General features: G+C 43.9%; 1 protein-coding gene across 1 annotated transcript; it reads left to right on the plus strand.

The window, feature by feature from the left end:
- The first annotated feature begins 5,650 nt into the window (after window positions 1–5,650).
- On the plus strand, window positions 5,651–39,163 carry LOC124605966 (trichohyalin-like). Its single transcript, XM_047137930.1, has 3 exons — window positions 5,651–5,737; window positions 11,235–13,874; window positions 38,783–39,163. The coding sequence occupies exons 1-3, from the start codon at window positions 5,651–5,653 to the stop codon at window positions 39,161–39,163; spliced, it is 3,108 nt and encodes a 1,035-aa protein (XP_046993886.1).
- Window positions 39,164–72,089: the final 32,926 nt, after the last annotated feature.

Below are 72,089 nucleotides of genomic sequence, written 5' to 3' on the forward strand. Positions count from 1 at the left end.
AATTCTCATCCATATGAAACTTGGGAAGATTTACATCATTCATTAACATTTATGTGTACTTTTGTTGTGTACATAGTTCCGTGTAGTCAGCGCATACACAACTTTCCAACTAGAGCGCGCCCCGCTAAGCACAACAGCGCAGGCGCAGCGCTCATCCATCTCCGCACTATGAGATGGCGCTGTCTTAGAGACGGACCAAATTCTGCTTCCGCCGATCCGCGTATTAATATGTAATGCAGCCAATGAGATTGCTGCTAACGTAGAACCTTTTCTCCTCGCAGATCACACTCGCGCAGTGATACCTGAACGCTCGAGGTATTATAATGAGTGTACAGACCTCCGATTAGTCAGTCTGCATCAGTCTGCATTAGTCTGCATTCAAGTTTCAGTCTGCGCCTAATAAGATTATCATATTCCTGTACATAGCCATGAAGATAAATGACTAGACACTTTGTCTAGTATCAGAGATATGTGAGAATATGATTAACGTACCAAGACCAAAGGAACTTCAGATTGTCAATTGTAAATAGCATCCAGAACCAAGTTAAGTTATTTTTATGCTTGTTATTATTTTAATAAATGTGTGTGAAAATTAATCAAGTTCTGTTTAAAGTTGGTCACCGTCAGTCTGCTACTCTAAGTGTGCAAGTGGCATTTCTATCATCTGACCTAACGGCAGAAGATAAACACGCCACGATAAGACCACGAGACATATTGCTGACACTCGCCTACGTTGTTAGAGCGACAAGTCAAATAATCTGATGGTGTGTGTATCGAAGGTCTTACAGTACGCACACCACAACTTTCAATTTATCATTGCTGTTGTATACTTCGACGTGGAAAACTGAATGTTATCATTTTCTTCTTTTTAATCAGAGAAAGAAACCATTTACAGAGAATCAGTCAACAATTCTCTTAACCATTTTACTTGCAATGTACTACGTTTCTGTCTGTTCTACTGATCATAGTACGAGTACTTGCTCACTTGTTTTACTTGTATTAAATTCGATATAATTTCCATTCATGTAGAACAACAGTGGATATAATACTGAAACATAATACTGAATCGACGATGCGATGGTCTGGCTTAGTTGTTCCTGATCTGGACTAAGGACATTTGTTTTGATCAGTGGTAAAACGAATGTTGTTGTTTATAAAACCGTTATAGACCATGATATGCTAATCATTCTGTGAAAAAATTTGAAATTTAATCATATCTATATCTTTATGATAGTGCTCCTGGCCACAAAAGGGCAATTAAATCACTGGTCGAGGAAAACCTGTTGGATCTGTAGAACTGGCCATCTCAGATGTATGCTATCTAGCATATTTGGTACGAACAAAATCCAGAATGGTCAAAATTTTCGGTTTCAAGGCCGGTTGCAGAGTTCTTGGTTGCGCAGCAATGCAGATGCCGAGCCATATCTGTAGCTACAAAGAAGAGAAAACTGTCAAGGGTTTGAACTGAGGTCAGCTTTGTATTGTAGCTCTCCACTTCCTCCTTTTTGCTGCCCTCCATCACACTGCACTGCGAGAAATCTGCAGGGGAGAAGTTAGTGACTGGTTTTAGTGTCTCATTTCTTAATATAAACCTTCAGCATCATCTGATTTACACTGAGCAGACAAAAGTCATGGGATGACTGAACCGTGAATTTACTTTCAAAATCTTTCCTTAGAGAATTTATTTTACTTACTAGCGATTCATCAAGAACATTAATACATTTAATCACACCAGGTGAGCGTGGAAGTAGCTGCCAGGGAGTAACTGATGAAAATGAAATTACCTTTAACAAATGGGAATTTTATTCATAAAAGCCTTTTCAAAACAGATTTAAAATTTATAAGCAGAAAAGCACCCTCGAAATATCAAGTTACAATTTTATTTAGAGGCAGAAAGAACAATATTGACAGTATGAGCCTTCGGGCTGAGAAGCTTGCCGCTCCCTTTCAACACGGCCGTAGTCACGACCGCTCACAACAAACTCTGAGAGACTACACTGGTGCAATCTGCAACACACCAGATTACTTTAAACTAAAAATTTTAACAACTCACACAAACACATTAACTATGCAGCCCGTAAGAGGGATGGAAATGGTACGAACTCTCACACTAAGAAATTATTTGCCACCGAAAGTGCAATTTGTTTTTAAAAGGTCTCTTACGGTGGAAGGGAGGCAACTTTATAAAAATGACTATTTAAATAAAACCCATGAAATTCAGACTTACATAAAATGTACAACATGCTCTACATTACACATATACCGCTTCGCAAGATGATAGGCAAGATAAAAACATATTTCAGGAATTCGGCCTTTACACCTTAATTCTATAAATTCGTTAACACCGAATCCGACAAACGTGACAGAGGCAGCTATGAACGTATGGAAGATTGACAGGGGGATTACTGAACAACCCGAACCGCAGATGGCTCTAACCCTCCCCAACTCCACAAGGGAAAAACGGACCACCTAATTCACAAATAACCACCTTATCGCGGGTGGGTAAACGGAGAAGAATGGTGGACAACCCCAAAACAAAGCGGCTGGTGACCTCACCAAGAAAACAAGTAGAATTTAACAAGTAAATGAAACAACATATCTCCAATCACTTAACTTCTAATAAACTGCGATTTCTGGCGAAGACCTGGCGCAGCACCCCCAACGCTCTCCAGAACCGTCAGCTGCCAGCCGCTCCAAGGACGCAGGAAGGCGCGCCGATCTCCCGTCTCACGGTGTCGCAGCTCGCCCCGGCCATCCCGATGTCGTGGTTTCACTCCTGTTGTCTCGTGTCAACCGCGAAGCCAGTACCCCTTTCTATACGGCGCGGCCCTCTGGACTCACGTGGAAACCTCACATGCGCCGACGCTCAAGGCGGACAAATCATGTCGTGTCTCAGTGCGCGACCGACCAACCGATCGATCCACCCGCCAATGACCATTGCGCGAGAAACTCGAGCAGACTGGCGGCCTAACGCGCAGACTCAGATGCAGGAACTAAGCCCCGACCGGGCGACCACTTGCAGAGTTCTGTTACTGGCGGAGTGACAAGACATTTTCTGGCTTTAAAATTGATCCAAACGACAGACATACTAGCACTCCGACGACAGACACTAACTGCCACACAAATGCGAATGAGCGACAGACCAGCAACTGGTGACGCGAGGCTGACCCAGCCTCACTCCGACTAACAAACTGACCACACTCCCTTTAGCGAGCTGATAGCGCCCCTTAAATGCACGTGAACAGGGTACCTTTCCCCTTTTCCACCAGAGGGAGACACCAAAGCTGCGATTGCCACAGCGGCGCCACCGCCAGAAACGGAGGGCGACTGTTTCAGACTACGCGCTGCGGAGCGCTCTTCAAAACAGCAAATTTACCACTGCCCAATGACGATATGAACATACGCAGACGACGGCCTTATGGCGTACACAGGATTTAAAGGCAGTGCATTGGCGCGGCTGTCATTTATGCTCAGGTCATTCCTCTGAAAAGCTTTCCGACGTGATTAAGGCCGCACTACGGTAATTAACAGATTTTGAACGCCGAGAGGCAGATGGAGCTACACGCATGGAACATTCCATTTCGGAAATTGTTAGTGAATTCAGTATCCCGAGATCCATAGTGTCAAGTATGCACCAACAATATCACATTACAGGCATTACCTAATATCACGGACAACGCTGTGACGGCCGGCCTTCACTTAACGACCGAGATCAGCAGCGTTTGTGCAGAGCGGGCAGTGCTAATAGACAAGCGAAACTGCGTGAAATAACCGCAGAAATCAATGTGGGACGTGCGACGAGCGTATCCGTTAGGACAGTGGGGAGAAATTTTGTGTCACTGGGCCATGGCAGCTGACAACCAACGCAAGTAACTTTGCTAACAGCACGACATCGCCCATTCTCGCCTGGGCTCTTGACCATGTAGGCTGTACCCTAGACGACTGGTAAACCGTGGACTGGTCAGATGAGTGACGATACCATTTGGTAAAAGCTGATGGTAGGGATCGAGTGTGGCGCAGACCGCACGAAGCGACGACTCAAGTTGTTGGTTGGTTGGTTGTTTTGGGTGGGGAGATCGAAGGGTGAGGTCATCGGTCTTATCGCATTAGGGAAGGATGGGGAAGGAAGTCGGCCGTGCCCTTTGAAAGGAACCATGCCGCCATTTGCCCGCAGCGATTTAGGGAAATCACGAAAAACCTAAATCAGGATGGCCAGACGCGGGTTTCGTCCTCCCGAATGCGAGTCTAGTGTGCTAACCACAAAGCCACTTCGCTCGGTGACCCAAATTGTCATTAAGGCTCTGTGGAAGCTGGCGGTGGCTCCATAACGGTGCAGGCTGTGTTTACATGGAGTGGAGCCTATCATTGACTGGAAATGGTTAAGTGTGGCTATTTGGAGACTATATGTAACCGCTTGCAGGCCATTTGAAGCCATTCATGAACTTCATGTTCAGAGATAATGACGAAATTTTTATGGATGACAATGCTCCATGTCACCGAGCTACAGTTATAGCGATTAGTTTGAAGAACGTTTTGAGCATCTCGAGCGAAACATTTGGGCACCCAGATCGCCAGATATGAATCCTATCGACCATTTATGGGACATAATCGAGAGATCAGTTCGTGCTCAAAACCCTGCACCGGAAACACTTTCGCAGTTATAGCCGCCTATACAGGCAGCATGGCTCAATGTTTTTGCAGGGGACTACCAACGACTTGTTGAGTCCATGCTGCACTACACCAAGCAAAAGGTCGTTCGACACGATGTTAGGAGGTATTTGATGACTTTTGGCACCTCAGTGAAATTCAGCTACTCTGCATTATCCTTATCTTACTTATGGTGATGTTCACCTCATAATTTGTTTTTAAGACACTACTCATTGCATTCAACTGCTCTTCCGTGTTCTCTGCTGTCTGTGACAGAATTACAATGTCGTCGGCAAACCTCAAAGTTTTGTGCACTTCTCGCTGAACTTAAGTTCTCTCTTCATGTTTCCCCTTGTTATCCTTTACTGCTTGCTCACTTTTCAGATTTAATAACATAGTGAATAGGCTGCTACCTTGTCCATTTCAGTTCTCAACTACTGTATCCCTTTCATGTTCTTCGACTCTAATAGCTCACTATGTTTTCTGTACAAATAACAGTGGGTTCCCTGTATTTTATCCCTGTTACAGTCCAAACTTCAAAGAGCGTATTCCAGATAATGTTGTCAAAAACTTTCTCTAAATCTTCAAATGCTAATGCTTCCCATTCTTGAACTATCTTAAGCCATGAGGCCATATTGCATCGCGAATTCCTACATTTCTCCGGAACCCAAATTAATCTTAAATGGCATTACCTCGATAAATTGTGGTTTGATCTTTGTATTTTTTAGTGTTTCGTGTGATACCTTCCGTATTTCTTACACAGCTTTGAATAATGTCAGTCCGCCTACAGAGTCAAATATCTATTTAAAATCTACAGATTTACGTTAACATTCTTTATCTCTGTTGTTATATTTTTCATGTAAAGCACTTCTAAAATTCCTGATTTTGAATACAACAGTACTGATAAAACTTTGAACATTCCTCCTGTATTTCTGAATTACACGAATATTTCTGTTTATAAGTTAAACTGTGGCTTGCGTTGGAAGCCGAAGGTTCACTTGACATGTTATCTGTGCAGGTGATCCAACAGTCAGCGAAGGACGCTACAGTGTTGGTGACTTTTGTGCTAGTGTTGATGATACAGTGGGAGGTGAGTAAAAGTGTTTAACTGGGAGTGCTATGAGAATTACACAGTACATACGTAGATTGATTGAATACATAGGCAGTAATGTAACGTGGTAACTGATTTTACATCGTGCTGCAGCTTGTGAGATCACGGAAAATTGTGAAGACTTTACCACATGCATAGCTGAGAGAATACGCCTTTCAGCCACTATCCCTGGTGATAATTGTGCTAATGGTTCTTGTGAATTGTGGATCACGACAAGTGCTTAAGAACTAGTACTGTATGTGCATATTTATTATTATTATTATCTTTCATTTCTCAGACGTTATGTCTGGTTAAAAATGGAAAGTGACGCGGTCCTTGATGAAGCGTGACTTCATTTTAACTGTACGGTATATGTTACATTGCGTTTAGGAACTTTCGGGTAATTGAACATGTATCAATAATTACAGATTTCTGTAGTTGTATATATACGTTTGGATGTAGCTGTATTGCGTTGATGTACTGGTGGATATAGTGTGGTATGACTCCAGTAGTTGATAGTATAATTGGTATAATGTCAACTTTATCCTGATGCCACATGTCCTTGACTTCCTCAGCCAGTTGGATGTATTTTTCAATTTTTTCTCCTGTTTTCTTCTGTATATTTGTTGTATTGGGTATAGATATTTCGATTAGTTGTGTTAATTTCTTCTTTTTATTGGTGAGTATGATGTCAGGTTTGTTATGTGGTGTTGTTTTATCTGTTATAATGGTTCTGTTCCAGTATAATTTGTATTCATCATTCTTCAGTACATTTTTTGGTGCATACTTGTATGTGGGAACGTGTTGTTTTATTAGTTTATGTTGTATGGCAAGTTGCTGATGTATTATTTTTGCTACATTGTCATGTCTTCTGGTGTATTCTGTATTTGCTAGTATTGTACATCCGCTTGTGATGTGATCTACTGTTTCTGTTTGTTGTTTGCAAAGTCTGCATTTATCTGTTGTCGTGTTGGGATCTTTAATAATATGCTTGCTGTAATATCTGGTGTTTATTGTTTGATCCTGTATTGCAATCATGAATCCTTCCGTTTCACTGTATATATTGCCTTTTCTTAGCCATGTGTTGGATGCGTCTTGATCAATTTGTGGCAGTGTTAGATGATATGGGTGCTTGCCATGTAGTGTTTTCTTTTTCCAATTTACTTTCTTCGTATCTGTTCATGTTATGTGATCTAAAGGGTTGTAGAAGTGGTTATGAAATTGCAATGTTGTAGCCGATGTATTTATATGAGTGATTGCTTTGTGTGTTTTGCTAGTTTCTGCTCGTTCTATAAAGAATTTTCTTAAATTGACCTTTTTTTTTTTTGGTTGCAACCTACGTCCTCAATTATTTGCTTGACGTATTCCAATCTCTGTCTTCCTCTACAGTTTTTGCCCTCTACAGCTCCCTCTAGTACCATGGAAGTCATTCCCTCATGTCTTAGCAGATGTCCTATCATCCTGTCCCTTCTCCTTATCAGTGTTTCACACATATTCCTTTCCTCTCCGATTCTGCGTAGAACCTCCTCATTCCTTACCTTATCGGTCCACCTAATTTTCAACATTCGTCTATAGCACCACATCTCAAATGCTTCGATTCTCTTCTGTTCCGGTTTTCCCACAGTCCATGTTTCACTACCATACAATGCTGTACTCCAGACGTACATCCTCAGAAATTTCTTCCTCAAATTAATGCCGGTATTTGACATTAGTAGACTTCTCTTGGCCAGAAATGCCTTTTTTGTCATAGCGAGTCTGCTTTTGATGTCCTCCTTGCTCCGCCCGTCATTGGTTATTTTACTGCCTAGGTAGCAGAATTCCTTAACTTCATTGACTTCGTGACCATCAATCCTGATGTTAAGTTTCTCGCTGTTCTCATTTCTACTACATCTCATTACCGTCGTCTTTCTCCGATTTACTCTCAAACCATACTGTGTACTCATTAGACTGTTCATTCCGTTCAGCAGATCATATAATTCTTCTTCTCTTTCACTCACGATAGCAATGTCATCAGCGAATCGTATCATTGATATCCTTTCACCTTGTATTTTAATTCCACTCCTGAACCTTTCTTTTATTTCCATCATTGCTTCCTCGATGTACAGATTGAGGAGTAGGGGCGAAAGGCTACAGCCTTGTCTTACACCCTTCTTAATACGACCACTTCGTTCTTGATCGTCCACTCGTATTATTCCCTCTTGGTTGTTGTACATATTGTATATGACCCATCTCTCCCTATAGCTTACCCCTACTTTTTTCAGAATCTCGAACAGTTTGCACCATTTTATATTGTCGAACGCTTTTTCCAGGTCGACAAATCCTATGAAAGTGTCTTGAGTTTTCTTTAGCCTTGCTTCCATTATTAGCCGTAACGTCAGAATTGCCTCTCTCGTCCCTTTAATTTTCCTAAAGCCAAACTGATCGTCACCTAGCGCATTCTCAATTTTCTTTTCCATTCTTCTGTATATTATTCTTGTAAGCATCTTCGGTGCATGAGCTCTTAAGCTGATTGTACGATAATTCTCGCACTTGTCAGCTCTTGCCGTTTTCGAAATTGTGTGGATGAAGCTTTTCCGAAAGTCAGATGGTATGTCGCCAGACTCATATATTCTACACACCAACGTGAATAGTCGTTTAGTTACCACTTGCCCCAATGATTTTGGAAATTCTGATGGAATGTTATCTATCCCTACTGCCTTATTTGACCGTAAGTCCTCCAAAGCTCTTTTAAATTCCGATTCTAATACTGGATCCCCTATCTCTACTAAATCGACTCCTGTTTCTTCTTCTATCACATCAGACAAATCTTCACCCTCATAGAGGCTTTCAATGTATTCTTTCCACCTATCTGCTCTCTCCTCTGCATTTAACAGTGGAATTCCCGTTGCACTCTTAATGTTACCACCGTTGCTTTTAATGTCACCAACGGTTGTTTTGACTTTCCTGTATGCTGAGTCTGTCCTTCCGACAATCATATCTTTTTCGATGTCTTCACATTTTTGCTGCAGCCATTTCGTCTTAGCTTCCCTGCACTTCCTATTTATTTCATTCCTCAGCGACTTGTATTTCTGTATTCCTTATTTTCCCGAAACATGCCGGCCGAAGTGGCCGTGCGGTTAAAGGCGCTGCAGTCTGAAACCGCAAGACCGCTACGGTCGCAGGTTCGAATCCTGCCTCGGGCATGGATGTTTGTGATGTCCTTAGGTTAGTTAGGTTTAACTAGTTCTAAGTTCTAGGGGACTAATGACCTCAGCAGTTGAGTCCCATAGTGCTCAGAGCCATTTTTGAACCCGAAACATGTTTGTACTTCCTCCTTTCATCAATCAACTGAAGTATTTCTTCTGTTACCCATGGTTTCTTCGCAGCTACCTTCTTTGTACCTATGTTTTCCTTCCCAACTTCTGTAATGGCCCTTTTTAGAGATGTCCATTCCTCTTCAACTGTACTGCCTACTGCGCTATTCCCTATTGCTGTATCTATAGCGTTAAAGAACTTCAAACGTATCTCGTCATTCCTTAGTACTTCCGTATCCCACTTCTTTGCGTATTGATTCTTCCTGACTAATGTCTTGAACTTCAGCCTACTCTTCATCACTACTATATTGTGATCTGAGTCTATATCTGCTCCTGGGTACGCCTTACAATCCAGTATCTGATTTCGGAATCTCTGTCTGACCATGATGTAATCTAATTGAAATCTTCCCGTATCTCCCGGCCTTTTCCGAGTATACCTCCTCCTCTTGTGATTCTTGAACAGGGTATTCGCTATTACTAGCTGAAACTTGTTACAGAACTCAATTAGTCTTTCTCCTCTTTCATTCCTTGTTCCAAGCCCATATTCTCCTGTAACCTTTTCTTCTACTCCTTCCCCTACAACTGCATTCCAGTCGCCCATGACTGTTAGATTTTCGTCCCCCTTTACATACTGCATTACCCTTTCAATATCCTCATACACTTTCTCTATCTGTTCATCTTCAGCTTGCGACGTCGGCATGTATACCTGAACTATCGTTGTCGGTTTTGGTCTGCTGTCGATTCTGATTAGAACAACCCGGTCACTGAACTGTTCACAGTAATGCACCCTCTGCCCTACCTTCCTATTCATAACGAATCCTACACCTGTTATACCACTTTCTGCTGCTGTTGATATTACTCGACACTTATCTGACCAGAAATCCTTGTCTTCCTTCCACTTCACTTCACTGACCCCGACTATATCTAGATTGAGACTTTGCATTTCCCTTTTCAGATTTTCTAGTTTCCCTACCACGTTCAAGCTTCTGACATTCCACGCCCCGCCTCGTAGAACGTTATCCTTTCGTTGATTATTCAATCTTTTTCACATGGTAACCTCCCCCTTGGCAGTCCCCTCCCGGAAATCCGAATGGGGGACTATTCCGGAATCTTTTGCCAATGGAGAGATCATAATGACACTTCTTCAATTACAGGCCACATGTCCTGTGGATACACGTTACGTGTCTTTAATGCAGTGGTTTCCATTGCCTTCTGCATCCTCATGTCGTTGATCATCGCTGATTCTTCCGCCTTTAGGGGCAATTTCCCACCCCTAGGACAAGAGAGTGCCCTGAACCTCTATCCGCTCCTCCGCCCACTTTGACAAGGCCGTTGGCAGAATGAGGCTGACTTCTTATGCCGGAAGTCTTCGGCCGCCAATGTTGATTATTTATCAAAATTTAGGCAGTGGCGGGGATCAAACCCGGGACCGAAGACGTTTTTGATTATGAATCAAAGACGCTACCACTAGACCACGGGTAGCTGTCTATAATGTGGGTTTTTTATGTCGATAAATCCCCTTCCTCCTGCCTTTCTGCTTAATGTGAATCTTTCTGTTGCTGACTGTATGTGATGTATTCTATATTTGTGGCATTGTGATCGTCTAAGTGTATTGAGTACTTCTAGGTCTATGTTACTCCATTTCACTACTCTATTATTATTATTATTATTATTATTATTATTATTATTATTATCCACATTTGGTTCGTACTGGACAGGAGAACAGTAACTTTCGCATGATGCGTCACTGCCAAGTAACACACTGTAGCTCAGTGAAACTTGGGCTGTACGTAGAAAGAACTGCTACAGTATAGTACAGTAGGTAGCTGAAAGAACGGAAATGACAGTTTTATTCGCAGCCAATAATTACACTGAAGCCCCTGGATATTAAAAATGAGAGGGGCGTCGTTCTTATTTGGATGGGTGATCGCCATAGATGGCTCCTATTCGACTATGTTTCTGGGTGCAATACGTGTTCCCATCTCTCCTCTTACGAAGGTACGTAATGCAGCCAGGAACATAATCTACTAATAAAACTTCTCTGTACAACCACATGTTTCTACAGAGGGTGTATTTAAACAATTTCTACTGACTGTCAGGTATACACCATAAAAATGTATTCAGAAAGATTCGCATTTGCACTACCAGTTCCAAGATGAAATTAAATCACAATAATCTGTGATTAATATCTTTCTTTTACACAGGGTGTAACAGGTGATAAGCACCGGCGTAGCAGGAAAACATCCTGGGATGACAACCTCTTGGAGATGGAGGCATCGCGCGAGCCGTTCGGGAATGACGAGGAGTTGGAGGGCGACGGTCCTCAGCAAGAGCTGCGAGGGTCTGAACAGCCAGAGGATGTAGATGCAGGCAGTCGGAATGAGGAGCTACAGCAGGACCGCGCAGAAATCGTGTCAGAACTACAAGAGAACCAGCAGATGAATGAAGGAGAAACTGGGGCTAGGGCTCAACGAACAGATCTGAAAACACAAGGGGATCAGCAACTCCAGCTAGAGGAATTATCAAATCTGGAGGAAGATGAAGATGAATCTCAGAAAATGCCGCGGAAAAGTAAAGAGCCCCAGCAGTTGCAGCAGCAACAGTCGTCAAATGAGGCGAGAGGCCAAGATAAGGTTCAACGTTCACTGCTGGAAATGGAAGAAAGCTCACAGCTACAGAAAAAGCAGGTTCAGACTACAGAGAAAAGTGCAACTAGGCCTCAACGTGCGCAACAGAAAGCAGGAGAGAGCCGGAAATTGCTGCACGAATCGCCAAATAAAGAAAATGGCACAGCCAGGTTTAGACGTGCGAGAGTAGACCGAGAAGATAAACAGCAACTACATGAGGAGGAGCAGACAAGTGTAGAGAAAAATACCGTGCTGCTTCAACGTGCACAGCCAGACACCAAAGAGGATCAACAGCTACAACGAGAACAGCTGCCAAATGGAGTGAAAGATGATTCCAGGGTTCAGAATGATCGGCTACAGACAACAGACAACCAGGAACTACAGCAGAAACTATTGTCAAAAGAGCAGTTGACAAGTGCAGAGAAAAATACCGTTTTACTTCAGCGTGCCGAACTGGAGACGAAAGCGGACCAGCAGCTACAGCGAGAACAGCTGCGGAATGGAATGAAAAGTGACTCTAGGATTCAGCATGATCGGTTGAAAACACGAGACAATCAGGAACTACAGGAGGAACTGTTGTCAAAAGAACATTTGAGAAGTGCAGAGAAAAATACCGTGTTTCTTCAGCGGGCCCAACCGGAGACAAAAGAAGACCAGCAGCTGCAGCGAGGACAGCTGGAGAATGGGATTAAAGGCGATACTAGCGTTCAACGTGATCGACTGGAAACGCGAGACAACCAGGATCTACAGCAGAAACCGTTTTCAAAAGGTGAAGACAATGGCGAAATTAGAGCTCAGCAGGCTCCACCTGGAATGGAGGAGGTGAACTCCCCACATGTACATGATGGGCTAGATGAAAAGGGGGGCGAAGGTAGAGTTCAACATGTGCAGTTGGAAACAAGACAGAAGTGGAAAACACAACTGCAACAGTGGCCACAGGAAGAGAAAGTTGGAAATACAGATCTTCACGTGAAGTCTGGAGCTCAAGAGAATCATCAGCTAGAGCAAAAACAGTTGCAAAATGTACAGAAAGGTGTAGTCGAGAGGTACCTCGGAAAAATGGAGGCAGGGGATATCCTTCAGCGTCAACAAAACCAGTTTGGCAATGTGGAAACAGGTACTGTGAGTGCTCAGCATGGACAGCTGGAGGTTAAAGATATCCGGCAGTTGCAACAAGAGGCAGTAAAAAACACTGCCAGTGGTCAGCCAGACTTGGAGCAGCAGCAGCTGCGGCAGCTAGCAGCGCTTGGGCGAACAGTTGACAGTATACGACGCAACCAGGAGCGAGGGAAGCAGCTTAAAACAGACGAAATGCCAGGGGTGTGGATGAAATCTGGCAACGTGGAAAAAGTTGCTGTGGTTCATAGTAAGCCTTCCAGTGTCGATAAGCTGCAACCAAATGAGCTCACTGCAGTGGCTAACAGTGGCCAAGTGGAGCCGGAGGCTTCAGACAGATTAGGTACAAGCAAACAGCTTAAAACAGATGATATACCAGGGGTCTGGATGAAATCCGGCAACATGGGAAAAGTAGCAGCTGTGGTCCACAGTGGGCCTTCCAGTGTCGAGAAGTTGCAGACAAATAGGCACACAGAAGTGGCTAACGATGGGCACGTGGAACTGGAGGCTTCTGAAAGATTATCTGCAAGCAAGCAGTATATCCAGTCTGAAGGTCCTACAGCAGTGCAGACTGACGTCCAAATGCCTCCCGGTGGGACTGGAGAGAGAGCGCTAATGCACGATGTGCACTTCAGCAAAGACGAGACACATCACAGAGAACGCATCGGCACAGTTGACAGGAGCGGTTGGGAGCAACAAAGTAAAGTTGAAGCAGCAGAGGCTGGAGCCAGTGACACACAACACGGAGCTGAGCAGTGGCTTCAGACTGCTGGCAGCGAATCTGCTGTTCATGTACAACAAGAGTTACCTGAAGCAGGTGATAGAGACAGACAAGCTAGTGTAGAGATGAGGCAGACGCCGCAGGATGAAATGCACAGTGGTCTGGAGAGACAACGTTTGAGAAAGCCCACAGACGGTTCCCACCGCGCCCACAAACAGATGGAGAAAGTGAAGAAGAGGACCAGGAATAAAGCAGCAAGGCTGGAGCAACTGAGAGCCAGGCGACGGAACAAAGCAGCGGCGACGGCGGCCATCAGAGCCCAGAGGCAGCAGGTGCACAGGGCGCTCCCACGGCCACACAGGCAGGAGGAATCCGGTGAGGTAAAGATGCAGTAAGATCCTAGAGATTTTCTCTGTTTTACTCAATAAACGGTTGTCCTTTTTCAAAGATAAATAGTTAGTAATTAGATAATTAGATTTGAAGAAAGTTGGTAATAAGGTAGTTGAACCGTGATTTTAAACTTTCAAAATCTTTTCTTAAAGAATTTACTTTATTTACTAACGATTCATCAAGAACATTAACACATTTAATCACACTAGGTGAGCGTGGAAGTAGTTACCAGGAAGTAACTGATGGAAAATGAAATTACTTTTAACGAATGGGAATTTTATTCCTAAAAGCTTTTTCAAAACAGATTTAAAATTATAAGCAGAAAAGCACCCACGAAATATCAAGTTTTATTTAGAGGCAGAAAGAAACATATTAACTGTGGTGTCACCGCCAGACACCACACTTGCTAGGTGGTAGCCTTTAAATCGGCCGCGGTCCGTTAGTATACGTCGGACCCGCGTGTCGCCACTATCAATGATTGCAGACCGAGCGCCGCCACACGGCAGGTCTATTTTGACTTCCTAGCACTCGCTCCAGTTGTACAAGCGACTTTGCTAGCGATGGTTCACTGACAAAATACGCTCTCATTTGCCGAGACGATAGTTTAGCATAGCCTTCAGCTACGTCATTTGCTACGACCTAGTAAGGCGCCATTATCAGTTACTATTGATTTTATGAATCATGTACCGTCTAAACCGACTTCACCATTAATGAATTAAAGTTAAGTATTCCACCAGCTACGTCCTTTTTTCTAAATTCTAATTTCCTTGTCCTGTTCCAGACCTCACGCCAGCCTGCGTGAGCTAAAACGCGTGCCTTTCGGCCTCCTCTAGTAACACGGTGTTGGCTCTCCTGCCAACCAAAACATTAACAGTATGAGCCTTCGGGCTGTGAAGCTTGCCTGCTCCTTTCAAGATGGCCGTAGTCATGACCCCTCACAACAACCTCTGAAAGAGTACACTGGTGAAAATCTGCAACACACCAGATTACTTTAAACAAAAAAAAAAATTTAACAATTCTCACAAACACGTAAACTATGCAGCCCGTAAGAGGGATGGAAATGGTACAACACTCAAATTATTTGCCACCGAAAGTGCAATTTTTTTAAGGGACTCTTACGGTGGAAGGGTGGCAACTTTATAACCTATATTTAAATAAAACCCATAAAATTCAGACTTACATAAAATGTACAACATGCTCTACATTACACATAAACCACCTCACAAGATGGTAGGCAAGATAAAAACATATTTCAAGAATTGGGCCTTTAAGCAATAAATTCGTTAACACCGTATCCGACAAACATGACACAGGCAGCTATTAACGCATGGCAGACCGACCGACAGACACTAACTGCCCAACAAATGAGGACGGGAGATAGACGAGCAAGCTGGGGACGAGATACTGACCAAAAAAAAGTAGAATTTAATAAGTAAATGAAAAAAACATATCAAAAATCACTTAACTTCTAATAAACTGCGATTTCTGGCGAAGACCTGGCGCAGCACTCCCCAAATCGCTCTCCCGAACCGTCCGCTGCCAGCCGCTTCAACGGACGCAGGAAGGCGCGCTGATCTCCCGTCTCACGGCGTCGCAGCTCGAACCGAGGAGACCGATGTCGTGGGTTGACTCCTGTTGCTCTCGTGTCGGCCGCAAAGCCACTACCCCTCGCTATACGGCGCGGCCCACTGGAATCACGTGGCGACCTTCATGCACCGACGCTCAAGACGGACAAGTCATCTTGTGTCCCAGTGCGCGACCGACCAACCGATCGATCCAACCGCCAATGCCCATTGCCTGAACACACTCGAGCAGACTGGCGGCCTAACGCATACTAGCACTCCGAACGACAAACAGACACTGACTGCCGCACAAATGCGAACGAGAGACAGACCAGCAAACGGTGACAAGTGACTGACCCAGACTCACTCCGCCTGACCAACTGGCTAGACTCGCCCAGACTGACAGACTGCCCTTGCCGAGCTCATAGCACTCCTTAAATGCACATGAACAGGCCACCTTTCCCCTTTCACACCAGAGGGAGACACCAAAGCTGCGCCGGCCGGAGTGGCCGAGCGGTTAAAGGCGCTACAGCGCTACAGTCTGGAACCGCACGACCGCTACGGCCGCAGGTTCGAATCCTGCCTCGGGCATGGATGTGTGTGATGTCCTTAGGTTAGTTTGGTTTAAGTAGTTCTAAGTTCTAAGGGACTTATGACCACAGCAGTTGAGTCCCATAGTGCTCAGAGCCATTTGAACCATTTTTTGAACCAAAGCTGCGATTTCCACAGCGGCGACACCCACGGAAACGGAGGGCGACTGCTTTACACTACGCGCTGTGGCAAATTTCACCACGGCTCAGTAGTCTCTTGTTTTTCTCTGTCCTGTTGCCTATTGTATGTTAATATACTTCCCCCCTGTCTCTCTTCCAACATTTCAAAATGTATCGTGACTGGTACATCTGTTCTACGTTTACATCTGCACTGCGAAAGTCACCTCGCAGTGTGTGGCAGAGGTCCCCTACGACATCTTTTTTGCTGCACTCCGGAAAGACGCATGGCAAGAACTATTGTCGGTAAGAACGTGTATAAGCTGTACTTCTGTTCTTCGCATATCGTAGTAATTTCCCGAGAGGTATGTGGGAACAAGTACGTACTATGTTGCCTTACTCTTCCAGGAAAGTATGCTTTCAGAAAATTAACAGTGAATCCGTCGACAGTGCCAATGCCACAATTGTGTGGCGCTCTCGTGCTTCCGGAATGTCCTGTCACAAATGACTCGATGCTCTTCGTATCTTCTCTATCACCTCTATTAATGCTTCCTAGTAATTGCCCCCGACCGACAAGCAATAATCAGAACACTCTAGCTCGCAGAAAATGGCGCCCAAGTTGTTACCCTTACCTTTAATTTCTAGACACATTCAGTACAGTTCAGCTCAGTCCTTTACTGAACAAAATACGAGCTTACGGATAAATAGTGGGATTTGTGAATGAAGGCACATTCTTTTTACTTACACTGGGTATGTATTAGGACTTCTTCCTGTTTTACCTTTGTTTAGTACTGTAGATCTGTGACTTCCTTCAGTATTCCTAGCAGGTGGACTTCAACGATTCGTTCTTAACGGGATAAAATCGACAGAAATGAAAGTAATATCTGGAGTATCCCCAAGTAGCATTGCAAGGCCGTTACTGCACATCATCAATATAAATAATCCAGTGGAACTACTAAAATATGGCATTACGCTGTGGTGCAGACACCACTGTGATCTTTATAATCCTCTGAATATTGTTGTTGTTGTTGTCTTCAATCCTGAGACTGGTTTGATGTAGCTCTCCACGCTACTCTATCCTGAGCAAGCTTCTTCGTCTCCCAGTGCCTACTGCAACCTACATCCTTCTGAATCTGCTTAGTGTATTCCTCTCTAGGTCTCCCCCTGCGATTTTTTCCCTCCACGCTGCCCTCCAATACTAAATTGGTGATCCTTTGATGCTTCAGAACATGTCCTACCAACCGATTCCTACTTCAAGTCAAGTTGTGCCACAAACTCCTCTTCTCCCCAATCCTACTTAATAACTTCTCATTACTTATCTGATCGACCCATCTAATCCAGCATTCTTCTGTAGCACCACATTTCGAACACTTTTATTCTCGTCTTGTCTAAACTATTTATCGTCCACGTTTCACTTCCATACGTGGCTACATTCTATACAAATACTTTCAGAAACGACTTCCTTACACCTAAATCTATACTCGATGTTAACAAATTTTTCTTCTTCAGAAACGCTTTCCTTGCCATTGCAAATATACATTTTATGTCTTTACTACTTTGACCATCATCAGTTATTTTGCTCCCCAAATAGCAAAACTCCTTTACTACTTTAAGTGCCTCATTTCATAATCTAATTCCCTCAGCATCACCCGACTTAACTCGATTACAGTCCATTATCCTAGTTTTGCTTTTGTTGATGTTCATCTTATATTCTCCTTTCAAGACACTGTCCATTCATTTCAGCTGCTCTTGCAGGTCGTTTGCTGTCTCTGACAGAATTACAGTGTCATCGGCGAACCTCAAAGTTTTTTTTTCTTCTCCATGGATTTTAATACCTACTCCGAATTTTTCTTTTGTTTCCTTTACTGCTTGCTCAATATACAGATTGAATAACATCGGGGAGAGGCTACAATCCTGTCTCACTCCCTTCCCAACCACTGCTTCCCTTTCATGGGGCCTCGCTTCTTATAACTGCCATCTGGTTTCTGTAAAACTGTAAATGGCCTTTCGATCCCTGTATTTTACCCCTGCCACCTTCATAATTTGAAACACCGTCTAATTCGCAATGTTTAGTATACTACTCAACAAAATTAAATGGCCACTTGCTTGGAAAACCGTAAATGTCTCCCATTCCGACGCAGAAGTTTGAAATTTGGTTCAAAGGTGCCTGAAAGCTTCCTCTGTGGTGGTGCAAAAGGATGGAATCCTGCGACCTCATCTTCGTGCTCAGCGGATGCTTCGAAGAGGTCGACACATGTGAAAAGAACGTCAGAGCTCAGAAATTCATGTGTGGTGTGATAATGATGTCACAATGGCATGAAATTTCACCACTTTTATGCCCAACGCTTCGGTTGACGTGTCACGTAATGAGAAGTTAGTCGCACCCCTTCTTACCCACATTTCACCATTTGTTTGACGTCTTTAAGATGGATTTCAGAACCGCGACACTCAAATATCAAAAATTGCGCCACGCTACACTGCTAAGGGGTCAGATCACGTTCAATGGGGTTATTGGCACCACTATGTCCGTAGAGAACATTTGTGTGTCAGCAGTATGAAACGCTTACAAGAACGCAGTCCTGTTGGTTATAACACTGCGAACTGGTGTTTTCGATCGCGTTGCAGGGCACCACGCTGTTGCACTATTACAGAGGAATATACTTATATGGATATGGTGTCTGTTCTTTCGGACATGTCCGAAAGAACGGACACCATATCCATATAAGTACATAGTGCTGGCGATACCGGCCATGACCTTCTTCTTCAGTGCGGATGCACACGTATTCCCCGTAATCAGTCTACTGACTGGTTTGATGCGGCCCGCCACGAATTCCGTTCCTGTGCTAACCTCTTCATCTCAGAGTAGCACTTGCAACCTACGTCCTCAATTACTTGCTTGACGTATTCCAATCTTTGTCTTCCTCTACAGTTTTTGCCGTCTACAGCTCCCTCTAGTACCATGGAGGTCATTCTCTCATGTCTTAGCAGATGTCCTATCATCCTGTCCCTTCTCCTTATCAGTGTTTTCCACATATTCCTTTCTTCTCCGATTCTGCGTAGAACCTCCTCATTCCTTACCTTATCAGTCCACCTAATTTTCAACATTCGTCTATAGCACCACATCTCAAATGCTTCGATTCTCTTCTATTTGAGAGCCGGCCGAAGTGGCCGTGCGGTTAAAGGCGCTGCAGTCTGGAACCGCAAGACCGCTACGGTCGCAGGTTCGAATCCTGCCTCGGGCATGGATGTTTGTGATGTCCTTAGGTTAGTTAGGTTTAACTAGTTCTGAGTTCTAGGGGACTAATGACCTCAGCAGTTGAGTCCCATAGTGCTCAGAGCCATTTTTTTCTCTTCTATTCCGGTTTTCCCACAGCCCATGTTTCACTACCATACAATGCTGTACTCCAGATGTACACCCTCAGAAATTTCTTCCTCAAATTGAGGCCGGTATTTGATATTAGTAGACTTCTCTTGGCCAGAAATGCCTTTTTTGCCATAGCGAGTCTGCTTTTGATATCCTCCTTGCTCCGTCCGTCATTGGTTATTTTACTGCCTAGGTAGCAGAATTCCTTAACTTCATTGACTTCGTGACCATCAATCCTGGTGTTAAGTTTCTCGCTGTTCTCATTTCTACTACTTCTCATTACCTTCGTCTTTCTCCGATTTACTCTCAAACCATACAGTGTACTCATTAGACTATTCATTCCGTTCAGCAGATCATTTAATTCTTCTTCACTTTCACTCGGGATAGAAATGTCATCAGCGAATCGTATCATTGATATCCTTTCACCTTGTATTTTAATTCCACTCCTGAACCTTTCTTTTATTTCCATCATTGCTTCCTCGATGTACAGATTGAAGAGTAGGGGCGAAAGGATACAGCCTTGTCTTACACCCTTCTTAATACGAGCACTTCGTTCTTGATAGTCCACTCTTATTATTCCCTCTTGGTTGTTGTACATATTGTATATGACCCGTCTCTCCCTATAGCTTACCTCTACTTTTTTCAGAATCTCGAACAGCTTGCACCATTTTATATTGTCGAACGCTTTTTCCAGGTCGACAAATCCTATGGAAGTGTCTTGATTTTTCTTTAGCCTTGCTTCCATTACTAGCCGTAACGTCAGAATTGCGTCTCTCGTCCCTTTACTTTTCCTAAAGCCAAACTGATCGTCACCTAGCGCATTCTCAATTTTCTTTTCCATTCTTCTGTATATTATTCTTGTAAGCAGCTTCGATGCATGAGCTGTTAAGCTGATTGTGCGATAATTCTCGCACTTGTCAGCTCTTGCCGTCTTCGGAATTGTGTGGATGATGCTTTTCCGAAAGTCAGATGGTATGTCGCCAGACTCATATATTCTACACACCAACGTGAATAGTCGTTTTGTTGCCGCTTGCCCCAATGATTTTGGAAATTCTGATGGAATGTTATCTATCCCTACTGCCTTATTTGATCGTAAGTCCTCCAAAGCTCTTTTAAATTCCGATTCTAATACTGGATCCCCTATCTCTTCTAAATCGACTCCTGTTTCTTCTTCTATCACATCAGACAAATCTCCACCTTCATAGAGGCTTTCAATGTATTCTTTCCACCTACCTGCTCTCTCCTCTGCATTTAACAGTGGAATTCCCGTTGGACTCTTAATGTTACTACCGTTACTTTTAGTGTCACCAAAGGTTGTTTTGACTTTCATGTAAGCTGAGTCTGTCGTTCCGACAATCATATCTTTTTCGATGTCTTCACATTTTTCCTGCAGCCATTTCGTCTTAGCTTCCCTGCACTTCCTATTTATTTCATTTCTCAGCGACTTGTATCTATGTATTCCTGATTTTCCCGGAACATGTTTGTACTTCCTCCTTTCATTAATCAACTGAAGTATTTCTTCTGTTACCCATGGTTTCTTCGCAGCTACCTTCTTTGTACCTATGTTTTCCTTCCCAACTTCTGTGATGGCCCTTTTTAGAGATGTCCATTCCTCTTCAACTATACTGCCCACTTTTCTTATCTCCCGGCCTTTTCCAAGTAAACCTCCTCCTCTTGTGATTATTGAACAGGGTATTCACTATTACTAGCTGAAACTTGTTACAGAACTCAATTAGTCTTTCTCCTCTTTCATTCCTTGTCCCAAGCCCATATTCCCCTGTAACCTTTTCTTCTACTCCTTCCCCTACAACTGCATTCCAGTCGCCCATGACTATTAGATTTTCGTCCCCCTTTACATACTGCATTACCCTTTCAATATCCTCATACACTTTCTCTATCTGTTAATCTTCAGATTTCGACGTCGGCATGTATACCTGAACTATCGTTGTCGGTGTTGGTCTGCTGTCGATTCTGATTAGTACGACCCGGTCACTGAACTGTTCACAAAAACACACCCTCTGTCCTACCTTCCTATTCATAACGAATCCTACACCTGTTACACCATTTTCTGCTGCTGTTGATATTACCCGATACTCACCTGACCAGAAATCCTTGTCTTCCTTCCTCTTCACTTCTCTGACCCCTACTATATCTAGAGTGAGCCTTTGCATTTCCCTTTTCAGATTTTCTAGTTTCCCTACAACGTTCAAGCTTCTGACATTCCACGCCCCGACTCGTAGAACGTTATCCTTTCGTTGACTATTCAATCAAGGTGAGAATGTGAGTCTCCCGGGAGGCGTGCGCGAGATAGTCCCTGCAGTCGCGCTATCGTCTGTTCCCTCGGTGGCTCAGATGGACAGAGCGTCTGCCAAGTAAGCGGGAGATCCCGGGTTCGAGTTCCGGTCTGGGCACACATTTTTACCTGTCCCCGTTGATGTATATCAACTCCCGTGCGCAGCTGACAGTGTTACTATAATCATAAATAAAGACGAAAGTCGTTGGCACCTTTTGAGCGAAATTTAAATCTTCTGCGTAGCAATGGGAGACAATTACGGGTTTGCAAAAATGACCCCGTAATTTTGTTGCCTGGAGTATATTATGATATTTGATAATATATAATATTGTGTGTAAAATTCTGCATCGTCATTCATACAATCTCTAAGATAGCAAGAGCAGATAGATGTGAAAACTATTGTACAGTCAAGTTAACACTTTACGCATCAAAGTTGCTGATACGAATAAGACACAAAAGAAACGGAAATAAAGTCCTATGCTTCTTGACAGAGAGTAGGTGAACGATGTGGGAGGCGCACGCCGCCGTGCTAGGCAAGGTCCTAATGGAGTTCGTTTGCCATTGCCTTCCTCCGACTGTAATAGGGACGATTGATGATGATGAAGAGGACACAACACCCATACAGCTCGGGGCAGGTGAAAATCCTTGATCCCTCCGAGAACCGAAGCCGGGAAACCGAGCTCGGGAAGCGAGAACGCTACCACGAGACCACGAGACACAGGAGAAAGTAAAAGAAAATTGAAGAACTGTAGGTTACAGGTAAAACCACCACATAAGGGGTTCTACCGTTGGAGTTTATAACGAAAGCAAGATTTAAGGAAAATGAAATTTGGTGGACTGATAAAATAAGGAACGAGAATGTTTCCCACACAATCGGCGTGGAAGTGAACGTATGGAGAACAGTAACAACGAGGAACAGGGTGAGAGGACATGTGTTAAGAGATCAGGGAATAATTTCCACGCTACTAGAGGGAGCTGTAGAGTGTATAAACTGTAGTTTAAGACACGTATTGGAATGTATATAGCAAGTAATTGAGGACGTTTGTTGCAAGTTCTTCTGTAGACGAAGATGTTAGCAAGGGAGAGGAAGTCCTGGTGGGCCTCATTAAACTAGTTTGAAGCCTGGTGACCCGAAAAAAGCATAATTTTTCTAGAGTGCTACCTACGATTTACAGTAGACAGAGGTGATGTGCATCTGGCATGAGGACTCATATAGCGCATGTCAGTAAACATATTGCATCGTTTTACATTAAGAGGAGAGAGAATGTTCTGTAATCTCTGAAAATATTTTATTTGTACCTCTTATACATCAAACATCTTTGAGAATAAGGAATTTTCGTGATGAAATGTGTAGTTAACAGCAATATCTTAGAATCGCAACCGACAAAATACGAGGGCAGTCTCGACGTTTAATTCTCACCTCGAATAAAAAATCATGTTGCGAAACTTGGAGATGGTGTTAGCCGTTTACTACGTACTCATTTTCCAGTGCGACACATTCTGCCAACAATGAATAATCTGCCGTACACTTAGTCGTAGATATTTTCATTGTGTCTTTTCAGGGATCTCAAAAATCACTTCATTGTCATTCTGAAAATGCCTGCCGCGCTATAGTTTCTTCATCTGAGGAATGAGGAAGAAGTCATTGGGTGCCATATCCGAGGAATATGATGGATGAGACAAAAGTTGGTATGCCAGCATACACTCGGTTACGAAAGTCATGGGATACCTTCTTATGTCGTGTCAGCCCTCCGTTTTCTCGGTGTAGTGCAACAACTCTACGTGGTACTGACTCAGCAAGTTGTTCGAAGTTCCCTGCAGAAATACGGAGCCACGCTGCCTCGATAGCGGTCTAAAATTGCGAAAGTGTTGCCGGTGCAGGATTTTGTGCACGAACTGATTTCTAGATTATGTCCCATAACTGTTAGATGGAATTCATGTCGGGTGATGTTGGTAACGAAATCATACCCTCGAAATGTCCAGAATGTTCTTCAAAAAAAAATCCCTAATACCTGTGTCCCAGTGACATGTGTCATTGTTATCCATAACAATTCCATCGTTGTTTGGGAAGATGAAGTCCATGAGTGGCTGAAAATGATCTCCAAGTATCCGAACGGAATCATTTCAAGTCAGCGAACGGTTCAGTTTCACCAGAAGACGCAGTCCATTCCGTGTAATCGCAGGCCACACTGCTATGGAGCCACCATCAGCTTCCGCAGTGCCTTGTTGACAACTTGAGTCCATGGCTTCAGGGGATCTGCGGCACATTCGAACCCTCCAATCAGCTCTTACTAACTGAAAACGGGATTAATCTGACCAGACTACGGTTTTCCAATCATCTAGGGACTAATCGATATGGTCACGAGCAAAAGAGAGGCGCCGCAGACGATGTCGTGCTGGGATGGCCCCACTGTATTAAGTGATAGGTTCGTCGTACGATCCACATCGATATCTGCGGCTATTTCACGCAGTGCTGCTTGTCCGTTAGCACACACAAACGCCGCTGCCTACGGTCGTTAAGTGCAGGCCATCGACCATTGAATTGTCCGTGGTGAGAGGTATTGCCTCAGATTAAGTAATATACATTCTCGATCGGAACACCTTTCATTATTAAGTGACTTAAGGATATCTACTTTCTATTATTCCATTTGCTTTTGAGTTCTTTAATATTTATTGCAACTTCTTTGGTGAAAGATTTATGGAGAACTGCTTTTAGTAACTCCACTGTAGTGGCTCTGTCATCAGTGACATTATAGTTGTCATCGTGCAGTGAGGGTATCGACTGTGTACCCGGCTGGTATACAGGGAGGTTACGAATGTCACGGCATACCAAGTAATATCGTCGTCGACCTCCTTTGTCCGGCGTAGAGCATCGACTCGACATGCTAGGGACTCAACAAGTCTTTGGAAGCCTCCTGCAGAAATATCGAGCCATGCTGCCTTTATAGCAGTCCATAATTGCAAAAGTGTTGCCAGTGCAGGATTTTGTGCACGAACCGATAACTCGAATATGTTCCATAAATGCTCGATGGGATTCATGTAGGGAAATCTGGCTGGCCAAATCATTCGCTAGAATGTTCCAGAATGTTCTTCAAACCAATCGCGAACAATTCCGGCCCGATGACATTTTAATGAGAACATGAAGTTCATGAATGGCTGCAGATGGTCTCCAACTATTTCCAGTCAATGATCGGTTTAGCTGGATCATGGGACCCAGTTCATTCTATATATACACAGCCCACATCCTTGCACATTGCCTCGTTGACGAATTGGGGCCATGGCTTTGTGGTGTCTGCGACAGACTCGAACCCTACCGCCAGCTATATATATATATATATATATATATATATATATATATATATATATATATATATTTTTGGGGTCATCAGTCTTCTGACTGGTTTGACGTGATCCGCCATGAATTCCTCTCCTGTACCAACCTATTCATATTATTAGCACTTTCAACCTAGTCCTCAATTATTTGATGGATGTATTCCAATTTCTGTATTCCTCTAGTACCATGGAAGTCATTCCCTCATGTCTTAGCAGATGTCCTCTCATCCTGTCCCTTCTCCTAATCAGTGTTTTTCACATCTTCCTTCGATTCTGTGCGGAATCTCCTCATTCCTTACCTTATCAGGCCACCTAATTTTCAACACTCGTGTGTAGGCACCAAATTTCAAACGTTTCGATTCTCTTCTGTTCCGGTTTACCCACAGTCCATGTTTCACTACCGTACAATGCTGTATTCCAGACGTACTTTCTCAGAAATGGTTTCCTCAAATGATGGCCTACGTTTGTTACTAGTAGACTTCTATCGGCCAGGAATGCTCTTTTTGCCATTGTTAATCTGGTTTTGTCGACCTCCTTGCTGCGTCCTTGCTTATTTTACTACCTAGATAGCAGGATTTCATAACTTTATCTACTTCATGACCATCAATCCTGAAGTTGGGTTTCTCACTGTTCTCATTTCTGTTACTTCTCATTATTTTCGTCTTTCTTCGATTTACTCTCAGCCTATATACTGTACTCATTAGATTGTTCATTCCATTCAGCAGATCATGTAATTCTTGTTCACTTACACTCAGGATAGCAATGTCATCAGCGAATCGTATCATTGATATTCCTTCACTTTGAATTTTAATTAGACTTCTGAACCTTTCTTTTATTTTTATTAGTGCTTCTTCGATGTACAGATTGAACAGTAGGCGAAAGACTACATCCCTGTCTTACACCCTTTTTAATCCGAGCACTTCGTTCTTGATCGTCCACTCTTATTATTCCCTCTTGGCTCTGGTTCATATTGTGCGTTACACGTATATCCCTATAGTTTACCCCTATTTTTCTCCAAATTTCGAAAATCTTGGACCATTTTACATTGTCAAACGCTTTTTCCAGGTCAACAAATGCTATGAACCTGTCTTGATTTTTAGTGTTGCTTCCATTATCAACCGCAACTTTAGAATTACATCTCGTACCTTTAACTTTTCTAATGCCAAACTGATCGTCATTTAGCACATCCTCAATTTTCTTTTCCATTCTTCCGTATGTTATTCTTTTCAGCAACTGGGATCCATGAGCTGTTACCCTGATTGCACGATAATTCTCGTACTAGTTAGCTCTTGCAGTCTTCGGAATTGTGTAGACGATATTTTTCCGAAAGTCAGATGGTATCTGACTCATACATTCTACACACCAACATGAATAGTCGTTATGTTGCCACTTCCCCCAATGGTTTAGAAATTCTGATGGAATGATATCTATCCCTTCTGCCTTATTTGATCGTAGGTCCTCCAAAGCTCTTTTAAATTCTGATTCTAATACTGGATCCCCTGTCTCTTATAAATCGACTCCTGTTTCTTCTTCTATCACAACAGACGAATCTTTCCCCTCATAGAGGCTTTATTCTTTCCACCTATCCGACCTCTCCTCTGCATTAACAGTGGAATTCCCATTGCACGCTTAATGTTACCACCCTTGCTTTTTATGTCACCGAAGGTTGTTTTGACTTTCCTGTACGCTGAGTCTGTCCTTCCGACAGTCGTTTCTTTTTCGATGTCTTCACAGTTTTCCTGCAGTCATTTCGTCTTACCTTCCCTGCACTTCCTATTTATTTCATTCCCCAGCGATTTGTATTTCTCTATTCCTGTGTTTCCCGAATCATTTTTGTACTTCCTTCTTTCATTGATCAACTGAAGTATTTCTTCTGTTTCCCATGGTTTCATCGCACTTACCTTCTTTGTACCTGTGTTTTTCTTTCCAACTTCAGTCATGGATATTTTTAGAGATGTCCATTCCCCTTCAAATGTACTGCCTGCTGAGTTATTCCTCATTGTTCTAGCTCTAGCATTAGAGAACTTCAACTTTATCTCGTCATTCCTTAGTACTTTCGTATCCCACTTATTTGCTTATTGATTCTTCTTGACTAATGTCTTAAACGTCAATCTACTCTTCATCACTACTATATTGTGATCTGAGTCTATATCTGCTCCTGGGTACGCCTTACAATCCTGTATCTGATTTAGGAATCTCTGTGTGATGATGATGTAATCTAACTGAAATCTTACCGTATCACCCGGTGTTCTCCAAGTATACCTCCTTCTCTTGTGATTTTTGAAGAGAGTATTCGCTGTTACTAGCTGATATTTATTACTGAACTCAATTACCCTTACTCCTCTCTCGTTCCTTCTTCTATAACCTTTTCTTCTACTCCCTTCCCTATAACTGTATTCCAGTTCCCATGACTATTAGATTTTCATATCGCTTTACGTACTGTATCACACTTTCAATGTCCTCATTTACTTTCTGTATCTCTTCGTCTTCAACTTGCGACGTCGGCATGTATAACTGAACTATCGATGTCGGTGTTGGTTTGCTGTCGATTCTGACAATAACAACCGTATTACCAACTGAAATCGAGGTTCACCTGACCAGACGTCGGTTTCAAAGTCGTCCTGGGGCCAATCGATATGGTTACGAGCCAAGGAGAGGCGCTACAGGCGAAGTTGTGCTATTAGCAAAGGCACTCGTGCCGGTAGTCTGTTGCCCTAGCTCATTAAGTCCAAATTTCGCCGAACTGTTCTAATTGAATTCTGCGGTTATTTCACACATTGCTGCTTATCTGTTAACACTGAGAACTCTAAGCAAACGCCGCTGCTCACGGCCGTTAAGTGAAGGTCGACGGTCAGTGAATTGTCAGCAGTGAGAGGTAATGCCTGAAGTATGGCATCTTAGGCACAATATTGACATTTTGGATGTCGGAATATTGAATTCCCTGAAGATTTACAAAATGGAGTGTCCCACGCGTCTACATCCAGGACACTGGACTCGCATTCGGAAGGACGACGGTTCAATCCCGCGTCCGGCCATCCTGATTTAGGTTTTCCGTGATTTCCCTAAATCAGTCCAGGCAAATGCCGGGATGGTTCCTCTGAAAGGGCACGGCCGACTTCCTTCCCCATCCTTCCCTAATCCGATGAGACCGATGACCACGCTGTCTGGTCTCCTTCCCCAAACCAACCAACCAATCTACATCCAGCCTACCATTCTGCGTTCGAAGTCTCTTAATTCCAGTCGTGCTGCCATTATCACGTCGGAAGTTTTCACGTGAATCAGCTGAGTACAAATCACAGCTCCGTCAATGCACTGCCGTATTACGGGCATCTGTATACGTGCATACCGACATTACATGATTTTTGTCACCTCAGTGTATTTTACATACGACCAAATCCTCTTTGCGTTTGCTGCCAGACTTCGATATATGTCGGCTATGGAAACTAATAAAAGCATACGTGCTGGGCACGTGGCATTCTCATCTCTGATGGCTTCAGCAGCCGACTGAAGAGCGGGCATTCCGGCCGTAATGTTGCAGTCCTATTCCTCCTCCTGCCTTCTTATATGCACACCACTCGAGCTGACTTCCAGCTTTCTTATTTCCTTATTTAACATGGTCTTACAGTGAACAGGGGAGGAATGGTGGCTGTATATAATGTAATAAGAAACTTACGTATTTCTGAAACTACAGAGTATGCATATTATAAAGTAACTTGTATTAAAGGGACCTCCTGCATTGTCTTTGTGGATTATTGATAGTAATGGAGAACGCATACACCACTGGAAAGTGCAGTGTCTTAAAGTTAGAAGGCAGATCTATTGGCATGAGTGGCATCCCTGGTTTAAAGATTAATTCACCTTCTCCCTTCGTCGTTTGAATTAAACTGACCAGCATCTTCTACATAGAAATCTTGTGCAACTGAAAAGTTTCTATATCTCAAGATGTTATGTCAACAGCACTGTCACCAATCAGCCAAGTGCTTGTAATATTATTGGGTTTCGAATGCTCTGAATATAAAATATTTGTCATAAAAGAGAAGAACAGCCATCGAGCTGTAGTTGGTAAAATGTTACGCATCACAGCGCAGATGTTAGGAAAAGAAATATTTTTGTAATGTACGACTACACAAAGACGAGAGTCTAGCCTTAACTGCTTCAAATAAACGCTATGACCCGCCGAGCGCAGATACGCAAATAATTGCCGCAGCGCTCGATCCTAATAAGATACGAAACATATGAATCAGAAAAATTTTGTCTTTTGTTATGAACAGTTCTGGAGACTTGGTTACCTTTCACTGTTTCGATGCTGACGTATTAAGAAGTGCAGTGTAGCATCGCTACAAGTTTTATATAATATTTGTGTACCAGTAATGTAAATTTTCGAACTAACCCTTCGATAAACAGTGTGACGCTATGAAATATTCACGCGTACGCAAGGAGAACTAATTTTGAGAAAATATTGGACATACAAGAAAGGACATTGTCGTAGCACGGAATGTGCGTAAGAAGGGCAAAATGTAAGTTTTATATTCTATGGTTACTTGTTTTTGCTTAGTGGTGTCGATTATTTCAGAATATACTCATGTGTTATAATGAAATCCCTTTTTTCATTCTTTTCTTTGAGTAACCTCACTCTTTTTCCGCTGTATGCAAACTATGTTACAGGGGAGCTCTTTACAGCGGTATCATGGTTGTTTTCTGGAGGCTACTAATATATTCTATCGCAGATTTGATAACCTTTACCATAAACCACTTTCCTTCATCCATTTCCCTTTCAATATTCAGTTAGGTCCCTTAGGCATTTGTATCGAAAAATCAGATTGCGTGAAGGCAATCCGGGTTAAATATCAGGTTCAAACCAACTTCGAAAAATCAGATTGCGTGAAGGCAATCCGGGTTAAATATCAGGTTCAAACCAACTTCGCGTAATCACACACTATTCCTCCTGGACACAATCGAGAACCGACGAAAAGCAGTTTACAAAATCTGCTCTCTCTCTCTCTCTCTCTCCAACCTGCACCAAAAATCTTCATACCACATTACATACAACTTATATATATATATATATATATATATATATATATATATATATATATATATATATGCTTCATAAAATTGCTGATTTGGACTAATATCAATCATTTTAAATTATATTTGCATCTAATTCCATTACACACCTATTTAGAGTCCCATTAATTAATTAGTTTCACGCTTTGGAGGTAATCTGTAGCAGTTTTATTGGAATTATGTGCAACGAATCATTTCACTGACTACACACAGAGGATTTGTTTGCCAGCATGTGTACATAGTAGCTACTTACTGGTTTATAAACAGTACGCTGCCTGAAAGTTTACAAGACTGAACAAATTAGTCTTAAATAGGTCAGTAGTGAAACATTTAATTTTAGTAAAATTTTTTAACATACACTCTACCAGCTCTTCCATAAGACTTCATCTATGGAACAGTCAGAGCAGTCCAGAAAGATATGATTTTAGGCTATACTTAAAACTTGCCTTTATGCCTCTCAGACGTTTTATGTTACAGGAAACCGATCGAATGTTTTTATAGCTGCAAACTGAAATCCTTTCAACGCGACTGGCAGCCTTAGCGGTGAATATGTGGTTTCCCTGTGCACACAACTATTCTTACTAAGATGTGATAGATTATGTATGACAAACGTCATGAGCAAACAGAAGTATTGTGAATGAGTAATCAAAACAGACTTTTATAAGAATATTGTGAGTCAACATCATATATTATTCTCACTGCATCGCTTTTGTGCTATCAATATTTTCTTTCCCTGCGACGAGTGACTTTAGAAAATTATGTCATATGAAATTAATAAGGAGATATATGCAAACTGCGATAAAATATAGATTCATTTGTATCTAACACTAGCAATTATATGAAGAGTAAAAGTTGGTGAAAATACCTGTTTCAGAAGTTCAGTACTTTCCTTCTTGTTCAAGTTTTCATCAAAATGTGCATCCGAAGTTTAAGAACATTCTGTCCTGTTTACTGACTCCTATTTATGTAATAATTTGTGTGGTTATTGTTGTTGCACGAAAGTGAATATATTTTGTTTTTCACAAAATTTAGGTAGAATTTATTTTGTGAGAACTACTCAACTATTCATTAAATTATTTGCTTATATCGCATTCCTTTCAACACTGTTCCGAGTGAGTTGGTGCAGTGGTTAGCATGATGGACTCGCATTCTGGAGGACGACGGCCGGCCGCGGTGGTCTAGCGGTTCTAGGCGCTCAGTCCGGAACCGCGCGACTGCTACGGTCCGGTCGCAGGTTCGAATCCTGCCTCGGGCATGGATGTGTGTGATGTCCTTAGGTTAGTTAGGTTTAAGTAGTTCTAAGTTCTCGGGGACTGATGACCACAGATGTTAAGTCCCATAGTGCTCAGAGCCATTTGAACCATTTTGAGGACGACGGTTCAAATCCGCGTCCGGCCATACAGATTTAGGTTTTCCCTGGTTTCCCTAAATCGCTTCAGGAAATATCAGGGTGGTCCTTTTAAAAGGGTACGGTCAATTTCTTTCTCCATCTTCCCTCATTCGATGGGACCTCGCTGTTTGGTCTCCTCATCCAAGTCAAACAATCAACCAACCAATCAACAGTATTAATTATGATGATTATGTTATCTACAAGGGGACTAAGTATATTTTTGATATGCGTTAAAGCTTATCCAAATTCACAAGAGATAGCAGTGGACTCAAAACTGTAGTTTGTATATGGACGGTACGCTACATTCAAAGAATAAAATTTCTGCCGAGCAACAGTGTAACGTCCACTGTGATGTAGGTTCATTCTTAAGTAAATTGTTTCCTGCCATTGATATCTCATTTTACCAGAATAATTGGGCATGCCTTTGTATTTTGTTTCTTTTTCAGGCATTTGTCTCTTACATTTACTTTATTAAGAGGTTTTTCTAAGGGAATGTTCTGTATGTTCGCTTTTTTGGTTCTTCGCAGATCTGAATATGGTTGTTACTCACAGCCGAACCTAGCTTAGACACCTTATTTTCTGTATGATCGCTTTTTTTGCTTCTTTGCAGATCTGAATATGGTTGTTACTCACAGCCGAAACTAGCTTAGATATCTTATTTTAAATGTGTTATATAAATCCGGCAAAGACATTAAATTTTAATATTCTCAGATGCCTCCTTTGTTTGAATTACGCAGCGATGCATTTTGTATTCTTTTTTTAAGTATAATTCATACCAGTTGTTTCTACAACCATGAATTCCATAACAATTTACCTTTTGTACGAGAATATCAAGACCCACACAGTGAAGCGTCAGTGGGATCACAGAAAATATCAACTGGTGGTTCTTGTTCTGTTGAAGACTTGTAATATTTTTGAAAAAAAAAAACGCCATAAATTGGAAGTGCCTGGTATCTGCTCTGTGAGGTGCTAAGTTAAATGTCATTTGGATTGTCACCGCTCAGTCCAGCAACACGGAAACTATTGATGCGACGTTAGTACCAGCCGTAAAAAAAAAAAAAAAAAAAAAAAAAAAAACCACCGCTGGGATGGAAATCGGAAGGTGTGATGTGCGTGTACTGACAAACAAATGACTACATTTTCAGAGAGGGATATCGTGCCAGATTCTGATCAAGCAGCGCGTTAGATCGTCGAAACCCCGAGGTGGCTGAAGGGCCCTGCCCATAAAGCTCCAAAAGTACTCAATTGGGGAGAGATGCGGCGACTTTGCTGGCCAAGGTAGGATTTGGCAAGCACGGAGACCAGCAGCAGAAACTCTCACCGTGCGTGGGCGCGCATTATCTCGTTGAAATGTAATCCCAGGATCGCCGGCCATGAAGGACAATAGAACGGGGCACGGAATATCATCAATGTAAAGTTGTTCTGTAAGGATGCCGCCCATGACACCCATAGAGACTTTTCTATGAAAAGAAATGGCACCCCTCACAATCACTCCTGGTTGTCGGGTCGTATGGCGGGTGACAGGTTGGTATCTCACCATTGTCTCGGGCGTCTCTAGACATGTCTTCGGCCTGGTCTCTCACTGAATGGAGTAAAATTGTCTTCTGCGATGAGCCCGGCTTCGAAGTGAGCCCCGCCGACCACCGAGGACGTATCTGGCTGGAGGCACCCCAGACAGTGGTTAGGTACCGACCTGACGGTCGGCCGCCATACGGTTCGACAACGAGGTTGAAATGGCTCTGAGCACTATGGGACTTAACAGGTGAGGTCATCAGTGCCCTAGAACTTAGAGCTACTTAAACCTAACTAACCTAAGGACATCACACACATACATCCCCGAGGCAGGATTCGAACCTGCGACCGTAGCGGTCGCGCGGTTCCTGACTGAAGCGCCTAGAACCGCTCGGTCACAGCCAGCGACAACCAGGAGTAGTGGTTTGCCGTGCCGTTTCTTTTCATAGCAGAACCCCTTCGGTTGTCATACACGGCACCCTAACAGGACACTGACAAGTCGACGGCAATCTACGGCCCATTTTATTGCCCATCATGTCTAGCCATCCTGGGCAAACATGTCAGCAAGATAAATCCTGCCCGCACACGGTGAGGGTTTCTACTGCTTGTGTTAGTGCTTCCCAAACCCTACCTTGGTCAGAAAAGATGCCGGATCTCTCCAAAATTGTGAAAGTTTTGAATATTATGGGCTGGGCCCTTCAACCAGCTCCGTATTTTGACAATCTATTATTCGTAATTTGGAGCAGTAGTTCACGGGAGGACATTCAACTTTTTCAATGAATGACAAGCCGATTGACTGCTTGCATAGAGGCCAGAGGTGGACCAATACTTTACTGACTTGCTCAACCTGTGAATATCTTTCTCTGGAATAAATCATCTATTTTTTCCTGAAATTCAAATCATTTATTTTTTTGTACATGTGCATCACATCTACCAATTTCTGTCCCATTCAGATAATCCCTTCATGGTGTGTAACATTCTTTGTCTTATAGTGTATGTCGTCCCATTTGAATTGTCATGTGACATTCAGTGACTGCTGTAACAATGGCAGCAGGACAGCCACAGGCATTTTCACTTTGGTCTGTCTAATGATATTCCAGAACAGCGAAATCGATTGTCACAGAACAACAGAAATGTCATGACATGCAGGGAAGACCATCATCAAAACACAGCAATTTAGACACTCTAAAGAACACCACTGCAAAGGTAGCGAGGATGTCGGTTCCCTTTGTATTAACAAACTCAAGGGGCCTAATATTTTAAAGCAGGGCCGGCTACGGCATAAAAAAATGGTTCTAATCACTATGGGACTTAACATCTGAGGTCATCAGTCCCCTAGTACTTAGAACTACTTAAACCTAACTAACCTGAGGACATCACAGACATCCTTCCTTGCCCGAGGCAGTATTCGAACCTGCGGCCGTAGCAACAGCGCGGTTCCGAACTGAAGCGCCTGGAACAGCTCGGCCACAGCGGCCGGCACACACGCAGCACACGCGGGCTGTGTGCGATCCGAGGCCCGGCACGTCACTCGGCTTTGGTCGGTCCTTCTCGAATTACCCAGAACAGCCAGACATTTCATTTAGAATTGCGGTTCGGCGTTTTTCGTTCGGCAGAACTCTCTGACTTCGGCAGAGTCGCGGTGTCGGCGCTGTTTACCTTTCGCTACTTGTTTGTGGCATGAAGGACATCCACAGGTCCAGTGGCTGTTTGCACAAAAAAGAGCCCGTCTAGAAATCTGTGGTCAAAACTCTTTAAAATTAATGGGAATGATAGGAGAGAGGGATGCGAATTCTCAATTATTTGCTATGAAACGACATTGGAGTACCAAGCAAAAGGAATTTAAGCATTTAGACAACAGTGAAAGAGCAAACAGTTGTTCTGTACATCAAAGAGCATTTTGTGCTAAATTTGCAGGCAAGGAGCACTTGAAGAGATTGGTGGTAAGAACAATAAAATTTCGAAGCCGCACACATTGTTCCACATCAGTTGCAACACTTTGCAATGGAACTGAACGAAGACTATGAAGACTTCATACATAACTGCAAAGTAAGTTGATTAAATCAAGGAGCATACCTGGGACGATTTTTCCATTCAAAACTAGCTATTATTGAATTTATGAACGCAAAAAGAGTGCGGGAATGAAAATTAGGACTTCCAGAATGGAATGGATGTTTCGCATTTTAAGTGGATTTGACTGCACACTGCCCACTTTGAGACATTGCACGGTAACTTCATTCTGATTTGATGCGGCAGCGTTAAAAAAGAAAATCGCGTTGTAGAAGGGACACATTACGACAAAGACAGTCCAGTTCCGTAAGTTCACTGCCGTTAAGGAAAGGTTTGAAGAATTCACTCTCGCCTTGCAAGAATTCCAAGGAAAGCTGTTAAAAAGTTTTGAGGACACTGTCAATCTTACATCCGTTTTCGAGACCGTTCTCCGTTTCAGATGGAAGCACCCCTGTGCAAGTGCAGACGTAACTGTCAGACCTGCGAGATACAAAGGGCATTCAAAAAGTTTCGCACACTAGTCTCTAATTTTTTTTTTATTTTTTGCAGGAGAAGAATGAAATTTTTTGTGAAAATACCTGAAACATTTAGCTATTAAGTTAGTATATAAAAGTATTTTCTTTTATTTACACGTGAGCCATAATAGGCCGTGAAGTAGATGTCAGGCTGCGACAACGGTCGGTGATGGAGTTCCTCTTAAAGACCGGCGATGACTCTGCCATATCGATTCACAGGAAGTTGCTCCCTGTTTGTGGGGAGGACACAGTGGATCGCAGCAGTATCCAGAGATGGTTGCAGAGGCTTAAAGAAGGTGATTTCTCTCAACTGGACAATCCACGATGCGGTAGACCATCGAAGGAAGTGACTGACGTGAATAAGGAGACCAGTGATCAAATCCTCCAAAATGACGGATGTGTGACGATACGACAGCTTGCTGAAATGCTGAAATGACTGGTTTGTCACTGGATAGTGTGGTGTCGCTGGTACAGTCACTAGGGTACAGAAAAATTTGTGCACGTTGGGTGCCTATATTACTGACAAGAGAAATGAAAATAGTGAGGAAGAATGTGTGCGAGGGTTTCATGAAGACCTGTAGTGAAAAGTGGAAACAGTGTTTTGACGGCGTCATCACCCAGGACGAAACATGGTTGTTCTTGTGTGATCTGAGGTTTCCCGGCGTACAGAAATCTTGAAAATTTTCGCGTACTCAGCCAGGTAGCGTCGTCCAAAAGGCGCGATATTTCGGCAAGCCGACTTCTTGCCATCTTCAGGCGTTCTTGGTGTCTGATTGATCTCTGATGGATGTCGACTTTATATAATCTTAACCCCTCTCCCGCAGCCTTCGTCTGGGCGCTTCTGAGCGGTCCGCGGCCGGTGGTGGGGGAAGGGCGGCGCTGGGTGGTGTCCTGTCAGGACACCTCAAGAAGAAGAAGCATTGTCACCACGAAGGCAGAGTTCCGCAAGCGGTCGTAGCCGCGGAAGAACTGCGGCCCATTATCTGCCGCGGGGCGCCACGCTTCCCCCACCACCCAAGAACGCCTGAAGATGGCAAGAAGTCTGATTGCCGAAATATCGTGCCTTTTGGACGTCGCTACCTGGCTGAATACCAGAGAAATTTTCAAGATGGTTGTTTTTGTCTGAAGCTGAGAGCAAAACCCAATCCATGGAGTGGCGTCATCCGGGTTCCCCTGGGAAGAAGAAACCAAGTCTTTTACGAACAGCAGGCCGAAAGGTGATGGCCTCCTTCTGGGAGCAGTGTGGTGTCATTTTCATTGACTTTTTGGAAACTGACTCCACAATTAACTGGAACCGTTATTGTTTGTTACTGGACAAGCTGCGACGCGCCATCAAGATCCACAGACCATAGCTTCAGGGTCAGCTCATCAGACTACGCCATGAGAACGCCTAACCCCATACAGCTCTTATGACGCAGGATAAAATCAGGAAAATGGGTTGGAAAATTGTTCCTCATCCTCCCTACAGCCCAGACTTAGCTCAGTCTGATTTTTACCTCTTTTGTCGTCTGAAGGCTCACCTGCGCGGTAAAACATTTGATAGTGAGAAAGACCTTATTTCCTGTGTCAAGCGATGGTGTAAAAGTCATTCCCCAGAATTTTACCAAAGTGCATTTACATCATGGAAAGAACGTTGGGCCAGATGCGTCACAGCTGATGGAGGCTACATTGAATAGGCTCAATGTATAGGTAAATGTTCCAAGTATGATCACAAAAAATTTCATTCTGCTCCTGCAAAAAATAAAAAAAGTTAGAGACGACTGTGCAAAGCTTTTTGAACGCCCTTTGTAATTGCAGCTTTGAGGACAAAGCTTTTTGAGTTAAAGCTGTGCAGAACCTCCATATCCCTTTCCTCAAGTAAATTATGAGGTTGCCGACGTGCCGCAATATTACATGGACATATTCGCGTAAAATACCTGTTTTCGATTATGAAACTAAAGAAGCCATGATTGCGTGGCAACCGTATGACGACAGTTTATACCACATAAAAATTATATGCTGTCTTCAGCACTCCAAAAATAATCGATTAATACTGAAAACTTTTTTTGTTTATAATTTGTGTTCTTGAGAAATGTTAAATACAAAACCAAGTCGTATGCAGTGCAACTGCACTGCCATTTAAATGCTCGTGATTTCCCTAAATCGCTCCAGGCAAATGCCGGGATGGTTCCTTTGAAAGGGTACAGCTGAGTTCCTTCCGCGTCCTTCCCTAATCCGATGAGATCCTTGACCTCGCTGTCTGGTCTCCTCCCCCAACTCATTTAAATGCGACGCGTTTGCTGTTTGCTCCCCTTCCCCCTCCAGCTCTGACGTGACGTGGCGGTGGGGGAAATGTGAAGCAAGGTCTGGGCATGGCCAGTCAGCCGAAATCTAGGTGACGCCTACTCTAAGGAATTTTATTCAAGTTGAACTGGCCATGTAAGCCAACGCATTTTGTAACAGTTTCAGTAGTTTGTACAGCTTCCGCCAGAAACCAAGCAGTCTTATTGTTCGAAAGTACTCCCACCTCTTGCAACCAACAGCCTACAGATTTAGCCACATATGCTCATAGGATCCGACATTTTCACATCACATCTGACGCATCCTCATTGGGGAACAGATCTGGGGCGGTCGTGCTGGCCAAGAATCTTTAGAAGCACTTTAGAGCACTTGCCCGCGAAAGGCAAAGGTCCCGAGTTCCAGTCTCGGTCTGGCACACAGTTTTAATCTGCCAGGAAGTTTCATATCAGCGCACACTCCGCTCCAGAGTGAAAATCTCATTCTGGAAACATCCCCCAGGCTGTGGCTAAGCCATGTCTCCGCAGTATCCTTTCTTTCACGAGTGCTAGTTCTGCAAGCTTCGCAGGAGAGCTTCTGTAAAGTTTGGAAGGCAGGAGACGAGGTACTTTCAGAAGTAAAGCTGTGAGTCGTGGTTGGGTAGCTCAGTTGGTAGAGCACTTACCCGGAAAGGCAGAGGTCCCGAGTTCGAGTCTCGGTCCGGAACACAGTTTTAATCTGCCAGGAAGTTTCAATCTTTAGAAACGTCGAAGAGACTGCTTTCAGTAGGGAAGGTAATGTGTGTCCGGGCATCATCTTTCTGGAAGAGTACAAGCCTCTGAGGAATTGATCCGTGTGGAGACTGAGTGCTGCATTGTCGTGTTTGAAGTTTCAGCCTGGCGACATCCTCCAGCCAGCGCTGGCTGCATCTCTGGCGAGCAGCGAACCTCCCGCTGCCAACTTGGACCTCAGCGTGTCCCTCCCTGTGGTGCCAGAGCTCCTGGCCTCCACAGCGTCCAGTGTGGAGGGTGAACCAGTGGGGAGGGTCGCGGTGGTCCTCGTCACCTCGCCTACAGAAGCGGCAGTGGGTCTGCCGTCAATTATAGCGACTGTTCCACCACCTCTGCTGGTGGAGACGGACACGGACGCCATCCCCACCACCACTACCACCACCACCACCACCACCACAACGACCACCACCATTACTGTCGCCAGCGCTGAGCCTCCGCTACGTATCAGGTACCTGGACTTCACGTACCATACTGCTTAGCTGGTACTCTGAAATATTGCTTGAGCGTGCAGGCAAATTTATTACAGCACACAGGTGAGATTCTTTCGAAGGCACAATACTTAAGTAAAAAAGCAAAGGGATAAGCGAAATTAAGTGTTTCACAAAAGTTCCGGAGTCCACACCCGATGTTAATGCTGAACTGGTGCCATACTTCGATGTCAAGCCGAGCCGCCATCAGCAGACGATCTGATATTCTGTGGTGCAATTGCATTGCCTGCTACATGTACAGGTTGGTCCATTGATAGTGACCGGGCCAAATATTTCACGAAATAAGCATCAAACGAAAAAACTACAAAGAACGAAACTCGTCTAGCTTGAAAGGGGAAACCAGATGGCGGTATGGTTGGCCCGCTAGATGGCGCTGCCATAGGTCAAACGGATATCAACTGGGCTTCTTTTAAAATAGGAACCCCCATTTTTTTTATTACATATTAGTGAAGTACGTAAATAAATATGAATGTTTTAGTTGGACCACTTTTTTCACTTTGTGAGAGATGGCGCTGTAATAGTCACAAACGTGGTATCGCGTAACATTCCGCCAGTGCGGTCGGTATTCGCTTCGTGATACATTACCTGTTCGCAGATGGCTCTGAGCACAATGAGACTTAACATCTGAGGTCATCAGTCCCCTAGAAGTTAGAACTATTTAAACCTAACTAATCTAAGGACATCACACACATCCATGCCCGAGGCAGTATTCGAACCTGCGACCGTAGCAGTCGCACGGTTTCGGACTGAAGCGACTAGAACCGCATGGCCACCGTGGCCGGCACACATTACCTGTGTTAAAATGGTCCGTTTACCAGTTGCGAAAAAGGTCGATATCGTGTTGATGTATGGCTATTGTGATCAAAATACCTAACGGGCGTGTGCGATGTATGCTGCTCGGTATCCTGGACGACATAATCCAAGTGTCCGGACCGTTCGCCGGATAGTTACGTTATTTAAGGAAACAGGAAGTATTCAGCCACATGTGAAACGTGAACCACGACCTGCAACAAATGATGATGCCCAAGTAGGTGTTTTAGCTGCTGTCGCGGCTAATCCGCACATCAGTAGCAGGCAAATTGCGCGAGAATCGGGAATCTCAAAAACGTCGGTGTTGAGAATGCTACATCAACATCGATTGCACCCGTACCATATTTCTATGCACCAGGAATTGCATGGCGACGACTTTGAACGTCGTGTACAGTTCTGCCACTGGGCACAAGGGAAATTATGGGACAATGACAGATTTTTTGCACTCATTCTATTTAGCGACGAAGCGTCATTCACCAACAGCGGTAACATAAACTGGCATAATATGTACTATTGGGCAACGGAAAATCCACGATGGCTGCGGCAAGTGGAACCTCAGCGACCTTGGCGGATTAATGTATGGTGTGGCATTATGGGAGGAAGGATAATTGGCTCCATTTTATCGATGGCAATCTAAATGGTGCAATGTATGCTGATTTTCTACGTAAAGTTGTACCGATGTTACTACAAGCTGTTTCACTGCATGACAGAATGACGATGTACTTCCAACATGATGGATGTCCGGCACATAGCTCGCATGCGGTTGAAGCGGTATTGAGTAGCATTTTTCATGACACGTGGATTGACCCGCACGTTCACCGGATCTGACGTCCCCGGATTTCTTTCTGTGGGGAAGTTGAAGGATATTTGCTATCGTGATCCACCGACAACGACTATCAACATGCGTCAGCGCATTGTCAATGCATGTGCGAACATTGAGGAAGGCGAAATACTCGCTGTTGAGGGGAATGTTGTTAGACGTATTGCCAAATGCAGTGAGGTTGACTGACATCATTTTGAGCATTTATTGCATTGATGTGGCATTTACAGGTAATCACGCTGTAACAGCATGCGTTCTCAGAAATGATGAGCTCACAAAGGTACATGTATCACATTGGAACAACCGAAATAAAATGTTCAAACGTACCTACGTTCTGCATTTTAATTTAAAAAACCTACGTGTTACCAACTGTTCGTCTAAAATTGTGAGGCATATGTTTGTGACTATTACAGCGCCATTATCACAAAGCGAAAAAAGTGGTCCAACTAAAACATTCATATTTCTTTGGGTACTACGCGAATATGTAATAAAAAATGATGGATTCCTATTTAAAAAAAACTAAGTCGATATCCGTTTGCCCTATGGGAGCGCCATCTAGCGGGCCAACCATAGCGCCATCTGGTTTCCCCCTTCAAGCTAGACAAGTTTCGTTCTTTGTAGTTTTTTCGTTTGAAGCTTATTTCGTGAGATATTTCGCCCGGTCACTATCAATGGACCACCCTGCATATATGCAGTGTAGACACCGCTGGCTGCGTCTATGTGCTGCTCCTTTGAAGTTCGCCGCCACCGTTCTGCCCATGGACTGCTGCCGCTGCACGCTATTTCGCCACATTCATCACATTCCGGCCTGAATGGACCAAAGTGTTAACGTTCGCAGGCAGACATTTTACTGGAGGACCAGGAATTTAAAGGACTGTACAATGGTTCAGATCCAGTCTGATTGCGATGACAACACATGTAGAGAAGCACTTAAAATTGACAATCAACACACACAGAAAGATATGCATGTTCGCCCTTTGCGTACCAGCCGTGGTTTCTCTGATCTACGACAGCCGCCCGACCGAGTGCTCTCGTACAGCTGTTCTCCCTCTCGCCGTGGCGAGTGTCCCGTTAGACGACGTTGGAGGGGTAGTGTCCTGGCCATTGTCCCTCATGTACAAATAACGCGAGAGAGGGCAGCACTCTCCAGTGATTCACACAAGTGTAGTGACCGAACAGCGTGCCTGTGTGTTCTTTGAGTGCATTGCGATTTACTAGCCAATTAGAGTGTGACAGTCCAAGCAGATGGTCGTGATTGGATGATGGGATTTACCAGTGCAGAAAAATTCGACATGCTCATTGTGTGTCTAGCAAGATATCCCAATAGCCGCGACTATCTCGGCAATTATTTATCAACCTCTTTAACCATTTACATGAAAGTGGTAGTGTAACACCTACACAACGCAAAAGAGGGAAAACAAGTGACAACACAAGAGGGGAAAATTAACGTTCTTGCTGCTGTTGCACTTGATTCGCGCGTAAGATTCTGCACAACTGCATGAGGGAGTGGCGTCAATCAGGCAAGTGTCCAATGCATTCTGCATCATCGTGGCTTACATCCCTATCACATCTCTCTGTATCAAGACCTACAGGGAAACAATTCTGAGACTCGTGTTAACTTCTGTACATGGGCATTAAGACAAGATGCTTCAGATGTACCATGTATCTTGTTTAGTGATGAAGCCACTTTTACCAATAATGGGCAGCTAAACTGCGGAAACATTCAGTTTTGGTCTTTTGGCTTCATCAGGGGGAACGTCAGTGTCTATGGAGTGTAAACTGGCTGGCACATACCACATATTTGACGCCTGTAGACTTTTTTCTGTGGGGAAAACTGGAAGACACTGTTTACAAGGACACCCAATGATACGCAACGCCGTATTACTGCAGTCTGTTCGGACACCGCCACTCAAATGCTAGCACATGTGCAGAAGTCGTTCCATACCAACCTGGAAGCATATACAGTCAGTGGTCAGCAGTGGTCATTCTGAACACAGCCTGCAATGGTCAACTGTCTCGTTACCGATCAGAATTCCCTTAAGTAGTGTATGGGCTTGTGTTGTTCTTCTGTGTGTGCTACCACAGATATTGTACAAGTCTGGGTGTGGAATCTTTTCAAAACTCGACATGTACATTACCGGCCATTAAAATTGCTACACCACGAAGATTACGTGCTACAGACGCGAAATTTAACCGACAGGAAGAAGATGCTGTGATACGCAAATGATTAGCTTTTCAGAGCAGTCACACAAGGTTGGCGCCGGTGGCGACACCTACAACGTGCTCACATAAGGAAAGTTTCCAACCGATTTCTCGTACACAAACAGCAGTCGACCGGCGTTGTCTGATGAAACGTTGTTGTGATACCTCGTGTAAGGAGGAGAAATGCGTACCATCACGTTTCCGACTTTGATAAAGGTCGGATTGTAGCCTATCGCGATTGCGGTTTATCGTATCGCGACATTGCTGCTCGCGTTGGTCGAGATCCAATGATTGTTAGCAGAATATGGAATCTGTGGGTTCGGGAGGGAAATACGGAACGCCGTGCTGGATTCCAACGGCCTGTTATCCGCATGGCTGTAACGGATCGTACAGCCACGTCCCAACAGATGGGGACGTCTGCAAGACAACAACCATCTGCACGCACAGTTCGACGACGTTTGCAGCAGCATGGACTATCAGCTCGGAGACCATGGCTGCGGTTACCCTGCATCACAAATAGGAGCGCCTGCGATGGTGTACTCAACGACGAACCTGGGTGCACGAATGGCAAAACGTCATTTTTTCGGATGAATCCAGGTTCTGTTTACAGCATCATGATGGTCGCATCCGAGTTTGGCGCCATTGGGGTGAACGCATATTGGAAGCGTGTATTCGTCATCACCATACTGGCGTATAACCCGGCGTGATGGTATGGGGTGCCATTGGCTACACCTCGATCACCTCTTTTTCACATTGACGGTACTTTGAACAGTGGACGTTACAATTCAGATGTGTTAAGACCCGTGGCTCTACCCTTCATTCGATCCCCCCTCCCTCCCCCCACCGATACCCTACATTTCAACAGGATAATGCACGACCGCGTGTTGCAGGTCCTGTACGGGCCTTTCTGGATACAGAAAACGTTCGAATACCGCCCTGCCAGCACATTCTCCAGATCTCTCACCAATAGAAAACGTTTGGTCAATGGTGGCCGAGCAAGTTGCTCGTCACAATACGTCAGTCACTACTCTTGATGAACTGTGGTATCGTGTTGAAGCTGCATGGGCAGCTGTACCTGTACACGCCATCCAAGCTCTGTTTGACTCAATGCCCAGGCATATCAAGGCCGTTATTACGGCCAGTGGTGGTTGTTCTGGGTACTGATTTCTCAGAATCGATGCATCCAAATTGCGTGAAAATGTCATCACATGTCAGTTCTAGTATAATATATTTGTCCAGTGAATACCCGTTTAACATCTGCATTTCTTCTTGGTGTAGCAATTTTAATGGCCAGTATGTATTTTGGTGGCCGCCTTATGTGCAACGGAGAATTGCAAATGTAATCATTTACCATACCCACCAATGTTGGCTATGTGTTTGAAATTACACTGACAAGTTACCATGTCTTCCAGGTGCTTCACTTTTTTTAAATTTATTTTCTTTTAATTTTTTGTCAAGACGTGGGCTGACGGCATGACATGCAGGGGACTGGGGAAATATAACACCGACATCTAACTGTAGCAACGCTTACATGGAATAACTGATAAGCAACCAAATGACCTTCCCGTTAGCAGTGAGTCGGATGAGGTGGCGATGCGCGTGCTGCAAGGCGTACAGCGGCGCGCGCAGCAGAGCGAGCGGCTACGGCAGCAGATCCTGCCGGCACTGCGCTCCTCGCCGCCCCCCTCGGAGGCGGCAGCGACTGGGGGCCGGACCGCCCCCAACAACGAGACGGTGGCGTACCAGCGACGGCAGCTGGTGGCCAGCGCGGTCCGCGTCGTGCAGGAGCTGGAGCGCCTGGAGGAGCGCGGAGAGGAGTGCCCCGCGGCATGGCCCGAGGAGCGCGCCTTCCTGCGGCAGCTGCTGCAGTACGCGCCGGGGCCGGGCGCCGCCCGCGGCGAGCTCTCCAGGAGGATCCGACACCTGCGCCGCCTCGTCGCCGACTACGACAAGCTGACGGCCGACGAGAAGCGGCAGGTGCAGGGCGTGCGCGACTACCTGGCCCGCCAGCTCTCCAGGCTCTACAGCCTCAGCCAGGCCTCCACACTGGCACCGCCGGTCAACGACAGGTACAAACAAGTGTTTGTACTAGGCTAATGGCGCACTGTGCTGTTTCGCGAAGCGAGGATTTCTTCCTTGGCACGAGGGTGACTCAGTTGCAAAACCTTAAAAGTTCCTTACAATTTCGAAAAGTTGTGTGGTGGAATTGGTAGGTGGCACTAGTGTTGCTTGAGGTTCGGAAAGTGAGCAGCAGGTGGCAGAGTGATAGTCAACACAGGAGAAGGCAGCAGCGTCCAAAATAATATTGCCAACTCGCTGTCGACATGCACCGCGATTGAGCAGCGATCTTTGATGCGTTGATTGTGTAGTAAAAGCGCCAAACCACAGATGACAGAACGACGTCTCTGTACGGTGATTCGTTTTTGTCTTTGCAGCAAATGTAGGAGTGGTGTAGGGAATTTAAAAGTTGTGTAACTTCTGTGGAGGATGTGTAAGATCAGGGCAGGCTCACCGCGTAGTGACAGACGAATACTGTATTAGTGGAGGAGGTTGTAAAGGAGAGCACACACATAACTCTGAACGAAACAGCCCCAAGTTTGATGATTAGTCTTGGTAGCACAGAACATTTGTTTACAGGGTATTGCACTTCAGTAAGGTGCCTGCAACATGGTTGCCACTTTATTGTAGAATTGATAGGTCATCGCATCGGTGCCTGTGAGGAACCATTGCCACATCAAAGGATATACAAATGGTGTAAATGGCTTTGAGCACTATGGAACTTAACTTCTGAGGTCATCAGTTCCCTAGAACTTAGAACTAATTAAGCCTAACTAACCTAAGGACATCACACACATTCATGCCCGAGGCAGGATTCGAACCTGCGACAGTACAGGTAGCGCGGTTCCAGACTGTAGCGCCTAGAACCGCTTGGCCACCCCAGCTGGCAAAGGATATACATTTCTGGGAAAATTTGTTACAGGCAATGGGACTTGAATCCACTATTACCACCCAGAAACCAAAGACCAAGTAAGGAATCCCACCACAGCTCGTCGCCAAACCGAAATAAGTTCAGCACTAACTGTCTGGAAAAGTGATGCTCACTCTCGTCTGTGCTGCAACTGAAGTCATTCTGAAGCATTACATGGATAGGGGAGTGATGGTAATCGGTATTTCTTATTCATACATGATGCAAAATCAACTTCGCCCTGCAGTCTGGAGTAAACAACGAGGACTTGTGACTTTAGGACTATTGCATCAGCACGACAATGCCCGACCACATACAGCGTGTAAGAGAGTTGAGACTATTTAGGAAATTAAATTTTAATGTCTGCTAAATCCTCCTCATTCACCAGACCTCGCTCGTAGTGACTTTCAACTGTTCAGTGCACTCAAAAAAGCACTGGGAGGCAAGCATTTCAGAACTGACGAACAGGTGAAAATCTTGGTGCCCCACTGGCTACATGCACCACCAAAAGAATACTTTCATCAGGATCTCTATACACTTTCAAAGCGTTATAATACGTGAATTCGCGTCATGGGGGTTATGTGAAAAATGCCACATAAGTTTTTTGTCCATTGATACTATTAAACAATTGTAGCACTTTTAAGGTTTTCATTTGTGTTGTATCGTACTTTTGATACCACCACAGAAGGAGATTGTACTCATCGCTACCCTTAGGGAAACACCATGAAAGGAGAACGAGGAGAATACTGGAACACTGATAAAGATTAGTGACAAGGACACCCACATTTTTTGATGAATACTCAACTTTGTACAAATCCTTTCAGGTAGTAGATCCTGAAATTCAACTACTGTTCCAGAAGTTAAGGCTGGAGAGTAAATAGATCTTGTCCCACCAGGACATTCACTGAAAATGGGCTGATTTGGACTCCCTAGAAGCATATGGTGTGGTGCGAAATACACAAGTAGGAGCTTGTCTTCTTGATAGTTGAGCTGACTTGGAACTACTCACCTTGTTGTGGCGCCAGCACGTAGTACTTCTCTGGTGGCGCCACTGCTATGACTTCCTGATGCAGCACTCACTGGGCCACATATGCCATCTCTGGAGTGGGTTGTCGACCTGTCGACGAATGTGATGCTGGTTGGTGAAGTGTGCTGTGCTTATGACACCACACTCCTCCCCCACAACTCTCCTGGCCATAGTCGCATATGCCTTTGGTGTGAACTGATGAAGGGAGCAGGGGCGTCAGGGTACAGCCGCAGGAAATGGGACAGGAACTGGGACCAAAGCCGGCGACAGGCTCCCGTCCGCGCCCTGGCATTTGCCCTGAGCCCTCATGGGAATGATTGGCAAGCCACAGGAAGGGCGCAAGCCTACATGCAGGGCTGGAGTCTGTAACGCTGGAGGACCCCATCAGAGAGGATGGGCTGGGATGCCATCTGCTCCGCAGCAGGCGACCGAGACCCTGGCTCCTGGCTGCGTGCTGCATCTGTAAAGCGAAACGCTGTGGTAGCGTCACAGAGCCTCATAGGGCAGAGCTGGTTCTAAGTCTTTTGAGCAGCGACCCTGTAGGGGAAGAAACCAAAAACATGTCCAACGACACACGAAACGGTCCCTTGTTCCTATTGACTTCCAGGCCAGAAGGTTATAGCAGGGCATCCTGCATCTGAAAATGAGAATCTTTGTACTGGTAGGTGCTCTTCATTGGTGGGAGCAGCAGATGAGGCAGGCTGTGATGCCGGTGGCTGTGCAGGAGTTTGGGCAGGGGTCTATTCTGAGGTATCGCACATTAGGTGGACAGTAACAGTTGCAAGACCTGCTCCAGTGAATGACTTGCACGGAATTTATTCACCTGCACCATGAATATTCGTATGAAACATTTAGCTTCACCATGTAATTGCAGATGGAACGGCGCTTTGGTCACATGTTTAATACTGTTGGCTGTGGAAAATAGTTCAGATTCCTCTAAGGTGAACTACGGTCGATTATCAGACACTAATACTTCCAGAAAGCCCTCCATGAAAAAATTGAAGTAAGTGTTCTGATAGTACTGGTCGACATCGTAGAATTCATCAGAACCACAAAGATAAACGACTGAAGGCATCCACTTCAATAAATCATTGTATCCTTCAGAAAGGTCCAGAAAATGTGGATGCTTTTCCACAGACTGCTGGGGCATGGCCAGTGAGAAAAGCGTTGATGTAGAGCCGCCTGTTGCCCCAAGCAAACGGTGCACCGTGACGCCATGTCTTCAGACTGAGCATCCATCCGCAGCTGTCTCGTATGCCATGTGAGGAAAGACCATGGGAAAATTGTGAACGGCAGAAGCATCCAGAGCATCTATCTGACAACACAATTCTTTGGAGGAGTCGAACTGGTCATTCTTGACCACTGGTAACGTTGACACATCGGCTTTGTAATGTTGAGTCGTAAGGTAGTACAACATTTTTATAGTTGTCGTCCAACAGCAATATAGCCCATCGTTGTAATTTATGCACTGTTTGTGGTGGAGCTGGCTTGATTGGGTGGAAGAGTGAAGTGAGTGGCTTATGATCCATGACCAGATAGAACTTCCTTCCATAGAGTTAATGATGGTTACAACATAAACGACCGCCAATGCTTCTTTTTTTATCTGACTGTTATTTGCCCTAGCCTTAATCAGAAGTTTGGAGGGAAGTGCTATTGTATGATCCACTGATACGACACGATGTGACAGAACAGTGTCTAGGCCAATAAAAGAAGCATCAACCGCCAAATCACTGCTTTAGCTGGATCAAAATGTGAGAGACCTGTGTTACTAAGCAGCGCCCATTTCAGTTCATCAAAAACCAACTGACATTCCTTGGCTCATGCAAACGGAACATCCTTATACCGTAACTTGTGAAGCGGAATTGCAGCCTGAAAGACGTGAGGAATTCCCTAACACTACTTTAAGTTCCTTTAGATCTTTGGGAGTCGGCAAATTTTTGATGCCTAGCAAATGAGTCTGAGTGGGGTGAATACCCTGTCCGTTAATGACCAGAACATCCAGACACGGCAATGTCGTGTGGGTAATTTGAAAAAGAAGACGCCTTGGCAATTGAAAGATCTCCGGCACTGAGGCACTACCGAAGGGCACGCGTTGAAATTCAAATAACCCGAGATGGGTGTTAGTAACCAAAACTTTCTTTGAGTAGTCATCCAAAGGCAACTGGAGGTAGGCATCTGCCAAGTCTATCTTGGAAAAGTAAGGACCCTCGCTTAGTCTGTCCATCAGTTCCTCTGGGCAGTGCAAAAGATACGTGTCTGTCACTGTCTGAGAGTTCACAGTCGACTTAAATTCAACACACTGTCGAAGGCGTCCTGAAGGTTTGTGAAGGTTGACTAATGGGTAAGACCAATGACTTGCACTGATTGGCTTGATGACCCCATCATCTTGCCATTGCCATAACTGTTCAGCGACCTGTTCCCTGATGGCAATGGGCACTAGCCTAGCTGGACAAAACTTTGGTTCTGTATTGTCTTTAAGTGACACATGAGCTAAATGTTGTTCACACAATCAAGAAGATCATTAAAAAGTTCATTAACCCATTAGTGCCCAATTTATTTCTATTTAACATATATCCTTAATTTTTGGAAAACTATATCCTGGCAACCATGGAAATATGAGGAAATTTAGTTCTCTTAGGGCCTGGATGTGAAATCCTGCTCCAGCCTCATTTTAAGACACTGATGGCTTAAAAGTTGGTCAGTCCTTACACTGCTTACTAGAATAATGACAAGGGATAATTCACAATAACAATTAACCCAACACCTTTTCAAAACCAAATTGTAGTCAAGGCCTAGTATGATATTTGGGAAAACATACCATCAGAGCGTAACATTACACTTTCCACAAAATGTTCTAGGCTGTCCTGTACAGTTCTCAAACTGGCATGTTCTTTTCTTTTCATGCTTCTGGATGACATGAAGTTTCTGGTCACATCGTATGTCTGTGACACTAGTCCTGGGAGATGAGACGAATTTCGTTGGTCTTCCCTTAGTTGACCTCATTTCAAGGCCTTCCTTAGTGTATGTTCTGGCACTGCATCTCCTGGATTCTTTCACTGAAAGAGAAGTTCCTTCATTGCAGCTCTTGAAAGCCAGGTATGCACTTATGGCAGTCGTCTACCATTCTCGTAGAGAGAACCCAGCACCACTTCTTACCACGTACTACTATTGCATGTTTCTGTAATAAGCAACTGTGAAGATCGACGTCTCCCATGACATTCTTGTGATGTTGCTTCCGAATGCTGAGCTTTTCTTTCTGGGATGATCTCCAACGTTGGACTTCGACGATATGGAGCATGTTGTCAAAATTAGTTTCCAGTGGAACACACTTGTTACCGTCCCGTTTTGTTATCAAATTCTCTCTTCAAATCTGAACTCAAAATATTTCCTCCCTTACTTTTTCATTACATTATCTGATGATGGGGGCCATTTCCTTGTTCTGTTTTCTCCTATGTTTCCGTTTGCACGAAGTCTCAGTTCCTTCAGTCAGACGAGCAGGTCATGAGTAGTAACGAAGTTGTCGAAAAATACTTTGAAACCATTCAGCTGATCAAAAAAAAAAAATGGGCAACATTATCAAAACTACTTTGGAACCTAGTGGTAGATCCTCAGTTTCATCCATATGGTCCTTCCCACAATATAGTAAGAAGTCGAAACATTAGCCATCAGTACTTCAGAAGACTCAAAGTTAATATCCAAAGTGTATGGGCTTGAGTCTCATAAACTGTTTTATAGGCTGATGTCCATAGTATCTCAAATTCATTTCATCAGCTGCTACATTTTCATGAAAGACTCTCTATATTTGATAATTTTGTTCCTAAGTCTCTGCTAATGGTTTTATTTTGAAAGATTTGTCACATTTGTTTTCATTGTCCTCTTCATTATCACTGAAATGTAATATAGATTTCGGTTCAAGATACCTGTTACAAATCATTGTATCTTTGACTAGTTAAACACCAAGATCATCATCCTCAAACCAATAATCTCTTTCACTGGACGATTTAAACGGGTAGTAAAGATCAAGAAGCCAACAAATACACGAATTTTATCTGGTACAACTGAAGAATGTATTTTATTTACAGTCCCTAGAGCATCTTGTATTTTCCACTACAGTCAGGCTTACAACTTTTCTGAAAAAGAGTTCTCCAAAAACATGTACAGGCGTGAGATTAAAAAGTTTTCTTTCAGTTCATTTGACAGATAAAAAGCCTTCTTCCCTAAGTAAGGAAATGAAAATTTCGGAACCTGATGATAACATTTAACTTCCTCTTCATGGGCTCTTTTCGAAGAAACATGACGAATGTTTTTGTTCTCTCTCCGATGCAAAATTTCTGCAGTACCTGCAATATTTACATAGGTACTTCCTTAGAAGTCATCTTCAACATTTTCCTCATCTGTCTACTCATCTACATCTGGATATCTGCTACTGTTTCTTCATAAAATAGATATTCTACTGCCTTTTCAGCAGTTTCAAAAATTTGGCGAGGCGTGACAAATAGAAATGAAAAGCCGCAGAAAACATAACATTGATCACAGAAGTGACCAGTGTCGTCAAATGAGGACAGCAAGTTTTCATGCACTGGATCACAAAATACAGTAAAGTATTTCTGCCTTCACTGGTACCAAACTGTATTACAGTATTACATTACCCAGCAGCCACAAACTGACAGTGGTCTTACCTTAGACACAGCCACACTAATAAAAATAGGAATAACCAGCAGAGTCTGCAAAGACATTCCATCATTCTTAACAGTCTTGAACTGAATAATTGTAGCTGACAGATTACAACAGTATCCATTGTTAAAGGAGTCCTTACTTTACCATAAAAAAGGCCGTTGTTGGTTTGAACTAGCATACATTGTAATAATAGTGGAAGAACGGACTGTCGTCAATCAAAGACAATGGGAACTAACGGGTTAAATATGTCAAACAGAGCTTGAAACTTGTCTGTAGGCACATGTGTTGAAATTTGCAACATTGACTTGTGGTGTTACAAGCCGAAAATGTCAAAAGTCTCTAAGCTAATACAATTCTGCGAAGATTTGGCAGAAAGCCTTGTGAATGCAGCTGTCTTCGTAACACGTTGGAAAGTTGCAGGCATACTGAAAGTTCCTACGACTGGAATTTCCAGTCCGTTTTAAGGTAACAACACATGCGTAGCTGGACTTACTATTGGTGAACCCAATCGTTCACAAATAAGTTTAATCATACAATGTAGGCTTTCACGGCCGGTGTTGTCTTCAGTTGAAACTTCCGAGCTGAGTGGCCGTGGTCGATGTATAAAATTTCCACCTAACGTTTCGTTTCCATCTGCGGGAGACATCTTCTGAGGTCGTCCGGCTCCAGGTATTCTCGCATTTATAGAGCGCATAGAGGGCACCACCATTCGTCACATGATGCCGACGATACGCCTATCTTTGAAAGGCGTCATCATTCTCGATTAAGAGTAATCAATTGTCATTCTGCTGGCGCAACGTCGACATACATATTTTCTCTAACTTTAAAACTTCCTCTTTTCTATTGAAATTGTTATGGTGTTTGTGAATCTCTATTGCTCTCTATACATGCGCGCATGAGTGCTAGAACGCTTGTCTCATTAAATTTAATTTCGTGGTTCCCATCTCGAAAAACATGCTCAGCTACGGCCAATTTTTCGATGTCCTAAGCGACAATTTCTCTTATGTTCAGCAAAGCGGATGTTTACACTTCTTTTTGTTGTTCCAGTATATACTTGTCCACAACTGCATGGAATTTTGTATACTCCAGGTGCTGCTAGGGGGTGTCGGGCGTCTTTTGCAGTTCTTAAATGTTCCTTAATCTTCTTGGTGGATCTGAAGATTGTTTCGATCCCATACTTGGCCAGAACTTTCCCGATACGGTCCGTGACTTTATTAATGAACGGTAGGAAAACTTTTCCAGTAGGTGACCGTTGTTGCTCTGAACTTCTGGCTTCCTTTCTTCTTTGATGGAGGGCTCGAACAATTTCCTTGCTGGTATATCCGTTTTTCATGAAGCCTGACCGTAAGTGATTTATTTCATCTTGTAAGTAAGCCAGCTCGCAGATTTTGTTGGCTCTGTCCACCAAGGTTTTCATAACACCTCTTTTTTGCCTCTTAATAATCGACACATCCATGAAATTGAGTTGACCGTTGCTCTCTTTCTCCATCGTAAACTGTACATTCGGGTTAATACTGTTCAGATGCACCAAGAAGACATCCAGATCTTCTTCACCATGAGCCCACACTACAAATGTGTCATCAACATAGCGGTACCATTTAGCTGCCTTTTACTGGCAGTCTGCAGCGCTCGCTGTTCGAAGATCCCCATAAATAAATCGTGCAACAGCCGGGCTGAGAGGGCTTCCCATCGCCACCCCGTCGATGTGTTCGTAAAACTCGTAGTTGTACTGGAAATAACACAATACAATAAGACAGGGAGTAATGCGTTGTTAGCAGAGAAGTAGTAACACCGAAACGCGTCACTCAGGAGAGCTTAGTGACTACGAACGTTGACTAGTTATCTCAGTAACGAATCTATCAGGGATATTTAAGCCCATCTTAAGCCTCACAAGTCGACTGTTCATGATATGATTATGAAGTGGAAAAGCGAAGGAACGACTATAGCTAAACCAAGACGGATAGGGAGCATCGAGAATTGGGGAGAATGGTTATAAAAATCGCATGGAACCTATGGAAGGAATCACTCGTGAGTTCCAAAGTGCACAGCAGCAGTTCAGCTAGCACAATGAGAGTGCCTAGCGAGATAAAAGGAACGGGGTACAATGATGGAGCACCTGCTCAAAAGACGCAGATTTCTGTAGTGAACGCTAATCGGTGGTTTACGTGGGGTGCAGAGAGACACCAGTGACAGTGGATGACTGAGAGCGACTCATCTGGGGTAATGAACCACGCTATAGTCTGTGGCAATCCGGTCGGATGGCTTGGATTTGGCGAATGCGTGCAGAACGTTGCATGCCATTACGTGTAGAGACAACAGTGATGTATAGAGTGGGCGGTGTTGCAGTATTTGCGTGCTTTCCGTGGTTAGGGTGCGGTCCCCTTATTGTCCTTAAGAAAGTCGCTAATTGCGGAACATATTTTACGTCTCTGAGAACTATATATAGTAGAGGAAAAGTTGGGAGGCGATTGCTGTTTTACCCAGCATGAAATGCGCCCTGTTGTAAAGCTGCGTCTGTGAGGCAATGGTTTGCGGACAGTAATATAACTGAAATTATCACGCCTGCCCGGAGACCTGACCTGGATCCAATGGAACACCTCTCGAATGAGTTGTTGTTGTTGTTTTGGTCTTCAGCCCACAGACTGGTTTGATGTAGCTCTCCATGCTACTCTATCCTGTCCAAGCTTCTTCATCTCCCAGTACCTACTGCAGCCTACATCCTTCTGAATCTGCTTAGTGTATTCATCTCTTTGTCTCCCTCTACGATTTTTACCCTCCGCGCTGCCCTCCATTACTAAATTGGTGATCCCTTGATGCCTCAGAATATTTCTTACCAACCGATCCCTTCTTCTTGTCAAGTTGTGCCACAAATTTCTCTTCTCCCCAATCCTATTCAATACCTCCTCATCAGTTATGTGATCCACCCATCTAACCTGTAGCATTCTTCTGTAGTACCACATTTCGAAAGCTTCTATTCTCTTCTTGTCTAAACTATTTATCGTCCACGTTTCACTTCCATTCATGGCTACACTCCACACAAATACTTTCAGAAAAGGCTTCCTGACACTTAAATCTATACTCGACGTTAACAAATTTCTCTTCTTCAGAAATGCTTTCCTTGCCGTTGCCTGTCTACATTTTATATCCTTCGACCATCGTGAGTTATTACGCTCCCCAAATAGCAAAACTACTGTACTACTTCAAGCGTCTCATTTTCTAATCTAATACCCTCAGCATCACCCGATTTAATTCGACTACATTCCATTATCCTCGTTTTGCTTTTGTTGGTGCTCATCTTATATCCTCCTGTCAAGACACTGTCCATTCCGTTCAGCTGCTCTTCCAGGTCCTTTGCTGTCTCTGACAGAATTACAACTTCATCGGCGAACCTCAAAGTTTTAACGCCGATTTCTCTGCAGACCGCATCGACAAACATCACTGCCTTCTCTGGTTTCGGATCTTGAGCACGAGTGGGCTGCCATTCCTCCACAGATATGTCATTGAAAGTGTCCCCGGCCGAGTTTAAATTGCCATAAAAGCGAAGGGTGGACACATCCCTTATTAATGATCGCCAATAGGTCTCCGAATACAAGGTTCTGCTCTGAGATGAAGAGGTTGTCACAGGCGACGAGTTCGTGGCGGGCCGCATCAAGCCAGTCAGAAGACTAACGGAGATGGTGTATATTAGAAATTTAGTTGTTATTCTGGTGATTCTTGGTGTTTTTGATAATTAGAATTCTGAATGTTTAACGAATGTAGTTGTTGTTTCAGATGTCTTTGGACAATCTCTTGCACTGTCCCGATAGTAACGCCAATATGATCATTATTATGCAGTGAAACATAGACACAAGAATCTGTTAAGTAGCAGTGTGTGTTTTGAGTGAATTAGGTGCACGGGAGAAGGTGCAAAACATAGGCAGTTGTCCATTCCTTAAGCGACAAGAAGAATCGTCTGTGTGTTAGAAAAAGTTACCATGTTTTAGGGTGAGTTATATAGCTGCAGATGCATGTTGAGCATTTGTATTCATTCAGTGGATGACCTCTGCACTGAAATTAGAATTGTATATTAATACCTTCAGCCGCTGACGAGTTTTGATATATATCAACGGCAGGTGAAAATGTGTGCCCCAACCGGGACTCGAACCCGGGACCTCCTGCTTACATAGCAGACGCTCTATCCATCTGACCCACCGAGGGCACAGCGGGTATTGCGACTGCAGGGACTATCTGGCGCACGCCTCCCGCGAGACCCACATTCTAACCTTATATGTACACGCACTAGATTCGTAGTGACCCTACCCAACACACTCATTACTCGTGGAAGACATTCTTACCAAGTCCCGTAAGAGTTCGGGTAATATGTGCCCATCCGAAAGAACAGACACCATATACATATAAGTATATAGACCTCTGTACTTGTGAACAGTGTTAATCGAACTGCGTGGAGGGAGGCGTTGACGAATTGCCATATTACTAACTGTAAGTGTGGTATCACATATCGGTATCATCCAATGGGCGTCATCAAGGTGGCAACGGAATTACAAGTTTCCATCCGATGTTCATAGTGGAGATCTGGGGGACCCAATGGTGACACCCACTGAGCCCTAAGGCATTCCTCCAGCGGCTCCGTAGCACGAGCGTCCTCTGCGGGTGCGATGTAGCATACCTGGCTGCTGCCACCCACCCCATTCGCACTTGGAGCCTGTTCGTTACTTGAAGATACGCAGACGCTGCCTACTTGTGGATCCATCACCTTCGTTCATGCTGTGTATCTGAGAGCCTCATCCTTGTTCACACTCAGATAGCTGGACTCCTGTTTCTTGCTGCATAATTTGTAATGGGTCTTTGTAAAATTGGAGAAATACAGTTAAAGCAAGTTTTCTGTTTACTGTGTTAACTTGTTCGCTAATCATTTGTGTCCCCGTCCAGCTTTCTTACAACGGCAGTTGCCGCACCACTCTGTAGCCCACCTCTCCTTACCATTGTGTACCAAGTCGTATACCCGGCCGCGCGGGGTAGCCGCGCGGTCTCGGGCGCCTTTTCACGGTTCACGCGGCTCCCCTCGCCGGAGGATCGAGTCTTCCTTTGAGCATGGGTGTGTGTGTTGTCCTTAGCGTAGATTAAGTAGTGTGTAAGCCTAGAGTCCGATGACCTCAGCAGTTTGATCCCATAGGAACTTAGGACAAACTTCCAAATTTGTCGTATATAACAGTAAGTATAGCCTTCGTTGGCTCCAGTATTTAGTTTTATGTTGGAGACTCTATAACAGGCTTCTACATCACAACTTCCTCAAAGCTATAAAATATTCGACATTTGCAAAATATGTTTTAGGTTCGTATTTTCGCTTTACTTTCCGCTAAATTTATGCTTTCGGCGCGATCTATTGTGAAACATATTACTTTAGTTTACTCGTACATTCATTAATCATCCCTACAAACTGAGGTACACTGAAGTTTTAGTGTTTGCATGTTCAGTTCCATTGATGTTGGAATTGCAGCTCTATACTCCCCTAGCACGTCTTGTAAACATTAAAATGTATAAAAATGTCTGATGCAGACTAAACGTATGAGGGTAAGTCAATTATTTTCCGCTAAGTAGTTATAAAATTTTATTCTAATCAAATAGGAAACTTACAAGAACATCAGTTTTCGACATAGTCTCCTTGGGTTTCAACGCACTTATAAAAGAAGGTTCTCGGTTGAGCTGCAAGCCAAGAATGCACCTCTTCTTTCACTGCTTCGTCCGATGCATATAGACGGCCCCTTAATGCCTGTTTGAGTGGACCAAACAAGTGATAGAAGTGGCAAGATAGGGATTATGTGGCGGATGAACAGAACTTCAAATTTGAGTTTCTGGAGCGTTCCAGCAGTGTGGGCAGCAGCACGCGGACGGGCATTGTGCAACAACACAACACCTTTTGACAGCAGTCCTCAGCGTTTGCTTCGAATTGCAGGCCTTAACCTAGTAGTAAGCATCCCACTGTAACATACACTGTTTATTGTTGTGCCCCTTTCCCCATAATGTTCCAGTTCTGGACCTTGTGCGTCCCAAAAAACCGTAACCATCTTTTCCTGCGGACTGTTGGGTCTTGAACTTTTTCTTGCACGGTGAATTTGGATGTTTGTATTCCATACACCGCCGTTTACGCTCTAGGGATCCAAATGTTTTTTGCAGATGTCCTAACACGTTTGTTTATGCAACCGTGTGAGCAGTTTTGGGGCCCATCTTGCACAAACTGTATAAAACCCAAGTCTGTTGTGGATGATTTCGCAGGCACAACCGTGACTAATTTTCAGACGATGTGCCACTTCGTCCAAAGTTAATCGCCTGTCTAAGAGAATCATTTCACGTGAACGCTCAATGGTTTCTTCATTTGTGGTGGTAAACGGTCGTCCGGCTCCTTCATCGTGGCAACAGTTGTGCTACCATTTCGGAATTTTTCAGTCCATTCCTAAACACTCGGTTGTGGCAAAACACTGTTCCTGTGCTCTGTACTCTACCGAAAGTCTTCGATGAATTTCGGCCCCTAATACGCCTTTCGACCACAAAAAACGCATCACTGAACGTTGCTCTTCTTTGGTGCAAATAGACAGCGGAGCAGCCTTGATTAAGAGCACGGCAGCGATAACGAAACTAACCTAGCAACTTGAAAATTGCAAAGATATAACAACAAATAAACAAAGCATGGGTTATCAACGTAAAACGACAGTACCACCAAAATAAACAAAAATATAATTAAATTGTGGATTATAATTGACTTACCCTCGTATCATTACTGTTGTACTTGAACCTGCTAGATAGGGCGTGGTTTACGAAGCGCGCCGCGTCGGATTAGCCGAGCGGACTAGGGTGCTGCAATCATGGACTGTGCGGCTGGTCCCGGCGGAGGTTGGAGTTCTCCCTCGGGCATGTGTGTGTGTGTTCGTCCCTAGGATAATTTAGGTTAAGTAATGTGTAAGCTTAGTGACTGATGACCTTAGCAGTTAAGTCCCATAAGATTTCACACACATTATACGTAGCGCAGGAAGGAGAACCGTATGTCATAAAAACGAAAACGGAGAAATCCACAACACAGTGTAGACTAATGGTTGAATGTAAAATACATATTCGAGGTGGGACGCCTCGTGTGCCTGCAGGGAAGTGACGGAGTCTGAGCCACAGCAGCAGCCGCAGTTCCAGCTCCAGCAGGCGCCGCTGGAGCGCAGGGAGGCGGCTGCGACGGCGTTGCTGGAGGTGCTGCGGCGCCACAGCCAGCTGCCCCCGCGTCCCGACGCCTTCCAGCGCCGGCTGCGGCGACGCCTCGCCTCCAGGGCCCGCCGCGACGCCTACGCGCAGCTGGCTGTCAGCGCTGCCGACGCGCGCTTCCACATGCCTTCTGTCTGGTAAACACTAACAAGTCAGCACTAAGCACTTGCTGTTACTCGGCAAAGCGAACTGGAGACCTGCTCAGAAAGGTTATGCTGTCGTGTTTACTTCCCAGGAACAGGGATACGAAAGACATAATAGCGTCCGCTGCAGTATTCGAAGAAATGGAGCACAACTACGATATACTGGAACAGAAACAGTAGTGGACAGTGTATTTACTTGACCATATCTCCCCTCGACGCCTCCCCAGCAATATGTGTATCTTCCACAGCGATGTTGCAGTCTTCACGTATTTTGTCTTCATATCCCAAAGAAAGCAGGTGTTGACAGATGTGAAAATTACCGAACTATCAGTTTAATAAGTCACGGGTGCAAAATACTAACACGAATTCTTTGCAGACGAATGGAAAAACTGATAGAAGCCGACCTCGAGGAAGATCAGTTTGGATTCCGTAGAAATGTTGGAACACGTGAGGCAATACTGACCTTACGACTTATCTTAGAAGATAGATTAAGGAAAGGCAAACTTACTTTTCTAGCGTTTGTGGACTTAGAGAAAGCTTTTGACAATGTTGACTGGAAGACTCTCTTTCAAATTCTGAAGGTGACAGGGGTAAAATAAAGGGAGCGAAAGGCTATTTACAATTTGTACAGTAACGAGACGGCAGTTATAAGAGTCGAGGCCCCATGAAAGGAAAGCAGTGGTTGGGAAGGGAGTGAGACACGGTTGTAGCCTATCTCCGATGTTATTAAATCTGTATATTGAGCAAGCAATAAAGGAAACAAAAGAAAAGTTCGGAGTAGGTATTAAAATCCATGGAGAAGAAATAAAAACTTTGAGATTTGCCGATGACATTGTAATTCTGTCAGAGACAGCAAAGAACATGGAAGAGCAGTTGAACGGAATGTACAGTCTCTTGAAAGGAGGATATAAGATGAACATCAACAGAAGCAAAACGAGGATAATAGAATGTGGTCGAATTAAGTTGGGTGATGCTGAGGGAATTAGATTATGAAATGAGGCACTTAAAGTAGTATAGTAGTTTTGCTATTTGGGGAGCAAAATAACTGATGATGGTCGAAGCAGAGAGGATATAAAATGTAGACTGGCAATGGCAAGGAAAGCGTTTCTGAAGTACAGAAATTTGTTAACATCGAGTATGGATTTAAGTGTCAGGAAGTCGTTTCTGAAAGTATTTGTACGGAGTGTAGCCATGTACGGAAGTAAAACATGGATGATAAATAGTTTCGACAGGACGAGAATAGAAGCTTTCGAAATGTGGTGCTACAGAAGAATGTTGAAGATTAGGTGGGTAGATCAAATAACTAATGAGGAGGTATTGAATAGAATTGGGGAGAAGAGGTGTTTGTGGCACAACTTGACAAGAAGAAGAGATCGGTTGGTAGGGCATGTTCTGAGGCATCAAGTGATCACAAATTTAGCATTGGAGGGCAGCGTGTAGGGTAAAAATCGTAGAGGGAAACCAAGAGATGAACACACTAAGCAGATTCAGAAGGATGTAGTTTGCAGTAGGGATTGGGAGATGAAGAAGCTTGCAAAGAATAGAGTAGCATGAAGAGCTGCGTCAAACCAGTCTTTGGACTGAAGACCACAACAACAACAACAACAACAACAGGGTGATTTCTCACTTACTAACAAAAGAAATACATAAGTAATAAAATTTCGACCCATGAAAAACATTTGGTAGAAAGAAAAGCACTCTTCAATGTTGGAACCACATGCACGATAAGTAAACTGAAGGAAAAGAAATCGCAACAACAAAAATAATTAATGTAGAGTAATGAAATTGTAGGAATACGTTTGTATAGGTAACATATTTAACTGATTAACATTGTAAGATGGCAGGTTAATGTAAGCGCGAGATTAGCCATTGAAAATGTGAAATGCTGCTACATTAATATTCGATGTAACCACTAGAATGTTGAATGCAAGCATGCAAAGGTACACGGATTTTGTTGCACAGGTGCCGCATGTCAGTTTGTGGGATGAAGTTCCATGCCCGTTGCACTTTGTCGGTCAATACAGAGAAGGTTAATCCTGTTTATGGATGACGCTGGGGTTGTCGGCCGATGATGTTCCCTACGTCCTCGATTGGAGACAAGTCTGGTGATCGAGCAGGATAAGGCAACATGTCGACGCTCTGTAGAGCAAGTTGGGTTACAAGAGTGGTATATGGTCGATTGTTATCCTCTTGGAAAACATCCCCTGGAATGCTATTGATGAATGGCAGTCCAACAAATCGAATCAGCAGACTGACGTTCAAATTTGCAATCAGGGTGCGTGGGATGAGCACGAGAGTGCTCCTGCTGTTATGCGTAATCGCACCCCAGGCCATCACTGGCACGGAGGCAAAACCAGCTGTCTTCAGGAAACACGACAGACCTCCATCCTGCTATCCAGTGAGCTCTCGAAACCTCTGAAGTAGAAAATGGCGATGGTTTAGGGTCAGTGGAATGCGCGCTACAGGGCATCTGGCTCGGAGCTGTCTTGAAAGTTACCTATTGCTAACAGTTCTTTGTGTCACTGTGGTGTCAACTGCTGATAAAATTGCTGCTGCAGATGCATTACGATGCGTCAGCCTCATATATTGCAGACGGTATTCACGGTAGTGCCACGTAGCCGTCTTGAACCTGATCTTCTTGCGACCGTACGTTCTTGTGACCTCCGCTGCCAGCAGTCATGTACAGTGACTATATTACTGGCAAACCTTTCCACAAGATTGCAAATGGAACGTCTAGCTTCTCGTAGCCCCATTGCACGACCTCGTTCAAACTCTGAGGTGTTGATATTGGCTTCATTCTAGCCTTAAAGGCATTCTTCATTAACATCGACACACCAGGTTGAATCTCAAAGATAACAATCGCTCCCGACCGTTACAGCGTGAATCTAAAGCAAACATGATTCGCATCCTCTCATGCGAGTGACCCGAAATCTGAATGGACATCAGCCTTCAGATGTAGAAACACGCCTACCAACTATCTTTTCTCTGGCGCAACTCCTTCTTTTTAAATTACTGACGGAGTTATTGCAGTACGCCGGTTAGAGGTTTCATTTAGGATATTCGAGTTCGATGCTTGAATATGATGTATTATTTTATTTTTTGCTGCTTTTTCTGTAGAATAATACTGTAGTACACAGCTTTGTTAAATCATTTATGTCCAACAAGTACCATTTGTTTTTGGCGATGAACATAGGAATCATTGATCGTACATGTCAGAAATATTCATCAGATTTAACAATCATTTAAAGAAAAATTAGCTGTCATAGGTAATGAAAGTGACAAGCCTGACTCTACTAATCGATGGAACCAATGGCAGGAGAGTACACTGGAAACTATATAAAAAAAGGAGCACCTTGACCTGAACCCGAACTCTCTATCTAAAGTATTCTGAGATGGATCTTCATGTAATGCTTGAACTGGAGAACACTCGTGCTGTGTAATAAATTAAGCCACGTGAGCTGTGGTACTGCTAAACAGCTTCTCAAAGCTCCTAGGAGGCTAGGGATCTTTGCTGATGGACAAACTTGTGGTTGGTACATAATTTCAATTTCAACTGAAGAACAAATTACAAAATAACATATAAAATTTTAATTCGCACCTTTGTCCTCTTAAGAAAATATACAACCGGCTTTCACCAATGGCAGAAGCTTCTTCTTAAAAGTAAATTATTTACACCCATTGAACTTAAGAATTCAACAAATGTAAAAGCAAATAAATTCAGTATCTTAACTCACTTGCTAGCTGCATCAACAAATGGAAAGGATACCTCTTAAAAACGACTGGATGAAGTTGCCTCGTAAACATATTGATGAGGAAGGTTCACAACACTAACTGAAATACAGCAATAATAGAAAGTTTAAGCGAATTGTACAGTTAGTTGGCCAAGGCTCCGCATGGACCCACAGTGAGGTTACGGTCAAGTAGGACGCCAACACCACTGCCAGGGAAGCAAAGGCCGGGTCCGCGCGGCAAGGCAAACTGACATCCGACCAGGCCAGACAGAGCGCTTCCGAAACCTAGAAAAAACTAAAACTAAAGTTAGAATACACAGTGACAGACCAAATACATGCAAAGGAATACTACATTAGTACAGGACCCAAAGAGGGCGTGAGAGTAAGGCGGGCAGGCTCAATGGACAATCCTACAAAAGACCTTAAAGCTTATCAGTGGTCACAATGAAAGTGACTTAACAAAAGCTCTGCCCTTCATATCAAAGAAAGTCTAAAACCAAAACTGGGCGAAGAGCACACTAATTAACATACTACATTAAACTGACACTGCAATGAAGCTTTAAAACAAGCAGTAAAACTCTAATCAGACTCCTCTCCGCGGAAACAACACTTCGAAGCGTTAGACTTCGTAAGTTCCGTATAACACTCTCTTATTCAGAACCATCCTTGTCGGATCTCCGGTAGATACAACATGTGACCATAAGTTTCACAAATCTTTCACAGGTTAAACAGCAGAATACGAATCATAAGTAACTTAATGCTTCCAGTTACGCAATGAGAAGATGTACAGCATAAGATGACGGACCCGCCACCGTTTCGCAAGCAAACGCGTCGACTAATCAGTGCCGTCCACCCGGCGCATGGCAAAACGTCGAGGACTGCGAGTCCCAGGCACAGCGGAGAGAGACGAGGGCCTGCCTTCAAAACATGTTGCCTCGTTGAACGCCGACCGGACAGAGAGCACTCGGCCATACGCCAAGCCGGAAACCAAAGGCGGAACTGTCAGAGATACAAGACCAGACGATTGTCGATATCAGCGACGCAAGTGGAGCGAGCATATCTAGCTCCAGTCGCCACGGCTCACCACGTGTCGAGCGCGTGATGTGCCAAACTCCCATTATTTGACGTTTATATTCGATTTCAAATGTGTACGGAACGAAATTTTACTAAGATATGTTTTCATGTTGCTATTAGACAAGGAATCACTCTGTGGATTCTGGATAGGCGAACTTTTCTGCACCCAGTCTACTTAATTTTCTTGTCCATCAAAGAATCTCTATGAGTCATCACACACTTTATTGTCGTGATTTACAGCTTTTCTCCACTGTTCTAATCACAAATTATGATAAGCCTCAGGCGCTACTTTTTATAGGCCCAAGTGCGGGATGCTTCACGTACTACTGCTAAGGATGTTTTTCTTTGGCACATTCCAGAGCAACACTATCTGGTTTATGTTTGAATGGTATGGCAGTGATCAGAGGAGAACAAACATGTCTTTTGTGATGTGCGTACTATAAGATCTTCGGTACACACACCATCAGATTATTTGACTTGTCGCTCTAACGAAGTAGGCGAGTGTCAGCAATTTGTCTCGTGGTCTTATCGTGGCGTGTTTACCTTCTGCCGTTAGCGCAGACGATAGAAACGCCACTTGCACGCTTAGAATTGCAGATTGATGGTGACCAACGTTAAACAGAATTTGATTAATTTTCACCACATTTATTAAAATAATAACAACATAAAATTACTTAACTTGAATCTGGATGCTATTTGCAATTGACAGTCTGAAGTTCCTGTGGTCTTGGTAGGTTAATCTTATTCTCATATATCTCTGATACTTGACAAAGTGTCTATACATTTCTCTCCATGGCTATGTACAGGAATAAGATAATCTTATTAGGCGCAGGCTGAAACTTGACTACAGACTAATGCAGACTGATGCAGACTGAGGCAGACTGACTAATCGGAGGTCTGTACACTCGTTATAATACCTCGAGAGTTCAGGTATCACTGCGCGAGTGTGATCCGTGAGGAGAAAAGGTTCTACGTTAGCAGCAATCTCATTGGCTGCGTTACATATTAATACGCGGATCGGCGGAAGCAAAATTTGGTCCGTCTCTAAGACAGCGCCATCTCGTAGTGCGGAGACGGACGAGCGCTGCGCCTGCGCTGTTGTGCTTAGCGGGGCGCGCTCTAGTGGGAAAGTTGTGTACGCGCTGACTACGCGGAACTACGTACACAACATCTTTTTTTTTTTTAATGCTGGCAAGCCAGTATCGTATTTCATTTTTAGCGAGCTAGAGCAGTTATGCTAATTAGTCCTGCAACAATACGAGTCTCTACACATTTTTGAAAATTTGTTCTGTGTATTTGCAAATGATGGTGTGAAGTTGTGCTTTCTGAGGTGTAATACAAGAAGTGACACCGCTTCCACCAGCAACATTTAAACTTCGATTAGTCTTTTATTTGACAATGAGTCCCGAACAATTTCACTTTCCCGACACTTATTCTCAATGCAAGATCTATGAATCAGTCTAAATAGGCACTGGTCTCTTTAATTCTTGTGCCTCAGTTAATCGTAAAGATGCACTTGAACTACGTACTCGTGTTCGCACATTGTGACTTATTTATTCCGGCACCTTCTAATATCAAATACAAGAGACAGCACAGTTTTTCTCAAAATGCTCTTACTTGTCCTTCAGAGTCCGGTTTTTCGTGACAAAAGATAGAGGTTTTCGCAAATTTAGTTTTCCCTACTATTGATTATAGTATCGTAGAAACTGCTGCCTAATAAAACATTTGTGTGTATCGTCAATAGAATCTTTTTTCCTACTTGGAGGTAGCTACTGGCATTCCACTCAGCTTTGTGCCGTGTCCCTCAGTCGGGAGTTTGAACGTCGTCGACTTACTGAACTTCGATACTTTGCTTGCAAATTCCGTCACCTTCTCCGCCGTTCCTGCTATCTTGACTTCCCCTTCTCAATAAATGTAATGAAGTTAACATCAAATTGGCGTGCCCGAGTGCGGAGACAATTCCCGGTATCAGTTTCCGCGCTCGCACTGCAGGGTGACAATGCGCACCATCAACTGGAATGTGGTTGTATGCAGTTACGCGACACGAAGTTGGTCTGCAGTACGGTCGTGATTACAGTTCGCTTTGTCGAGTAACAACAAATCGTTGTACTCTGGCCACGCACACTAGCACCTCTCATTTCCTTCAGATTTCCCGTCCTGGCAATGGCGACCGACGAAGCCTGCGGCTTTATCCAACAATGGATGACTGACACTTGCTCCGTGTCAGTTGCGTTACGTACGTGCTGTTCAAGCACTAGCGGCAGAGTGGTTAAAAACATCCACATACCATGTGACTCTGTAATCAATGTATATTTTACAGTTGATCAGTTTCACTTTGTGTGTTATATACGCCTGAAAACGTGAAATAAAAGTCATGAATCCTGCAGAGGTGAAACAACATAAACACAGCTTTTTTTATATTCAGTCACTGCTTTTTGATGCGTCGGTTCATGAAGAGAGGAGTCGTCGCTGAAAACTGTAGTTGAAAGGATAGTGAAAAGGGAAGACTGTATGAAAAATTGAAGATACAAGTACATAGGTCAGATTCTCTGTGTCTGGGATTCAACACTCATTCTGGAAAGGGAGGCAAGGGACAGGAATGGGGTTTCAATAAACCAAACTCGTGTTTGAGGCTGAAATAACATTGTCAGTAGTATTCGTGGATAAATCGTATCTAATTTTAATGTTTTATTTTCTTTTACAGACCTTTCTCAACTTGAAAGAAAATGTAGTCCTCGTAACAATTCATTGTCTGTACCGCTAACTATGGATCCACAAAAAATTAATGCCAGTATAATGCGTTCAGTGGCTAACAGTTATAATTCACCATTTAATGTTTTCGCTGCCTTTGTAAATAGATCCGTGCCAATGTAGAATTCGTGTAAGATATACTGTGGCTCTGAGCGAACTACACGTATCTGTTATGGACTTGTTATGCTATTACAACATGAGAAATTTATTATTCTTGGAAATGCTAATAGAAAGTAAGATTATTTTTTCAGTATAATTCGCTATGTGCTGCTTTACAGTATGTCTGGAAAAGTTCCTATAATTAGTGTGGCGCAGGTTAGTGTGTCGAGTTTTAAGAAGCTGCTACTACGCCGAGCAGCGTAAAGTTATATGTCGCTACGGTCTGGATGGAAGTTGATGAGCGCTCGTAAGTCCTGGTTCACTCCGGGTCGTAACCCTGTCTCCGAGAGACGGAATTATGGGACGTCCTGACTTCCGGTTCTGGCGCCATCCATTTCTGTAAAGAGGAAGCGATAGATAGGCCAGTGGGAACAGTCTCGCGATAGAGATAGGCGCTGGTAAAATCTTAGCCACACACAATGTACATTCCTAACATTGTCAAACTATTAGCAGTACGTAGATGTCAGTGTGTACCCATTTTTCTTTGATAACTCACAATGAATGCTTTATTTTTGTAAAGCCTCGTCATGCTTTTGGTTTGATTAGTCACCATTACGGCTTCCAGGGGCAACAAAAATTTGATTTTCAATAGTTAATGCAGCTAGTGACCGAATTTAAAAATTTAAAATGCTGTCATGCTCTAATCAGTAACAGCTATAATCTTATTTTTAAAAGTAAAGGTTCACGGCTAGAAACTGTGTATATGAGGTGCGACAATAAAGTAATGAGACTGATGTGAAGAAAAAAAAATTTGCTTGCCATTTTCGTCAAGTTTAGTGTGGTCTCCATCATAGTAGTTCCCTTCTGACTGCACACACTTTTTCCAGCGCTTCTGCCATTGATGGTAATATTTCTGGAACTCTTCTTCTGTAATACCCTCCAGGACTTTCGTCATAGCTTTCTGGACGTCTTGTGTTGTTTGAAAATGGTGTCCCTTCACCACCGTTTTGACTGTTGGAAATAGAAAAAAGTTGCACGGAGCGATATCTGGTGAATAAGGTTGCTGTGGCAGTACTGAAATTTGTTTTGAGGTTAAAAATTGCTGTACTGACAGAGCAGAATTGGATGGCGCACTATCGTGATGCACAATCCAATTATCAGCAATTCTGGCACGGACACGAAGAACTCTTTTACGAAGTATTTCTAAAATTTCTTTGTAGTAATATTGGTTAACTGTTTGTCCAGGAAGCACCCACTCTTTATGAACAATTCCCTTGGAATCAAAGAAGCACCCAAGCATGCATTTCACTTTTGCTTTGATTTGCGAGCTTTTTTTTGGTTTGGGTGATCCCTTTGAGCAGCGTTCTGTACTTTGGCGTTTGTCTCTGGATCGTAATGAAAAAACCAACTTTCGTCACCAGTGATAACACGGCTCAACAATTATGGATTGATTTCCGTTTGTGCTAACAGATCGGCTGCCACATTTTTCCGTGTTTCTCGCTGTTGTGGTGTAAGATTTTTGGGGACCATTTTTGCACAAATCTTTCTGATACCAAGATCTTCTCGATTGATGTTCAGTTCTTCTGCAATCATTTTCACGGATAATCTTCGATCAGATCGTACCAGTTCACGCACCCTGGCAAAGTTGACATCCGTCCGCGAGGTTGATGGTCGTCCACTGCTGTCTTCATCTTCAACATTCGTTCTGCCTTCACTAAACATTCTATGCCGACGAAAAACTTGAACTATTGACGTAACCTCCTCTCTAAAAGCCTTCTCAAGCTTACCGTAAGTTGTCGTCGCGTTTTCACCTAATTTAACGCAAAAAGAAATGGCATACCGTTGCGCAATATTATGCGGTTCCGTTTCCTTGACGAGATGTTAACTTATTACAGCACAACTCACGACTGAGCAGTTGCATCAATGTGCCGCTTGGACTAGAAGCAGCTTATAGACCAAGATCAAAGATACAATACCTACTCAAGCTTGCAGGGTTGCCATATCTTGCAAAGAAAACCAATCTCATTGCTTTATTGTCGCACCTCCTATGTCATGAGGCAGTAAAACTCAAGTCGCGCAAATTACTCAGACTGCAGACTGTATTCATCCAGCACTTGAGAATGAGAGCACTTCCTGAGTTCCAACAAACTTTACACATAACTTCAAACGTTTTCTCCCTCCCCCCCCCCCCCCCCCGCCACACACACACAAAGTGATTAAAGGAAGAAAAGAAAACTGTTTATCTCCTACTATATATTTGCTGTTCATGCAGTCAAACTGCAACATCAGACACAACGTTTTAATTTATTACTTGTTTACTAATATCTCTCTTCGTAACATGTTTTGCTGGCAGCATCCAAAAATGTGTGTGTCTATTCCTAAGGGACGAAACTGCTTAGGTCATCGGTCCCTAGACTTACACACTACTTAAGCTAACTTAAACTAACCTATGCTGAGAACAACACACACACCCATGCCCGAGGGAGGACTCGAACCTCCGGCGGGAGGGGCTATGCAGTCCGTGAAAAGACACCTAAAACTGCGCGGCCAGCCCGCATCTCGTGGTCGTGCGGTAGCGTTCTCGCTTCCCACGCCCGGGTTCCCGGGTTCGATTCCCGGCGGGGTCAGGGATTTTCTCTGCCTCGTGATGGCTGGATGTTGTGTGCTGTCCTTAGGTTAGTTAGGTTTAAGTAGTTCTAAGTTCTAGGGGACTGATGACCATAGATGTTAAGTCCCATAGTGCTCAGAGCCATTTGAACCTGGGCGGCAGCAGCGTCCAAAAATACCACTGAATGTACCTGCGAGGTCATATCATTGTACGAAACATAGTTCAGGATATATGACGTCATAGCACTTGAGATGCACGAAAACAAGATTTTGTTTAGAACAGAGCGCAAATTACCCACATTATACTCGTCCAGTGTTTGATAATGAGAGCGACTTCTAACAAACTTTAAGGGTAATTCAGAACGTTTTCTAAACTTTTTCTCTCTTAGCCTACATGCCTAACGTCAAATATTTACCAGACGTTCGAAACTGTTTAATATGTAGGAGTTCGATTCTTTAAATAATGAGGGATGGTTGATTGACTCGTGAGCTGCTAACAATCGAAAAAATAAGACCTTCAAATACAGGATAAGGAAGCATCTCCCAGCCTGAATTCGCAGTCGTGCGAAGCGGAGAGAACGTGTATCGGCATTCAAGACTACGATCGTAGGTGAGTGGACTGCTTCGGGGGACAAAGACTGAAATACTGGATCCAGGTAATGGAAGAAGTGGAGTGCAAAGTCAGTAAATATCAAGAGTTTACGGAAAAACTAATCAAGCGGAAGACTGGTGATTACTAAAAACAGTATGCATATATTTGGCATCTGGGTTTTCTAAAATAACGAAGGAAGGTTAGAGTGTACAGTTCCGTCGACAGTAAGTTCTCTGGAGAAGGAGCACAAGCTTGGTTTGGTCATGGATAGGGAAACAGATCGGCCACGTCCTTTTCAAAAGAACTATTCAGGAACTGATCTTGACCAAATCGCGGAACGGCGAAAACTTATGTGTAGACGATAGGACGAGGATCCGAAACGCTGTCCTCCAAAGTGCATGTTTGGGTTTTCGAAAAAATTTAAGTATTTATAGCATATCATATGCAAAATAGGGATGATTGCAATCATGTGATCGAATGTATCCAGACACCCATTACTGGACTTTAATATGGGACACGTCCACACGTCGTATTTATGACTGCTTGAAATCAGCTGGGGACACTTGAAGTTAGGTGCCTGAAACTCTGGAAGGGCAGCCCATTACTCCTCAAGAGCCAAAACCAGAGAAGGTACTGATGTTTGTCGCTGCGATCTGGAGCGAAATCGGGTTTATAACTGATTACAAAGGCCAGACTATTTCAGAAATTCTGTTGTCTACAAAGCATTGCCTTGCAGACGCTGCTTTAGGACAGCATGCATTCTTATGCCGATAAAAACAATGATCGCTTCCCAACTGTTTCTCTACCGTACACAATACTTAGTGACGTAATATGTGTTCCCAGTTAGCGGTTTTCTTAAGCGAAATCAGGGGACCGCACCATAACCACGAGAAACACATCATACAGTAACACCGCATACTTTTTATGTCACTGTTGTCTCTACACGTGATGGCACGTGACGATCTCCAGTTTTTCGACAATTTTAACCTTACAAGGATTGCCACAGAGTCATCACCCCAAATCACTCTCTTCCACTCATCTACTGTTCAGTGGCATCGCTTAGCATTGGCTACACAACTTTGTGTCTTTTGAGGAAATGCTCGACCCCTGTACCCCATTCTCTTTATCTCGCTTGGTACAGTCATTGCGTAGTTCCAAGCGATGTTTTTACAATCGCCCTCGCAATACTCGACGGTCAGTACAGTCGACTTGAGAAGCTTTAGAAAGAGTGAGATGTTCGTGATGGATTTGTTGCTCAGGCGACATCCAACGACTAGTCCAACTTTGAAGACACTGAGCTCTTCTCACAGACCCATTCTTCTGTTACGACACCTCTACTTCATGTCTCCTTTTATACTGGCAGGCCAGCCTCTCACGAAATCTGCAGGTAAATTTCGCATTACGGAGGGCTGTCGGGATACTTTTGATTAGAAAATGTTGTTGGATTTTTACCTGAAAATAAATAATGTTTGCCGCAAGCCTATCAGATGTGTCAGTATTTAATGGCATAATATTTTCCACTGGTGTCCTGGGGGGTACCGAGGCCTCTGTATAGTGTGCGTCGAGGGTACTCCTGATACCAGTATCATATCCTTCCATTCGAGGAGCGTGGGAAGAGCGACAGTCGTAAGCTTCGGTCGACCTCTAGTTACTCTCATTCCCCATAGCCCTCATTTTGCGAGCTGTATGAGGGAGGAAGTAATATAGTGCCTGACTTTTCTTGGAATATACTTCTCCAAAGTAACATGAATCGTTTATTTTCCTGTTCGAACATTATCCGAAGATTCCATGTGCTAAATAATTTTTTGACGAATAAGATAGTGGTAAGACCGCCGGTTTACCGTGCGGTCTACGAGTAAAGCAGGGGTTTCCGGGCAGGAAGGAGCACCTGGTCCCCACCACGAATCGGCCCGGTGGACTTGTGTCGAGATCATGTGAGCCGGCCAGACTGTGTGGATGATTTGGATGATTTTAGGCGGTTTTCCATCTGCCTCGGCGAATGCGGGCTGGTTCCCCTTATTCCGCCTCAGCTACACTATGTCGGCGATTGCTGCGCAAACAAGTTCTCCACGTACGCCTACACCACCATTACTCTACCACGCTCTCTGGTGTGAGACGTTCCCTGGGGTGGTCCAACGGGGGCCGAACCGCACAATATCCCTGTGTTCGGTGTG

Source organism: Schistocerca americana, chromosome 3 (assembly GCF_021461395.2).
Source record: "Schistocerca americana isolate TAMUIC-IGC-003095 chromosome 3, iqSchAmer2.1, whole genome shotgun sequence".
Lineage (NCBI taxonomy): Eukaryota > Metazoa > Arthropoda > Insecta > Orthoptera > Acrididae > Schistocerca > Schistocerca americana.

Excerpts from the sequence above, each read along its gene's own strand:
- LOC124605966 (XM_047137930.1), top strand. The coding sequence starts at position 5,651 with ATGTTATCTGTGCAGGTGATCCAACAGTCAGCGAAGGACGCTACAGTG. Across the intron at positions 5,738-11,234 it reads TGTTGATGATACAGTGGGAG|GGTGTAACAGGTGATAAGCA; the intron begins GTGAGTAAAAGT and ends TCTTTTACACAG. Across the intron at positions 13,875-38,782 it reads GGCAGGAGGAATCCGGTGAG|TTTCAGCCTGGCGACATCCT; the intron begins GTAAAGATGCAG and ends TCGTGTTTGAAG.